At 44.9% G+C, this 60,948-nt stretch overlaps 1 protein-coding gene across 1 annotated transcript; it reads right to left on the bottom strand.

Moving 5' to 3' along the window:
- Positions 1-26,257: 26,257 nt before the first annotated feature.
- Positions 26,258-60,208, bottom strand: LOC139054111 (neural cell adhesion molecule 1-like). Its single transcript, XM_070530672.1, has 10 exons — positions 60,181-60,208; positions 58,849-59,052; positions 44,510-44,596; positions 41,404-41,715; positions 37,000-37,290; positions 35,509-35,817; positions 30,388-30,687; positions 29,318-29,446; positions 27,931-27,958; positions 26,258-26,384 (listed from the first exon to the last, which is right to left on the bottom strand). Exons 1-10 carry the CDS (start codon positions 60,206-60,208, stop codon positions 26,258-26,260), a joined length of 1,815 nt encoding a protein of 604 aa, XP_070386773.1.
- Positions 60,209-60,948: the final 740 nt, after the last annotated feature.

Here is a 60,948-nt window from a genome sequence, read left to right on the forward strand (position 1 = left end):
ATTTGACATAGTCTCAGCGAGGAGCCTAACGAGAATTATCAGAAACTTTCTTCCAACATTGCTAAGTGGTTCCAGAATACTCTTAAGATCGCATGTACGGTCATCGAAAGGTGTCATAGACTCGCCAATAATTTAGAGGCCGGTCACGTCCCTTTATTATGAAGCTCCTTGATTTCCATGGTAAGATGCTGGTGCTGAAGAATTGCTATAAACTTAAAAACACTAGCTTTCGTGTTTCAGAAGACTTTTTGCCTCAGGTACGCTATGTTCGCAAGAAGCACTGGGAAGTGTCCTGCTCTCATAAGGATAGCGGATCATTAGTCCAACTTCGAGTTGATGATGTATTTATTGACAGGGTACGATACGATTGGGATAGCACATCCAACATTCTCGTCACGTCATCTCTTAGCTCAACTAAACCCGCCGAAACACTTCCTAAGGAAAATCTCCTTGACATCACGGTACTGGCAATAAGCTTTCCATTTTAGGCGTTATTGCAAGGTTTGTCAGCAATTTTTCTAAATTCCTTTCTTTGGTCTCGTCTTAGTGGCCACATATCTTTGTTAATGAGACCTGTCTACATGAATGTGTGCATGATTCTGAAGGGACCCGCCCTGACTTCAAAGCGGTTCGGGGAGACAGAAAAATCGGGAGAGGAAGCGGTGTTGCTCTACTTGTTCAATCTCACCTTCACTTTTCTGTACACCCTGCCCCGCCTGATACTGAGTCTTTGTGGTGCAAATTTGTGCTTGAAAATATGTCTTTGATTATAGGGGTCGTTTACCGTCCGCCTGGTTCTAATATTAATGATTTACACAATCTATCTGCATCGTTTGCAATTTCGCATGGTCATATTACTTCTTCATCCAACGTCATCTGCATTGGCGATCTTATTGCTCCTGGTGTTGATTGATCTTCTATGAAAATGAGCGGACACGAAGTAGCCATAGGGCGGGAGTTTGTTAACATCACGTTGTCCTATAGCCTGCACCAGATCATTCAGCATTTCACTCGGCAAACTTCAGTCCTTGATCTTATTTTTCTTACTACATCTCTTTTTAAGTCTGGCTATAAATGCGATTTTATTAATGGAATATATGACCACAACGCTGTGTTAATTTGAATTTCAGGCATCATCCCGGAATCCCGCTTTATCAACTGCCCATTTCCTGACTTTAACCGCGCTGATGATTTGGCAATACCAGACGCCCTACGCCATTCTTTTGATAAGATTGAACTGATAAGTACCCCTAGCGGTACTAATACCTTGATAAGTTTCTTCAAAAATCTTGTCAGTAAGTGTATCAACCTTCTCATTCCTTTAAAAACAAAGAAAATAAACACCGAAATTCCTTGGATGGCTATGGACCTGTTGCGCCTATTACCTGGTGTGGCCAGATTACGTCGATCAGAACGCTCTCAAAACTCATGCAGTTCCATACCGCTAAAAAGGAACTTTCTTCTAAATGCTTGCTGGAAAAAAACTCTATTACAAGGTAACCTTGCTGAAATTAACGAAGTCTAATCCCCGTAAATTTTGGAAAGCTATCTTACCGCCTAGGTCATCCTCGGACACGCTGATAATCAACAATGTTGCAGTTTCTGGTACACAGACAATAGCTTCTTGTTTCAGCATTTAGTTTGACTCTGCCTTTATGACTGATAACTCGGTAATCCCTGTTTTTGATTCTGAACCATGCAATCCAATCAACGATATATCACTGTCTCCTGAGGATGTGCTTAACTTAATCCGAAACTTAGATACCAAGAAGTCGTTCGGTCGTAACGGTATCCCAACGGTTTTTCTCGTTTGATGCTCTCTTTGGTGCAGCAGATATTCTAAAAATTATCTTTACAATATCTCTGTCAACCGCCATCCTTCTTCCTTCGTGGAAACTTTCAATTCTCCCCTTACTTAAGTCAGGTAACGTTCAATTGTTGTCTAATTATTGGCCCATTTCCTTAAGAGCACATTCATGTAAATTATTGAACCCATTATATTTAAACATATTATGAAATTTTCTTGAAACTGACCGAATTTAATGCACTTTCCAGCATGGTTTTAGAGGTGGCCTGATCATTATAACAGAACGGACAGAATTTGTTCACTGTATCAGCAGCTCTTTAGACATAGGTGACCAAATTGATGCTATTTTTATAAACTTTGCAAGGCCTTCGGCACTGTCTTACACCCTAAACTTATGCACAAGCTTTTCGCTATACAAAACATAATCCATCCTTCGTTGCCTGGATATTGGACTTTCTTTCCAAGCGCTCATAATATGTAAGTTTCAACTCTACTATCTCATCTTTGATGCCTGTTTCAACAGGAGTTCCCCAATGCTCAGTATTGGGTCCTCTCTTATTCCTGCTTTATATTAATGATCTGCTCCTGCGCACGTCAGGTAAATTACACCTTTTTGCAGACGATTGCGTATTATATCATACAATTAAATTTCCAACTGATCATGTTCTTAACAATTCTTTTACGGACTTCTGTAACTGGGCCAAAGCATGGCAAATAAATATCAGCTTTTCCAAATCTATCTCCGTGTCCTTTACACGACGTTCATGCCCTTCCTTCTTTTCCTACACGTTTAATAATATTACCATAAACAGAATGGTTGAATTCAAATATTTAAATATCCTACTAATACACAATTTTTCATGGCCGAAACACAGAGGCCCTTAAATCTCAGGGTTACTTACATCGTACGCTGCGTTTTGTTTCTCAAGAAAGTAAACTTCTTATATAAACACCCTCCTTTTCCCCGTCCTCGAATATGGCTACCTTGAATCGAAACCATACAGGTACTGTGACGTCAAAAATCTAGAATCAGTGCAAAGTACGGCAGTGCGTTTGTTTTTAGGGGATATGACAAGGTCTTTTCGCCGTCTAACTCTGTTTTCCTATTTGGTGCCACTCCTCTTGCAGAGCGTCGCAAACTTGAATGCCTAAAATTCCATCATATGTTAATCAATCACCTTCGTTTTTCCTCTCTAGAGAACAATTTGACATTTTCCAAACCCTCAACTACGAGGAGTGACCACGCTCTAAATATCTCAACTTTTTTTTCCGCACTGATTCCTTTTAACACAGCTTTTTTCCATCAACAATTGAAGTCTGGAATTCATTACCGGACAACATTCGTTCACTACCACTGAAACAATTCACGCAAGCTTGTTTATGAACGCTTGTATGTTGTTCATCTCACTCCTGCCATCACGTCATCGAGGCTGCAGTATGTATAAATAAATAAATAAATAAATAAATAAATAAATAAATAAATAAATAAATAAAAGTTCCGAACCCGTCATGTTGTAGTATGGGACGGCACGACTGTGTGCATACACATGCATCACTTTTCCTTTTACCGTTTTCCAATACAGCATAGCAGAGAACGTGCAATCCGGTTAACCTCCCTGCCTTTGTCGTCTCTTTCGCCGTCTCTGGTGATATTACAAGTGATGTGTCCTTGCGATGAATGCAAGGACAACCAAGGCATTTAAGCAGATTAACTTGCACACACCGGTGTTTGTGAAACTCCAGTCCAATTCGTGGATGTCAGTGGAAAGTTCTAAATGTTTTGCAGCCACCCGTATAGTAAAGAATCCACTTGTTAAACGGCCAGCGTGGCGTCTGTTAACGTTCCTGGTAGCGAAGGTGCGACGTTGCGTTCTCTGCCGTCAATACAGAATAAGAAGCAATGACAAGTGCAGTTGCTGTCAAACATTGTCCGGTTCTTCAACTGTCTTTTACTCAAGCTTCCTGTTGATATACAGAAATCCTCGATTACAGTCTGATATATCCTCTGTGATCGTCCTTTCGAAGGGCATATTGTGCGGCTATCAGCTTTTGGGAGAATCGAGGACAAGAAAACAGCAGTGGGCACAATGATAAATATGCCTAAAGCTGAACGATAGACGTGAGCGAGCATCACGGCCAAAGAGCCTGGCGGGTACATAATGAAGGAAAAAAGAAACATGAAATCTAAGTAAGGACAAATTATCTATCGAGGTATAGTGCGGAGGGTATTCGACTGTCTCCAGCTGGGGACGAAAGGGCCCCTTTATCCGATTTGCGGTTAGCATGCCTAAGCCGCAGCACGCCTTTATCGATCTCTCCGATTGCTGCTCAGAAAGAAGACGACCCGCTGAATCGACCGGTTCCAGAGGTTCCTGGTACGCTAGAAGCAGTCTGCCACTCCATCGGAAACTGAATATTATGTCCCCCTGTCCAAGAGCTGTCGGCGAACTCGAAACAAGGTTGGCCTAATTTGAAGGTAGGTCGATTCACCATGCGTGCCTTTCTTTTGCAACGCTTCTGGAGCCAGGAAGGGTGCATATGTGTCTGAGTGCACACGTTTTGAAGCACCAAAGACGTTCTACTCATACGTAGCCTAAGAAAGCTTCGCGGGCTCACTTTAAGGCATGGTTAATGACATAAGTATCCACTCCAGGCCATCTCAGTCTCCGTCTTAAATTATATATTTAAGATGGCTTGAAACACCATTCGTTAAGCCAGTGCTTCCATTTTGTCAGAGCACTTTTCATTCTTTTCGTAAATGGCTTTGAAGTTCGGTTTGTTCTTTCTAACTACGTTGGCACTTCCTGATGGCGCCATTGCGTGTCAGGCATTTCACGCTGTACGTCTACAGTAACATGAGTGCTGCCACTGTAAATGAATTGCTTACAGAACTCATCTTTGTCAGTGACTTCGGGCGTTGATGTCGGAGTACTTTACAAGAACCTAGACTTAGGTCGCTTGTTGCTAGCAATTTATAGACAGAAAAAGAAGAGGAGCACTACGCACTATCATAAGCTTACTTGCTAATTTATACGCATGTTTTTCACCTCCTTGAATTTATCAATTCTGTAATAGCCCCGTACTTTTGGCCTGTTCCAAGGGGAGAAGAAGGAGGAGAAATGTTGCTTATGCAGGTGAACCTATGCTTGTAATCGCTGCCAGTAATCGTTCGCCCGAGCGGCACTTGTATAGTACAGTAGAGTCTGATAACGTCGTTACGTACGCAGGAAATACTTGTGGCGCGTAGGCAGTGTATCGGGGCTGCATCAGGCTTTACACCATTTGCCACACCTCAACCTACTTTGGCCGCTCCAACGGTTCACCATTCATACTATAGCTAAGTATCACGCAAGAAATTGAGGGGTACCTGAAATAGCTCCTTGATAAATAACCAGCGTCGAGGCAGGAACAATATTGCACTCGCACTTGTGTGTGCGGCCATCGTGCGCTTTAGTTTATATAATAACGCCTTTTGTTCTGTATCCAATTCAGGATGTTCTAACAAATAACGGTCAATGTCACCAGGAGCTTGACAATGTACCCACAAGAAAGAGCATGTCTGGGTGTGTTTGCTTCTCGTCTGTATGGATGTGCTAAAAACAACAACAATGCAGCCAGTTATCGAGCATGCTATGAAAGGTATCTACAGTTGACTTGTTATAGGTTACCGATGATAATACTGCAATGTTTTATTAAATGAGCATTAAATGAGTTTTGTGGGCCATGCGACAAGCTTTTTCAACTTTGCCTAGCTCATCTAATCCCACTATCCCATTACTTTGGCTTCTTTTCACTGTCTTTCAGTATTATCTCTCTCTCGCTCTGTCATATAACTGTCCATTAGGACACCCGATATTTCGTGTAAAACAATGTACGTTATCTCCAGTCACCGTAGGTAGTGAACGTATTCAAGTGATGAATCAAAAGCCCCTGCTTTAGCTTTAGTCATCACTTCGCTAACCGACAATTTTCAGCGGAACCTTGCTAAGATAAACATATGTGAAAAGTGAAGGAAAATGTTCACCTTATTATGTCATCTAAAATTATAGTTGGAATGGCACTGCTGCAATGCACCACTCGATAGACTTTACGTAAACGACACCTTTAGAGTAACCAATGCGGAAATGTGTACGTAAACATAATGAACATTCAAGCGTCAAAAGGGGAGGAGAATGTTTCAGTTTCGTGTCGACGACGCGTTCCCCGCTTACGCTGGGAATATTACGCGCTCCCCCCCCCCCCCCCCAATGCTGGTGCATGAAATCTCTCTTTTACTATGCTGTACTTACGCGTACTCAGTTTTTTCGAATGTGGTTTCTATTCTATTTGCCAGGGGCCGTATTTACAAAGTATGCCACACTAAAGTTGTAAGTATTAGAAAATTCCAGTTAATCCTGATGCTGGTCATTGTACTCGTGAAGGTGGCCGGCAAATGCTAAAAAAAACTTATGAACAAGAAAATTTGTAAATTCAACCCCATATTTATGGGCCCTCTCGATAGTGTTGTCTTAAGGTTGTTGCACTATGGATGGAACTAACTTCCTGCAGTGCTTCACTCCATTTTGCTTGAGGAACCTTGAGAGACGTTGATTTATTGCTTCTTTCGGTGCTTCTCGCTTGATATTTCTACCCACATAGATGAAGTTGCTCCATTAAAAAAATAAGCAATAACAAATGCTTGATAGGCCACCTGCTGCCATGCCACGCGCCTGATTTGCTGAACTTCATCCAACGTCACCGCCACAGGTCTCGGCACCAGCTTATTCGAAAAGAATACCCTCATCAAATGAAAGGAAGTCATATTATTATTCGCTTATGAAACCCGTCAATTGAAAAAAAATATTCCTGTATACACCTTATTTTAGATAGTTTCACCCATCACTGCTTTTTCCAAAGACTTTCGCTACTCTATGAAAACACAATGTCAAACCAAACACATTACGTGAATCTGCCTCGTCAGCAGTTGATTTAGGGTTCACTGCTGATTTATGATCACTGCAGTCGGGTGACTCCCCTTCCTACTCGTCTATGCTTGGAGCCTGGGCTGCTCCAGCTGGATTCCCAAACAATGCCAAACTGCTTCTTCCCGACTGTTGTTTCGTGACAAGAAAGCAGGGCAGTAGCAGTGGTAACAAGTACTAACCAAAAACTTCAGCAACTCATAAAAAGGAAAGACGTATGTCTCCGAGACAACAGTGCAGAGGAATGCGAAACCTCGCTGCGCCTTCCTCGGTCGCCATAGCAGCATTCCTTCGGAATCAACCTAAGAATGAAGATAACATAGTCGAGGTGCCGGTATCCTTTATTAAGGGGTGCCTGCTTTGGTCCATGCCAAATAAATAACAGAATCAAAGTTGTGCGAAAGACGGAAGTTCTGTCACAATGAATTCCAGACAACGAAACATTGCTGGCTTGATCTTTGTCTTTGCCTTTCATCTATATTTATTACGTTTCTTGACTCTTGACAAAAGCCTTGCCTGCCAATTCGGCTCTTTCTCCTTCTTTTCTTTGCATCTATCACTGTTGCTCTCCTTGCATTCCGACTACGCATCTATCGTTTTGATTCTACAACCGTCGCTAAAAGACTTACTGGTTTCTCTTTGGAGTATTGCAATCAGCAGCGGTGTGCGATTTACAAGTGCGAGACATCTCTGTTCCAGCACCCACTCCTAACAGCTGCTATCTTCTTCTGCTGGCAGAAAGAAATTGAGTTCATTTCGAATTCAAGCATGGCTTCTAGCATGGCTTTGGATGGGAGGGACTGGGAATAAGCGGGTTTGACAGAATGGGTAGCGTTCGTAAGAGCAGTTAAGTACAAGCTGTGAGATAGAGAGAGGAGGAGAGACAAAGAGTGGTCCTCCCTCTCTTTCATAAGACAGGGAGGTTAGCCAGTGTAAGTACCGGCTGGCTACCCTGTGCTGGGGAAAGGGGTAAAGGGTAAAGATAGAGAGCACACACTGGTCGCATAGCAGGATACAGAACGTTAGTAAACGCCCGAAGTGACTGAATCCAGTTTACGATAGGCGGGCTCAAATACCCGTCAAAACATTCTTTATAGCATATGACTAAAACGGAAGCACCATGAACGCACGACTCTTAATTCGTTCGCAAATGCAGCGCCATTATCTTAAATGATAAAACGGACCCTGCCATACCAGGAGACATTTAGTGTTCAGTACTTCACTAACTTGGACCCCATGGTTACTGTTTGATAGCTTTTGATTACTCCCTTCAGCAGCTGTCAGTTAGCACCTCCCGAGGTTTCTCACTCGGCGACATTTGGAAGGTGAGATATTTCGGCGCACATGTTCCACCATTGACGGAATTGGTCATACAAATATGTATACAGCAGATAGCTGAGTTTATTTCGCTATACATGAAAATCCTCTGTATACCTCTGATCCACTCTCTTCATGGCGTTTTCCAGCTGCCGTTTGAGGGCAGTCTTAGTTGGAGCGGTGCGGCCGCCTCGGTTTCTTGCCCACCATCAAAGCAAAGAACCACAAAGCTCACCTTCGTGCACAGCGTTCGCTGCCAGCGTTTCCCGGTAAACATTACGGTTACATAAGCTGTCGTTCCCAGGAAATGTGAGGAGCACTGGGGATCTTTTAATGTTAGTGCGTTCCACTCTTAGAGGCGAAGGTTAAGCGTCCTCCGAGTTTTTATTTTTGATATCGCACTTTGGCGAACTGCTGTCACGTAACGCTGTAGCTTAACAACTAATGTGTGAACATTTGTCTTCATCCTGTATTCCCGAAACTTCTTTCACAAGTTCTATCCGCAACTGGCCATCGCCATGGGAAATATTTATTTATCACTACTACCACAATAGTGAGTGACGAGGATCCGAATGGCAGCCACTGAAGAAGTCTTCTTATCTAAGAGAAGTTTCCTGAACAGTGGAAGCAGGCCATTCTTTCTGACCACAGTACCTCGCTTGCTACCACCGCCATGGAAACTCAATAACATGCATTAGCAGACACAAGTGTGAATCAGTCGGAATCGTGAGAGAGCAGCAGAATGATCAGTTTATTGTAAAACAATCACGTCGCCATATTGAGCGACGAAACCTTCAGCGCGCGTGGCAACGGCAGTAAATCTCTCCTTCAGGTTTGGTCCCACAGACAGGAAACACTCGCTCAAGCTCACAAGAGGGACACTCACACAGATGGACGCCGGTACACAAACACACACCCAGGCACGCACATGCCGTCTTTGCCAGCCGCGACGCTCACTTCATGTTATGTACAAGACGTGCACACAGCTTGTTTTATGGCCACTGGCCATGTTTCCAGGCAATACCTGGCACAGCACGAGCGCATACTGCTCTTCCAAAATGTTGCCCTTCAAAGAACACCGGGTCTGGAGAGAGCTTCACTGGACGCCTTTTCAGTTGTGTTGAAGCACGAGGGTAGGCTCGCTCCGGCGATGACGGCTTGAAGAGGAGCGCGACGCAAGTGACAAAATTTGAATAGCGGGTGAGGAAAGGTGGTGTCAGATGCTCCGAAGGTTAGTGCACAAGCGACGAAAATAGGTTTCTTTTTTCCCTTTGTGGGGCAGACCAGACGTTTTCTTTTGTGGACATGCATATCACTTCTTTGTGAAGGGGGTTACAACAGGGATATCCATGAGTCCATGACGATGAATCGTACGAAGTGTTGTGCAGCAGAAGCAAACCTCCGCGGAATCACGCGAGGTAACACTGGTGAGAGAACTCCTGCGGCATCTTAACACGCTGACTGAAATCTACGTCTATGTTCCATCAAGGCCCATAGCAACTCTTTCCTTTTTAGCTTCATAATTGCTGACGGCCAACAAGGGACCCCATGTCTCCTGAGAGCCACGACTAACGTACGGCTTGCTATAACGTAAAGTTTGACCCTGTTGTGCTTACGATCCTGCAATTTAGAGCAGGCAATGTGCATGCGCAATACGCTATGGCATGGTTTATTTCATTTGACCAGATGAACATCTCTAGCTTTCCATGCTTTTTGTCGTATTCACTAGTGGGGCCACAAACTTAGCACGTTAATTTGATTATCAGTGAAGGCCACACCTTTCATTTGAGCCTTCATGAAGCCAAGCGTCCATGTGTTGATTTCGCCCTTCATGTAGCACTTCATTTAGCCAAAACACAGCAAGACCCAACTGGGGACAGTCTGTCGATAATCGCTATGCATTGTGCTTTCGTAAAGTAGGTCAGTCTAGTAAAGTTGAATAGTCTTCAGTTCTTTTTTTGTATTTCATTTAAGACGTGCGCAAACGCTCCATAGCCACCTACTTCTCATTTGCTGAAACAGCCTAATAGATGAACGAGAATACCTCGGTATTTCTTTTTCTGAGGGAGTACATTTCTTTCCCCAACACCATAGTATTTCCGACAATAGGCAAAATAACTGAACACTTTCAAATCACTGAATAGCATAAATAATGCTGTAGATTGAGACGATAAGAGAAATGCAAATGAGTTCAATAAGAATCATTATGCTCAAAGAAGCTGCTAGCATAGGGTTGGCGACGCTGTTTTCAGGGAACACCTTGCGCTTACGGAGCCGTAGAAATACCAAAGGAAGTGAACAAATATGCCAAATATACCAACACCTGGGCTGATTGTACATGGGTATTGTTGGAGCTAAGGTTGAGCTATAAGTGAAGCAGAAATGTTCGCTAACAAATCAGCTGGCCGGAAACACTTGCGCGATGGTGCGGCTCATCATAGTGCTGGCACATGGTGCTATCGTTAGTACGTAGACCGAAGCAGTGGTTTTGAGTGGCCCTGCCATCTGACGACAGCGTGAGTCAAAAAGATGATCGACCAAATAACCCCGCTCCACAATTCTTATGTATACCTAGACCCTTTGACATACGTGAACGATCTCCATCTTTCTTTGCCGCACCTTGATGTTCGCACTACACTCTCTTTTACAAAGCAAGCGCATTTCACGAGAAAAAAAATCCTTACGGAAAAGAAACTTGATAACCTGCGCTCCTAAGCATGCAGCAAAGAAGTCACTGGAAAATACATGTCTGTACTGCTATCGGCATTGGTTAGGCAATGGCAAGTGTTATCCACTTCTTCGAGTCTTGTCTATGAGTCTCGTAGCTTCTTCGTCGATGTCACGACCCACTGTTTTCCTCCACGTTGAGCATTCTAGGTGCGTTGAGGACGACGACTGAAGGGTAGAACACATTTTATCGCTTCTGCGCATTTCCCATGTCTTTTTTCAGACGACGGCGACAGGGTCGTGCCGGTCAGGCGGATAACGAAAGTCATGCTTTCACAGTGCGTCACTGCCACCACGTGGCGGCGATGAATGAAGCGGTGCTAGCTGGCGCCACAGTCGACGGTCCAGCTGCTTAGGACGGTGACGGCACTCGTCCCTTCGGCTGTGACGACAGACCCAGGATTGTACCATTGCTGCCGTTCAGTGCTGGCTTCATTGAGAGGGGATCCTTGAACGTGATCATTGCCGGCGGGTCGAATGCTGCGAGAGCAGAATGGTGCATCGAATCATACACGTGAACTTAACATGAAACAATAGACATTTGCACTTTGCCGGCTATAAGTAACCAGGTCAGCGCGTGTTTATGTGAAGCCCCATATAACTAAATGCGCGTTCTTTCTTTTAATATTCTTTTGCAGTGAAGTTAGCCTCTAGTTGGTCGGGATTTCTTGTGGGGTGCTCACAAAAAAAAAAAAGGAGTGCCGCCACCTAGCTGCCGTGACCCCTCGGACAGACCTGAAACGGCTGCCGGAAAAGGACTTTGCCTTTGAGTGGCTGAGTAACAGAATTACGTTTTCTCATACATTCCTATCACAATCTCATGCTATCATGTTTGCAGGTTGTGTGTAAGTCGTACTTTACGCGCTTTCTGGCACAATTTACTTTTAAACATTCATTTAGTTCAATAAGGCATTTGGCCTTGAAGAATGAGGATCTATGCTTCACTTCCGCATACGTGCGTGTGCGTTTAACGTACGTCACATGAGGTGGTGGTGCTTATTTCCTAAGAGCACTTATTGTCTCTTGGCCCATACATCCAATAAGCACCCTTTACCGGACAGCTCAGCTCACTCTAAGCTTCTAAAAAGGAATATAGTGCTTTATTTCTTGTCTGGCGCGCTCTGGTAGAGCACCAGACATTCTATGGTATGAAGCCTTCAAAGGCAAGTGGCACGCTTGGAGGCGGCGGGGTATCCGAGGCACGTTATAGTATCAGATGCTGAAGGCCAGCATCGCAGACAGAAGGTGGAATCACGTATGAGGGACGAACAGAGAGCGGAAGACAGGAGAAATAAAAAAGAATAAAGATATGAAGATAAGGTAGCAGTGATTCCCCACCTGCGTAAGGTTTCTCACAATCTTAAAAACGTAGGGCAACGTGCCAGCGTCAAAATGGTGTTCACAGCGCCAAACAAGCGTTTGAGTTTGTGCAAGTTGAGCTGCCCTATGAGAATGCTCAAGCCAGACTGTACCATCGAGTACAAATATGCTTATGTGACATGCGAAAAGTGATAAACGAGAAGAAAGAGGGTTAACCGAGGGGCTCGATTTTTATTAGTAATATTAGAAGCCAACAAACACTGACACCAAAGACAGCATAGGGAAATTACTTGTACCTAATAAATGAAATAAAGAAACGATATGTTAATGGAAATTAAAGTGAATGAAAAAACAACTTGGCGCAGGTGGGAACCGAACCCACAACCTTCGCATTTCGCGTGCGATGCTCTACCAATTGAGCTACCGCGGGTTTCCCCATCCACTCTCTTGGGTATTTGTGTGCCGTAGTAGAACCCTGGGAGTGTTAGCCAGCGCCACCACTCACACACCTTGGCGGCGGACGTGGCACGTCCTTTTTTGCCGCAGGCGTCATGAGAACGTGATCTTTTTGGGTGAAGGAAACTGGTCAATAAACCCACCTATGCTACCTGAAGGCATCAATGTTGCCGGATTCGAGACCCTCGTTATGTAATAAACGAGAAGAAATTAATTCATCGTTTCTTTATTTCATTTATTAGGCACAAGCAATTTCCCCTATGTTGTCCTTCGGCTCATAGGCTCATAGGCTCATCATAGGGCTCAGCGAAGTTAGGAGGCCAAAAGAAGCATATACAGTGCTAAAAAGCGGGCACGTCCTGTGCTACCGGGGTTGTCGTATATCGGTCTCGTAATAGCTTAACCAGGGAAATCATAGAAGCTACCGACATCGCACAGGCAGGAATGATTGCGTCAGTTGGCCATCAGTGGCTTTGTCAAAGAAAGAGCTTGAACTCTTGACATAGTCTGCACGTGGCAGTGTACCTTTGTTTTCCTTGCGGACTCAGATGGGTGGATATATATGCTCAGGATCCGCAAAAAATCTTTGTTGAATGTTAGCTCTTGTCCTGTCTCGACTTTTCCCTCCTCCTTACTGCGCTAGGTTACTTGCTTTGCGATGAATAACCAACATGCCCAAACCTATTTCTTTCTGGAAGCTACAGCATCTGAGCCGCAGCGCGTTCTTAATGCTCGTCTCATCTGGAAGACTCGTTCATCCCCGTTATGTCCAACCCAGACTTACAGTGAAAAATCCACTGCCCTTACACCCTGTATAATTGGATGTACAGCGAAGCAGGTGTGGATGTTAGACAAGTACCACCGCCACAACACCGCCTCTAAAAGCGACGTTTAGGTCACGCGCGCACGCACGAATGTCTGTGGAAGTGTAGCATGTGTAATCATTCTTCTAGGCCCTTCACTTAGCGCCGTTGAGTTATTGAAGTAATTGAATTTTTTAAAGTAAAATGCGTTAGAAAAATCACAATATTACGACTTACGCACAACCTGCAGGCGGGATAGCACCGAATTATAATTCGAATATACGAGAAAACATAGTTCTGTTACGCGGAAACTCGAACACAAATCCTTCCAGCAGCCGTTTGTTGGCGGCCCTCCACCTGGCGCAAGTGCTTTATTGAACTAATTGATTTTCTCAGAGTAAAATAGCTCAGGAACTCGTAAAGTATGACTTACGACAACCGCCAGACATGGTAACGTCGGATTGTAGTTCGAACGTAAGAGAATGCAGAGTGTGTTTTTTTAGCTGCATCATTTTTTTTTTAATTTGCCAATGGCAGATGGCTCAATTTTAACCCTTGATTTAAATTACTCGTTGAAGCGGCCATTACTTCTACGAGAAATCAAAATGTGCTGTTGAAAAGTTAACCTAATTACGCTAATGCTGAATTAATTACATTACGCCACATATGTTAATCTACGAATCAGAGCCGCTGAGTTCGCACGCCGTATCTACTTAAAATGAATTCCCTGCACAGCACCACTTTCGGTATATCAATTTTCGAAGTGTCCGACGAAATGCATTGGCGTTCCAATTACTTTTTTTAAAGAAACCGCTGTTTTATGCATTGAAGCAGAAAAGTAACTGAAACATCAATGCATTTTGACGAACACTTTGAAAATTAATATCTCGGAACTGGTGCTACCCAAAGAATTCTTTCTAAGTGGATACGCCGTGCTAACTAAGCGGCTATAATTGGTAGATTGAAACATGTAGCCTTACGTATACGGTTAGTTAGCATAACTACGTTATTTACTCAAATGAAGATTTTGATTTCTGGTAGAAGTAATGGCCGCCTCATCGAAGATGAAGGGTTAGAGTAGTGTTATTTGCCATAGGCTATCTTTGAAAAATTTGGGGCAGCTGAAAAAAAAAGAAAACGCACCCTGCATATGATTTTGTTGCGAGGAAAGTCAGACACAATCTCCTTTTCCAGCTGTGGTGCGCTGGGTGAACACGCCACAAAAAATACTCTGGGAAACAGACTGATACTAGGAAAGGGAGCAAATTACAGTCACAGGTCCAAATAAAGTGCTTGTACATTCCTACCTGCATAGCTTTATCAGATGAACTACGCCAGTGGCTATATTGAAGGTCTGCTTACTGAGGCAACTGAGGTTTCTTAAGAAACAAAATCACTGTTCCTGGCTCTTTTCAGGGTCAGGTTTAACAGCGTCCTGTGATGGCATTTGCACTGTCCTGCAGTGTAACAGGCCTTCCTATGTTCTAAAGGCCTTCCCTGCCACACATTTTCGGACAGGCTCACATGCTCATAAAAACGGAGGAAAGCAGGAAGGAGAGCCAAACCTACTCCTCAGTGCTGCCTTGAGTGAACAGACGGTGCAGAATAACAGGTATGCTAATAGAGTGGCAGTGTGAGCTAACGCCATAATTCGTCTCTTTATCTTCTGCTTTTGACTCTGCTTTCACTCAAACTAATAACTTACTGTTTTATTTTCTCTCGTGCCCACTGTGGGGATTCTTTCGTTCGCATAAACGATTGTGTAATGTAAAGTAACATTGTATTTCACTACAGTAAATCTTTTCTTTTTTAACGAGATCAATCTGTTACACTAAATTAAAATTAAAACTCAAGCGAGTTTCTTCATGATGGCCAGTAAGAGCAATGTAAGCAACAGGAAGAAGAAGGACACGACCAAGGGCGATAACTCGCAACTGTGAGTCCTTGCGTTATTGTGTCTTTCTTGATTCCTTTGCTCGCGCAATGTTTTATTGCGTCACTGCGTTTACGACGGATAGCGTACTTTACTTCTGAAAAGCCTTCGGAAATAGTTTACATTTCCAGCAAACAAAAATTGCGGCTGCCTCTCACCCATGAGTTCCGTCCCCAAGTCCAAGTTTCCTTCGACCAGATCGTGCGGGACATGGTTGCACTCTCTGAAAGCAAGGGGGAAAAGCAGATAAGTAAATGAATATGAATATTCTCAGAAAATATAACTGTCTACCCATGGAGTGGCTTCGAATGCTCTAAGCTTTTGCACAGCAAGCCTATGTGCGTACAGCATAATAATAACTACATCATAAGTGCCATGCGGGAAAGTCTGTGGTCTACAAATGTAATCGACTCCACTGCATTAGCGTTACAGAAAACTGCTTCTCCGTATTGCGGAATTTGACATGATGAAAATAGATTGCTCTGCTAGGTATTCTTGCGCTGCTTTCACATCACTTGAAAGTGTGCTCCGTATCCTACACATTAGAGCTTTTGAGCAAAAATTAACGACCGCTGTTAAGGAGGGACTAGAACTGCAATATCACCTGTTGTGTCTGTATGAGGCATGACTCGGTGCGGCTCTATTACACACACGCACAAACACGCACACACACACACACATACACGCGCGCATATATATATATATATATATATATATATATATATATATATATATATATATATATATATATATATATATATATATATATATGTATATATATATATATATGTATATATATATATATATATATATATATATATATATATATATATGAAGCGGTCTGCGCTGGACGCATGAAAGAAGACGAAGGAAGGTGCTAGGGGAGAAGTGAGAAGGAAGAAGTTGGAATAAAATGGCGGACGACACCCGTCTCACTTAGATGATGTCATTTCTGTTGCCGTTCTAGTTAGGAACGCTACATTTTGGCGCAGCCGACAGTTTTCGAAGACCAGCGATGCGGGTGACGTTTTTCGTCGACCAGGCGTCACCAGAGTCTGTTGTGTTCACCCGATACCAAGTGCACGGTGAGCCAGCGACGGACCTTCCTCTTGAAGTTAGTTCTACCGCGCTGATCAACGTGGTACTGCAACAAGCTGCAATCAGCCGCCAAGCCCTCGTGCAAACAGGATCGGTGACAGTGAATCTACAACTGCAGACACTGAGCGAACTCGTTCTGGAACCCATACGACGTGGCACCCTCAAAGAGGAAACGCCTGCCGGGAAGGTGAGCCTAGACTTGAGTGTTATGGAACTGCAAAGGAACATTATACAACAGATCGAAATAATGAGAACTTTCGTCCAAGCGCTTAGTCGAGAGCAGTCAGCACGAAGTATTGTTGAACCAGATGTTTTTGAAGGAAAATCGCAAAATGCACACTACTGGCTGTGTTTTTTCGAGTACGCCTGTGACAAGAATCTGTGGCACTCCGACGACACAAAGATTTTGCATATGCGCCGCTATTTGGGCGGTATAGCCAGAAAATGGTATGACGTGCAACTCATGGATTATGGAACAACATGTTGGGAACTGTGGAAAAGCAACTTTTTAGGGGCTTTCGAAGGCAACGTAGTAGAAAGATGGGATGCGGCACTGCGGTTCAGTTATACAGGTGGCTCTCTGCTTGAGTACTGTCTTGAGAAGCGTCGCCTGTTGTATTCTGCAGAACCGAAGCTGTCGTCTTCTGCTGTTGTAGCTTTGATAACGCAAGGGTTGTGTATCGAGATCCGTAGTCATGTCCAGCTCAAAGGTCCAAGAACGTTTGATGACCTTCTGAACTTTCTACAGACCTCAGTGCCAAGAATTACATCGAGAAGACAGCCAGATGGTAGAACAGAGCAACTTGATTCCAATCTAGAGTCGTTGCCGTCAACTGAATGTGAACACAGCTTCATAAACAAATCTCTGGGAAGCGTAAATCATCACTGTGAGGATGGTGAAGAACCGCAGGATGGAATTACCGCAGTTCACGGCAACCTACTTCCACATAATCTGTCTACCGTGCATCACAAGCCCCAGAAAAAGAGCTTCAGTGAGACAGTATATTTGGTGTCGTCAAGCTTATTGTACACCCCCATTAAGGTAGATGGCATTGAAGTGAAGGCTCTCGTTGACAGTGGAGCTTCGGTATCTATTATCAACAAGACTCGAGTGGATGCCAGTCGTCTGCACGCTGGTAGAACATTGCGTGTCCAAGCCTACGATGGGTCAGTGACCATGCATAGCGAATGGGTAACCCTGGCTATTGAATTTCAAGGAAATGCTATTACCAGTGACGTATTGGCCATTCCCAATGTCACCTACGATTTTCTTTTGTCCCGTCCAGACATGAAAAAACTTAAGATGAACCTCTATTGGGATGACAAGGTAATGGCCGAAGACACGATAAGAACAGAAGACCCTGGTGAAGAACCTAGTGTATCAAGGCTAATTTTTCACCACGAAGACATCAAGACTAAGTACCCAGAGCTTATATGCATAGGAAGCTACCCTCCAGCAATGAAATCCCATGTCGTTCCTTTCGAGCTCGCAGATAAAACAGTGGTTCGTAGAACCCCCTATAATATGTCCAGAGATAAAAAGGTGTGGCTGAAAAAGGAGTTGCAAGAAATGTTAGACGCAGGTATCATCCGGCCTTCTGTATCCCCATTTGCTTCTCCTATCACTATTGCACCTAAAGAAGACGGGACATTCCGCCTCTGCACAGACTACCGGGCTCTCAATCGTCAAACTGAATTGATACCTTATCCAATGCCGAGAATCGACGACATCATTGACGAAACCGGTGGTTGCCATTGGTTTTCACGAATAGATCTCTGCAAGGGCTTTTGGCAGATTCCAAGACAAAGGACGAACACCGTAGTCATCTTTCAAAAGTTCTTCATGCCCTCAGTCTTGCCCAACTCAAAGTCAACTTCAAGAAAAGTGCGTTCTTTCAAGATACCGTAGTATTTCTTGGCAGGGTGTTTGATGGACAGACTAAAAGCACCAAGCAAGAATCGGTAGAGAGAATCTCCAAGCTGGTAAAGCCTTATGATGTGGACGCATGAAAGAAGACGAAGGAAGGTGCTAGGGGAGAAGTGAGAAGGAAGAAGTTGGAATAAAATGGCGGACGACACCCGTCTCACTTAGATGATGTCATTTCTGTTGCCGTTCTAGTTAGGAACGCTACAATATATATATATATATATATATATATATATATATATATATATATATATATATATATATATATATATATATATATATATATATATATAAATATGTGTGTGTGTATGTATATATGTATATATAGTCATAAAAGTTTTTCCACTTTGACAATGAAAAGGATAACGCATTATTTACCCTGGTTTTACGTTCCAAAACAACGATGGAGTAGGAGACGCACCGTAGCGGAGGACTCCAGATTACACTAATTTTTACCACCTGGGTTTCTCTATCGCACACCTAAATATCGCTATAGTCGAGCGTTTTACATTTCTCTCTTGCCGAAATGTGAACGCCACGGCCGAGATCGAATCTGCAACCTCCCCTTACTCAGCAAGGAAATGTAGTAGCCAAGAAAAAGAAAAGATGGGTGCTTCTCTAAGCTGCTTGTCGTTTTTCTTTAGACGGGAAGTGGGGGTAGCGAGTGTTTGCATTATTTTTACTCGTTATTGGGCAAATAAGCAAGCTGAATTAGCCACTCAGCATGCTGGGTTATTCACTGAGCATGCTGCTCGATGTGCCTAAAGTTTTCCTACCTAGCGGAAAACATAAAATTACGAACGGTAATTTTCTGTGATCCCATGATTACTCTGGCAAACTACAATAATATATAAAACTCAAAGCCACAATATGCTTTTTTTTCATTTTCTTCTTCCAAACTTCGTTCACAGAAGTAGAAAGCTCAACCCCGTCGACGCTGCAAATGCAGCGTCCATTTGTCAGTGAATGCCTGCTTTATAACATCTACAGCATCTCATTACTTTTGCGACGGCGGTGCTAGGTGGTACACGAAAAACGTGAACTAAATGCCGCACATGCTTTAATTTAAAGCAAACGCCACTGCAATTGCCAGTCGTCGTTTCACATGCCCGAACTGCTCAAGCTCAAGGAGGCTGTGGTTGTGGCTTCTGATAACTACCTATTAGGCCACTCACGCATTCACCCATGCAAGTCGGAGTGGCTCGGCTTCCCGCACCCCTTATTTTTCAGTCAGCGGCAGTCGGCGTGCTTTATCACTCTGCAGATACAATATAGCCTAGTTTCTTTTTGTCGTCAGCGTTCTGGCTCCAATTACGGCGATTCGGGTGGGTACGGAGAAGAGGAGTGGGGCTGGGAGCGACTATGCATATGCGGAAGCACGCGAGCTTGACGCGTCTCTTATCTCAGATTCATAGCGTTGATCTCTCTTTCTCCCCCGCCGCGATGCCCTCATGCGGGCGGCGCAGCGGCTGGAGTCGGAGACGGCCGTACGGACGACACGCAGGCACGATGAGCACGCTACAGCGCAGTCTGGACAACGTCGTCGTCGAGCGTCAGCCGCCACCAGCAGGCATTGTCAAGACGCGTGGCAGTGCCATGAAGCATAATTGTTGGCAGACAAACGATTTCGCTAAATGAGGAGTGCGGACCGCCAACTTTCGGATCGCAAAGATCCGGAAGAATTGTGCTAGCCTTATGCGCACTTCGTGAATACCGCGCGGTATGCCTACATAGCGCGCGTGCTCCTCTTCGTACGCTACAACTTAGAGCCCGCGCGCCTAATGCTCTCAATGTGCGGAGAAAGCGTAACGTGCGTTGCGATAGTCGTAGTGACTGCAGAAGTTATCCCTGCTGCTTAGCACAGGCGCGAGCAGTACTGACGACTAATGAACGTGTGACGGCCTCTGCGGAGAAGTCGTAAACGACACCCGAGGGGCGCCTTGGGGGCTGCTTATGAGGGCCGTAATGCTCAAGTGCGCATTTCGTTCTCACAAGCACTTTTTTTCTCCAGTCTGCCCCAGACGTGTCTCTATGAGCACCGATAGCATGCCGTACGGCTGGGGAAATGAATGTATGTTTTCGCATTAATAGCGACTCAAGACCGGGGAAATTATTCACGGGCAAATGTTTTGTTTTTTCCTCTTTGTGCAGCGTTAGATTTCCTGTTATAATATGCTCTTGCAATAGTGTTCCCTCGGTAGCAGTGGTGTCATTTTTCAACGCAGGCGCAAGATAACGCATCTTGCGTGTGTCTGATAGACGCGCCTTCACGCACGCCTTGGAAGAGCAACCATGACTTAGCAGTGCCTTGCAATACTGACATATACAAGAACACTGAATTATATTCACATTTTATTCTCAGAGCTAACTCAATGGTCACTCTGGGACACGTCCAATCTAGTTTGGACACACAATTTTTTATTCTATCTGGTGTGAAAAAAAGGATGTGCGTTTCACTGGAAACATATGTATCTAGTAAAATGTCCTCTTCACTCCTTGCGTCCTTTTTTTCTTATCTCCTGGTTGATTACATTCAAGGATAAGTTTGCGATCAAGCGCTTGTTCCTCAATTCATATCAGGTCTAAATAAGTGCGTGCTCTTATTTTATAAGGGGAAATGCCCTTTTATTAGCATGTCTTGTACTGATTATCTTAACAAACTTCGAAGATTGAATACATTTTCATCATATGCACCAATGCAAAAACCTAACCCATGCAGAGTATGCGCTCATGAAACCGCTTCAGAAGAAAAGTTACGCAACGAACACTTTTCAAGTGGAGAAAATCCTGAATTCCTTACGCCTTCTTCACTTCTCTCCAGACATAGTTTGCATGATGTGTAGGCTTCAAAGCATTATCTTGCTTTAGTGCACGTGATGGAATATTTATCTTCATGCTTCACTGCACTAAGTTACATAACCGTATGCGAAAAAAGACCTGAATCTGTTATAAAAACGGGCTCTGCGCAGTTCTTGGGGCAGACTGCTGATCGCAGACACAACGGAACTCCTTCTGCGCCCTTTTTTGTGTGTGCGTGGGAAAACTTAAAAGTTTTATACCCTGTTACGATGATATGCTTGGAGCACGTACTAGTATACTAGGCAGCAACATGGCCCGTAGCAGCTGCATTGGTGCCAAACGTAGTGTTCCAACCGATCCCCACGTAACATTCAGCCTTGACTGTAGCTGTTCAAAGCACTAATTTCCCTGTTAATCAGAAAGTTCTGTAGAAGAAAGCTCTATAGAGCGAATTCTTAAACTCTAAACTATAACAGTGAACGATTGAAAATTGAGCTTGTTAATACTCTCGAAGTTTGTAGTGTGGAATAAACACAATGAAAAGAAAACACAACAAAAGTCATTTCGTGTTGTGGTCAATTTGTCATTGTGTTCCCCCATGCAGTGCAGACTTCCAATATGAGTGAGTGAGGGTCTGATTTACACGTTTGCTGGAATCCGGGTTTGACCACAGTTTAAGTATATTTATTAAGACTGGCGTAAAGTCTACGTATCGAACGCAAACCCTTCACCATAAAACTTTTCGATATGCAGCCAGAACTATCCCACGAGGATACCCGATTCGTAGAAGAGAGAGCACGCCGTCACGCGAAACACATTTACGGAGTGCCTTAGTGAAACAGGTAAGAGTACGCTATTTCAATGGCAGGCACGCATGGGGAATGAATGCACTGGGGCACCTGTGGTTCGTAGACGGGAGCCCCGTGGCACAGAATAGCGCAGTCACAGGAAATGGTCTGGCACGAACGCACTGTGCTAATGTTAGGGGGCTGCAACTACTTGTGCTCGTCATGTTGTTTATGTCTGACTTCCCTATACGTTTCATACGAAGAAAATCATTTTTTATTCGAGGGTGGTGTCTTGGTCCATTGGTAGAAGAAATCCGCGGTTCCAGTCGATGGGATCATAAAGATCACACTGACCTTGTGGTGCTTTCGGAGCCTGTGACTGGCAACGAAGGCTTTAGTGTGAGGGCATCTTCTATATATCTTTATTAAAAAGAGAAGCTTGTGATTTGCGTAAAACAAAGACAAAGGGCAAGGCAACTTCCGGCTGCTGTTACCAATGCGTTTTTTCTTTTCATTAAATTTTTGTTTATGTCTTAGTAGCAACATCTTTGGTGCCACGCAGTCGAACAAAGCCATGTAGAATGGCTTTACTTTGATTGCTCGAAGTGGACAGTAACAAATCTTTTTACTCACCATCTCCGTAGCCTGTTAACGCAAGTTCACTGGACTTGCGGAAGTTAAAAGTTAAATAGAGAGCATGTTTAAGCAGATGAACTATCGCGGAGTTGTGTATATACGTGGCTACACCATAACGAAACGTGAACGGTATTGTATTAAATTTCTGACGGGCGGTTGGATGTAATTACGTAAACATTGTCCTCTCTAGTCACAACCAATGAGGGCGCGCTTCTAATTCTCGCAAATTTTTTAAAATCTCACTTTCTCTACCCAAGTCTCGCATAAAGTAAGCCTTGGCTCCCATTGACATTGTATTCCTCCATGCGCTGCAGACACCGTAAATGATGTTCTTGCTTACAGCTTTGCTGGAGTCGGGTGTTTAAAACCAGTCCAACTGTGGTATAAAGGTTATAAACCGGGATGAGGTGCCTAAGAAAGGCCAGCGAACGTTTCGATAGCAGGACCAATCTTCGTCAAAGGTAGCCTCGTCATGCTCGGCATGTTAGTTTTAACGGGTTGGTAGAGTGGCGTCACGAGTGGTTGTTGTCGGTGGCGGCTCATCGTAAAGGGAGAGACTGGGAAGGCGGGGAAAAAAATATAATAAAAGACCAGGAGGAGAAGATATTTAAAAAAACAAGAAAAGAAAACGAACGGGAGGGCGTTCGGGGTACGAGAGGTTAGGGAGCAAGCAGGGGTGTCGTTGGCGGCAAGCTTTTGTGGCTTTAGAAGAGCCGGTCAGCCGGTCAGTGCGCAAGTAACAAAAAGGACCAAAAAAATAGATTACTTGAAAGAATGACTTTAGTAGCGTAGCAGCAATGCGTCGGATAATTTTGAAGGAGTTAAGATGGTGACAATGAGTCTGGGGTGCAATGCAAGGGGTAGCTGGAAGGCAGCGGCTTGGTCTTTTATGGGACCTTAGCCTCAGTAGTTCAACGTAGGCGTCGTCATGGCGGTATAGAGCAGTGTCGACACCCTGTGTGGCTGACGTGCCGAAAAAGGTATCCTGGAGTCTGGGACTTTGCAATGTGCTGTTGGCGGTGTTTCACATGAATAAAATAAAATAAAAAAGCAGACAAAAAAGAAGGGGGATTGGGGACCGTAACCGTAATAACAAATAGGAGGGTGACATGAGTAAAAGCGACAGGGGACAGGTCTACATGAAAAAAAGGAGCCGTACAGTTGATATATGCGTAAAACGTGACGAGCATAGTCAATTCAGTATTAGGCAGAAAAAAATTGGAAATGGAGGCATAGGGGAGGTAAAGAATTGCGGCTAGCTGGTGGAATTATGTGTTTTGTGCCTCGGTGGATGGTATAAGAATTTCATATTTAAGTTACACCTTTCTGCGATTCTAAGTTGCCACGTGCCAAATTTAGTCCCATCGGGTGTAGGACGGGAATTAATACACCCAACGGATCACTGTGGGCATCTACGTGGTTGTTGTTGTTTACTCAAAATGTGGCTCATGTCAGAGTCCTTTCATAGTTTTGCAGAGTCATTCAAAAGGCAAATGAGAAGAAGTTAATATCCTTGCACAGAAAGAAATGAAGAAACAGACAAACAGAAAGAGAACGCCAGCAGAAATAAACAGCTTGGAGTTTGATTTCAAAGTAACAAAGATCACATTACTCTCTGCACCCCTTTCAGAGCTTTCCAGTCATATGCACAACCGTGTACACAACTCATTTCTAGAATAGTCCCTCCATTCGGTATCCTGCACTGTACCGTACAAGGAAATACATGCGATCAAGTAAAACGTAGTCGCCTTGATAAAAATTATTGTAACACACACATTGTAGACGGGAATGAAGCAGCGGGAGCGAAATAGAAAGCTATGAATTCTTCTCAGCAGCTTCTTTGTATTCAGATGCATCCAGCGACTGCTTTGCCAGCTGTAGTATTGCCTGGTGCATTTACCGAACTACATTAACCCTCTAAGAGCCTGTATGATGCATAAAACACCAAAGAACCTGCCGAGCGGAAACAATGCGCGGTTGCGCAGTGCTTAGCTCAGGTCCAACCTTCTTAAAGTCACCGGGGCACAAGTTCGATCGTTGGTAGTTGGCATAGTTTTCATTTTCTTCCTAATGTGGCGTGAGTGAAACTCACGATAAAGAGGTAATACGATAATGACGACGACGACGATGGCCTACCCTTTCAAAGAGGACGGAAAGATGGGTGTAGCAAGCAAGTTTTTTACCTTTTATTTGCCTCTAGTACTATGGGCCCTTTCCGCTTAACAGGCTGATCTGAAAGCAAGGCTGGTGAAACAAGAATAGTGCAGGGACCCGTTATCGCTTCAACACTCTTGTTCCTGTAAATTCCACTGAAGCCCTAAATGCGACAGCTTACCTATATTCTCATCTGTCCGCGAACCATCATCGTAGCGGCGTTAAGAGGCAGACGTTACATAATAATAGAGAGAGGAAGAAGCAGACAAAAAGTGGCGCCGATGAGTGTGTGATCCAGACGCTCGTGACGCATCCTCTCTTTTCCCCACACAATGTCGGCACAACAGGTGCGTCCCTGGGGCCCTTCCATCACAACCGCCACAGGCGGGAAAAGCGCCTGGCAATCCCCTCCCTTTCTCTCCTTTACCTCTGTTTCCTCTTACGGTTTTCGTTCACCCCTTTTCCTCTGAGGTCCGAGCCTCACCCTGGAGATTCGCTTTGCTCTGTTCCGGCCCATTTAAGCGTCGGTGAAGCCGCCTTGCCTGGACGGACGTTGGGGCCTCGGATCTTCAAATGACCGCTCGCGCGCCTAATGACTCGCAGACGCGTGGCCACCGTACCACACTCACGTTGGCCCTGCGGCTCTAGCCGCCCAGTCCGACGCATTTTCCTCGCTGCGTCACGTGTTTGCATAATGGGCCCCAAAACCCCATTCGGTCCAAAGCATTGCCTTCCGGCTGTTGCTCCGTTCCAGACCTCCACGTCCTGTAGGGCGAAGTCGAAACCACCACTTCTCTAGTTGCTACGAGACCCCACGTAAAGGCCTGCCCTCTTTCTCTCTGCACATTTTCCCTTTCTTCTTTCTGTCTACACGTGTCCTGCCTGTGGCATCTTCTGCCAGTTGTCGGCATCTGTCTCGCTTAAACCGGCAGCGCACTGGAGCCGCTGCTCGCATCAAACTTGTCGCATGCCTGTTCCCGAGTTTTGCCTAATAAATCTAGCTTGCAAGGGGGCAGAGCTAGAAACCTGGAATGGTGTTCTGTGAAATTTAGTGTCTCCTATGATTACAGATAAAACCTAGTATTGTTTCACGCAGCAACCGATCACAAAACCAAGCGAGCAACTAAGAAGGAAAATGACTATGTCTCGTAGGGGCCTCCGATCAGGCCTCGTTCAAAGACTGTCGCTTTTCAACAGCCCTTAAAAATTAAGGCCTGTATATTTGAGTGTCAATCCAAGGCTGTTTCTTGGCAGCAGCATTTCTGAAGCATGTGACACGCTCATATGCAGCGATGACAGTAGGTGCGGTTTATAATACACAGTTTAGAATGGCGCTTGCAACGAGACGTAAACGCATCACGTGCGCAAAAAATATAACGTGCTCTCAGTGCGCACGCTACGAACGTTCTTGGGTTTCTGTGGTTTTTGTGAACTATGATAACGTACGTTATGTGGCGAGTTTAACCAGTGCCTCTTCTAACTAGGTGCCTGCGACGGGAGCCAAAAAACCGCCTACCCTTCCATTTCCCTTCTACACCTGTCCACTTGGTACAGTTAATAGAGTCACCTCGCGGAAGGCGCTGCAACACACCAGAGGCTGCGACACCGCCACCACGTTGCCGGTAGAAGCCGAGCAGAAGACGCCCGTACGTTGTGATCTATGTGTAAGCATAGATCAAGACATTTAAAGAACAGTATATATTGTTTTAAATTTTAGGTCAGTGAAGGCAGGCACAACACATGAAGATTAGAGAAATCCATGTGCTAACGATCATTTCCATCGTGCCTTAACGATAGCAGCACTGGAGTTCCTGCTAGTAATTATTCTAAGAAACTCTGTGCAGAAAACCTTGCACTGTATGCCCACCACTGTTGTTGTGCAATGGCTCAGTGGTTAGCACGCTTGACTCGCAAACGGACATTGCTTGAGTGCCATGGATTCAAATACCAGTTTAGCCACCTGTGAAATTTTCTTTTTGTTTGCGCTGTTGCGATAGCAAAGCTGCGGATGACGAGGTGGCCTAACGACTTCAGAAATCGTCGTCATTTTTGCATTATATTCCTTTTACATAAACCGAAGCCCTAAACGTGACTACCTGATGAACGTTTCTGCCTCGACGATGCTGCTGCTAACAGGAGAATTAAGTGCAATCGGACATTGCAATAAAATTTGTGCTTGCTTAGTACAATACCCCGTCGAAAAATGTTGCTGCGAACTTTGATGCTTACTGGTGGAAGAAAAATAGGGACACTACAAAAAATGGAGACGTACAAAAGTAAAGTTTGCAATAGGGGATCAGAAAATTTGGTTGTGGGAGTTCATAGTGTTACTCTTTCTTGTTTAACCTAGGTAGGATATTGGGCAGTATAATAGCAAGAGCTTGGTGGCGCAACCCACAAAAAGATCACCAAACAGGGCGCTCATACCATCTATGCATCCATTCATCCATACATCTACACCGACAGGTATTCCAGTATGCGTATAACATTGTATGTTACAGTTATACCATAATTTGTAATTTGACTCTATTCCATGCGGCGGTTACGAGCACACAAAACCTTTCAAAAAGTGGACGCGTGTCAGCCGCAATGGTTTGCCGGGAACAGGTGAGAATACTCGCGGGATTACATTCTGTTAAACTCAGGTGCTTCTCTTTTACCTTTCGGGCAATGACAATTAGGTGCCTTAGTAGCAATATAATGTAAGGTCCATGAATAGCAGATATCCGACTTACTTGATGGATGAACCAGTACAATTCTTGATTGTTAATTCCCTTTCTTCGTTATTTCATAATTTGTCATTTTTCTTTTTCATCCAAATTCCTCCTATAGTGAGGGTATTTGACTTGAACAGTGCTTTTGTTTTCTTTCTTTTTTGCAGTATATATCTTCTCTTAAGAAAAACATCTTACAACCTTTGAGTCGTCACTTTTTTCAAGCTCATTAGCAAGAAATAATACTAGAAAAAAGCAAAGAAATTTTAGCTTGGTCTTCAGAAAGTGACTAACCAATGCCGGACTAGTATATTCGCCTCTGGATAAAAATAGATGGTCATCGAGACGCTATTATGTTCAATGCTTCATATGCGTGCTGCTGAAAAATTACTGTTCACTCAACGACACTCATCGACACTTCAACATTTTGCTTCAGTTTACTGTTATGCTAAGCCAAACTCAACATCAACACACACACGGATGTACTCACCTTTCATTCCTGTTCCAAACGTTTTGAGCTGCATGCACAGAAATAAAAACAGGAACGTGAACTTGCTTTGCCTCTTTAGAGCTCGCTAATGTTTCTAATGAAGGAATAAAACAAGAACAACTATTATGTGTTGTGGTGATTAGGTCAGATAACGAGGATTTACTCCGAAATGATGCAGCATCAGCGTTTGAATTCGCCTATACAAAAAATAGATGCCCCTCTTTGTTCATTAAATCACTTCAAGAGGTCTCTCATATCTTATTCCCCCTCTCTTTCTCTCTCCGTGCACTACAATACGGAGGAACGTGAGAAGGCTTTAGTAGTAAGCCTTCCAGTGTTGACATAAATTGCTTCGGTAGTGTTCCGTACTGACCTTTAGAGGTCGCTGAGTTACCAGGCTCATATAGTGATGCTGCTCGGTTGCTGCGCCAGATCACAATTTCCCGCATGCGAAACTTCCCGCTGAAGTGGGCTTTTTTTTCATTATGTTTATCATTTTCGAGATATAAATTATTATTATGTGAAGCATATTACGAGAGCTCAACCCAGCTCCTCGGGCGCGGCGGTGTCGCCTTGAAACCACGTGACACCGTGACGTCACGACAGAGGAGAAGTGGCTTTGGCTCAACTCTTGCAAGACGGGCTGGGTGGGAATCGAACCAGGGTCTCCGGAGTGTGGGACGGAGACGCTACCACTGAGCCACGAGTACGATGCTTCAAAGCGGTACAAAAGCGCCTCTAGTGAATGCGGTGTTGCCTTAGAAACGAGCTGTTTCTAAGGTGTGCGTCTCTTGCTCAGGCGCACATTTCGTTGCCGCGCCGAACGCTGCTTTGCTCGACGCTCACCACGTCCAATGCGGGGCGCGTAGTCGCTGCCCTGTAGCCCATTGTCTTACACCCCTTGGCGGGTCGACGGGAACGCTGTCGCGTTCCACTCTTGAAGGCGAAGCAGTAATGCATGAGTTGTTTCTTCGTCTAGCCGAACCAAATATAGCCAAGCAACAGCAGTTCACCAGGCTAAACAGTGGTTCAACAACTAAAATAAAGGCTAGTATGCTTCGCATCCTGGGCTTAACCTTACCTAAGCCACAGCCATTTTTTAGTTTGTTTTCTTTCACGCTGCCTTTATTCAGTGACAGTCACTTCCGTGACTGGAAAGCTCATTCAATTTTGTCGCAGCGCAGGGTTTTAATTAATAAAACTGAGGAAGAATGAATCAGCTGTTATGTGCCACTATTCTGTCATCTATTCTCCTAACTGAGAGGGCGCGACAGATAAGCGCTTGAAGGTGCAGTTTATAATATTCACCTCACAGCATGGGAACGAGCGTTTGCGCAGAGCCGCTCATGATCGCGTAGGATCCCAGCCCAGAGGAGCTGAACCTCACCTCGGTTGAAGAGGATCTTCCGCCTGAACTTGCCAAGCGTAAGCGCGATGAATACGATGAGGAAGGCTGCGACGGCGCTGAGCGCGGCTGCCCACAGCGTGGTAGACCCTAGGGACCACTCTGTGTCTGCTGCGTGCAAAGTGAAAAAGACGGGTTGGCCGAGAGCCGGGATTCAGGGGCAACAGCATCCCGAGGTATTTCACCGTTATGTCGTATCAAGATCGAGGTAATACACTGTTATTCCTTTATTTCACCGATTCTGCACTCTCCACAGAAAGTCTACGGTTACAGAAGCCTGGACAGATGTTCTCTTTATTTGTGTGGTGACATTATTTTATGATCTCTTCTTCGGAAGAGAAGGCGAATATATATTCGGGCGCTGTCTACTTCCATCTGCGCTTCTAGCTAATGTACTGCTGACAAAATATAAAATACTTCATTTATGTTATTATAGACACAAGTTAAATAATAACGTAATGGTTCATTAATTAATAATAACGTAACGCATTCATAGTGATAATAAACAGTAAGTGTGCCCTCCGTTCTGATTGTCTCTTCGCATTCACACCTTATACACACAAATCAACATCAAACAGCTCATATCTGAATTATATAGTAGTGTATGTGGCGTATTTGCATTGTACAAAGGTCGTACGCACTGTCTGTAGTTGTACAACAGAACGTGCCAGAACATGTGGCAAATGATCCCTTGCTTTGGCGGAGAACTATGTCTGATTGCAAAAACTTGCTGGCAAGAGAAAAAACAAAAGTAGAAACACTACAATGTAAAGTGCAGAAAGAAGAGTGACGGATATGAACGAGCTATATTGCAAACAGTTCTCGAAAACTAATCTTGCAAGTGGGCCATGCATATATATTCGTTTTGAAACGAACCAATAGTTTTATTGTATATTACCTGCCCGCATAGTTTGCAGTGAACTGCAATGTATCATGCAGTTGCTCTCGTATTTTAATTGCATGACAATGTGCCTGTTCATTTATTAATTCTTAGAAGCGGTGTTCTTTATTGAGCAGTGCAATATCATGAGCAAACTCAAACTTGTACCCACCTTTGCTGACCAGTCCCCTGCCCACAGGCAGCGTGAACACGGTCAAATGGACGGGCTCGCTGCGGCCGTTGGCGTTGATGCCGTACAGCGCCATCTGGTAGCGCGTGGCTGGCCTAAGTGAGTGGACGCGGAAACTGGGCTGGCCGGAGGTGAAGTTTGTCACGATGGGTGTGCTCTGGCCATCCTGCAGCTCTAACAAAAACGTCTGCTGCTGTCCTGCCCCGCTGCGCTGGCACACCACGTGTACGCCTTCTGACGTCACTTCCTCTACGCTGCAGTTGAAAGGCGTCACTGGCGGACCTAGCGGGAACAGGAAGTTGGCTTTGTCAGTAAATACAGAAATTTGCTTGCGTTTTCCCATAAAACAAGCACAATAAACTAATTATTTTCCAAAAAGAAAGATCTTGCGCATGTTTGAACATTACCAGGAGATACAAGATATTTAGCAACACAGCCATTCTTTTTGACATACAACATGCTAAGAGCTGACCAGGTACGTTACATTGAACTACTACAGTACAGGCACAGAAAAGCAGGTATATGCCCTAACAGCTAACACACCGGCTTCACGTGCAATTCAGAAACCTAAGCGTAATATGCCCGCAATCAGAACAAATTATGGCGGCCATACTCTCTGCTTTACCATAAAAATAATAACAAACATAATAGATGCAAAGATTGATCATTTTAAATCCTTTATTTGAGTTAAAAATGGATGCACACGTCGCCGCGTAACAAATACATTGACATGTTTATTTGTCTAATCACAGTACAATCATCTTGCTCTTTCATGACCTGTCCTGTGTTCTTCGCATTATAGTTGTGTGTACACCGATTTTATTTGTGTACTAATAAGTTTATTCTAGTGATTGTGTATGTGCGAATACATACAAATAAGGTTCCTCTCGCTGTCTTTTTTTACTCTTGTTTTTTTTCAGCTCAATTACATGAGCCAAGTGTAATTTCCATGTTCTTAATCTCGCTCTCACAGTTTTGTTAACGCTCATTGATAACAATGAACAATTCTTAATTATCTTAAGGTAAGTGCTTGCGTTTTTTCCTTGTTAGAATATTCCATGCTTCATTATTGTTGTCTAAATTACCGCGCGATTGGAGAAGAGCCTGAATTGCACTGATTTATAAAAAGGGAGACGGTCTACTTGTTCAAAATTACTGTCATGTTTCTTCAACGTCATCATGCTGCTATCTCAACGAACATATCATAACAAAAAGCATAACCAAATATTTAGAAAAGCATTCCATTTTAACTAACATTCAGCACGGGTTCAGAAGAGGGTATTCGACTGTCACACAGCTGGTCGTCATAGTTCATTCCTTTGCATCAGCCCTTGACAAGAGCGGACAGATAGATATAATTTTTCTTAACATCCGTAAAGCATTCGATACAGTCCCACATACCAAATAATGCTAAAAAACTTGAAAATGCAGCAATCCCTCAGATATATATCTCTTGGGTTTCTGCTTATTTGCTTAACCGAAAACAATTTGCGCCACGCTCTTCATCCGGTTATCTATCTTCAGTGCACTGGCTCTGCCCCATCGATTCCCTCTCCACTTGAGCATGCTCCTCGCCTCTTGTGAGCCAATTAGATAAGACAAGCCGCTCAGTGCAGGCAATGTTATTCGTTTTTCAAGCAAGCAAAAGTGACCTCCTATGAACGAGGGGAGCATTTTATTAGTCTTTTCAGACAACCCTGCAGGTGACCGCCCGATGCTTGCGTCGGCGGTTACGCAAATGTAACGCCAGGAGATTGGAAAAAGAACAAATTGGATTAGTTCTACGTTACACGGCCCCTAGTCAGCTGTCAGGAAGAGGTCTTTTGCGTCGCATTTCCTGGTAGATAATTGCCTCGATGTGTGTTGTATTTTGTTTTCTACAAAGGTTTTCATTTGAGACATTACAAACATACAGTCTAACTAACTAACTAACTAACTAACTAACTAACTAACTAACTAACTAACTAACTAACTAACTAACTAACTAACTAACTAACTAACTAACTAACTAACTAACTAACTAACTAACTAACTAACTAACTAACTAAATAAATAAATAAATAATAGTTAGACGGGTCATCATCCAATTTTTCTCTCATTATCTAAGCATTGCTTAATTGCAATCGGGTTACGTGATGCTCCTAGGTTAAGCGACACAAACGGGCAAGACTAAACAAACTGGTGCTATATAGGCACATGTGGGGAGATATGGCAGGGGCTGCACCTTCACTCCATTTCCTTTCAGCCAGATGAGCGGCCTTTACTTCGCTTCTTGCCTGCACCGGATTTTTTTATGTATGTCTTCTTTGCAACGCGAATGATCCAGACCATCAAATAACCATCGTCCTCGACGTCAAGACCGCTCTGCTGAGCGGCTGCTCCCAACCAGCTATTACTTTTCTTTCCCAACCTATCCTCGCGCGCCAGATCTTGCTTCGTCCCGAGCTTACGACTCTGCAGAAATGCATTTACTTTAGTTCTGTCTTTTTCCTGTTTTTCAGTTTTTTTTTGTTTCTAGAGACGCTGGCACCTGGTCTCTACTCGGTGAAACACTTTAGCACTGTTCGATCGGTCGATCGTAAAGAAAGCCCGGCAGCTCAGCTGCTATGTGGTTGCGAGGGGAGCGGGAAAAAGGAGGTCACTTCGGGGACCGCCTGCAAGCCAAGTTAAGAATAGGAGAGGTCGTAAAAGCGCTAGAGCTTCCAGCCGCACCACGCCAAGGGTTGCGTGTTCGATCCCTGGCCCCTCGGAAAGGACAGCTCCGCTGAACATGTCCCCATTACCAGTGCCCCGTTCCTTCTTCTCGCCAGCTTGAGAAGAGTGAAGGAGAGAGTGTTGGGACAGAGAGGGAGCTGTTGGTAACGTGATCAGAAGCTGTTTTCCCTAGCGCGGCACCGCCGTTTTCAGATATTCTTATTTCTGTTTTCTTTCCTTTGCCCACGCGATTTTGGTCAGCGTCGTTATTTATTTACCTTTACTACTTGTCCACCATTTGGTACTGTGCGTGATTTTTCAGTAAACGCCTGGGTGCCACTTTCCAGCTATAAAATTTTGTCTCATTTCAGCTGTCTTTCTCAGGACTGCAGTGTAAGGAGCGCGAAGCATAGTTACCCGACACCCTTGTTCTTTGCGCAATATTCGAAAAACGAAAGAGCATGTAGGAAGCTGCTGGAATCATTGATAATTTGTGAGCACTATACTAGTAGTTACACGAACTTGAAGCGACCTCAAATTTATTTGACTTTATCAATTCGTACAAGTATCAGACAATTTTAATGTAGCAACACATTTATCTGCTTACTCCTAGATAGATATTACTGTCACTGCAAAGAAAAAAATTAAACTTCATCGAACCAAAGATGCTGGCTTAATCCGCAAAATTATTTCGTCACTCTGTACTACGGCAAATCAGAGGGAAGTTCATTTGAATTGATAAGAAGGAAGTAAATGAACCGATATTGTAGACGTGAATATCCAGAGCAATAAAACGAAGTATAAACGCCGCCATTTGTATTCACTTTCTGCTTCAGATTCAACATATCATGTATCAGCTTTTCTAAATAACTCGTTAGTTAACTTATATTTTATCAGAGGACTTGCTACAACAGCATAAAATTAAATTTGCTATTTTCTTTGTTTTATCTTACAGCGAAAGTGACAATAATAAAAAATGGGATTTGCGAGATTCTGCGACTAAACTTCTCCACACGTCTTGAATGACTAACACGATATGCTGGACATTGCACAAGAATACCTAGAAGCAAGACGTCAGTGCATTATCTGGTGAGACCGCCTCTGCCAAACTTCCCTTCGCCTTCTGTCTCCTAGCACACAGCCCTGGGTTCAAAAAGGCAGCCTATGTGAGGGTGACCACCTTGTGCAGGTCACCTGATATACAGTCCTACACACTAAATTTCGTTGTTCTCGTATTCAAGCGGAGCAGTAAAAAGTGCAGTGCATCCAGCAGAAACTCTCGCAGGAGCAACCGTTTTACAAAATATATATGTCACCAAATTAACTACTAAATGCATTGTCGCACCACCCGCTCTTGTGCAAAACTGCGCGTGCCAGGCATTTTGAAAAAAATTATTAAGCGGAACGCTTTGCACTTCCGTGGAATATATTTACGTATACGGTGAACAACTTCTGAAGTTCTATGGGCCACGCAAGTTGAGCTTAGTATGCATGGCTTACTGCCCACAATCAAGTTCTTATCACGAGTATATAAAAGCGAGAATTCAAAACAAAATAAATTATCTTCGGAATAAGAACTAACCAAATTGAAGTGCCCATAATAATTGCGGTTGTGTAGCGCTGTACGCTACACAACAGGACTTGATGGTTGGCACATTTTTTGATAATCATCAACCCCATGAGACAATCATGTCCCTGGCAGGGCAAATGCCTCCCTCATGAAGAGACCTCCGATTTCCCATGCATTACGTCAGCTGACCTTGTCCTGTCCCTTTGAATGTTCTGAATTCATTAAGCCACTCAGTACTCTGTCGTCCTTTAACACCCATGCTGTCACTCTATAACACCACCGGTTTTCTTCTCTACGCAAAACATGACCGGCACTACTTCACCTCTTGCTCTTAATGCAAACTGGAAAATCAGCTATATGCATTTGTTCTCTGATGCCCTTGCCAGCGTATTGCTTTCCCTTCAAGCTACGCCTGTCCTTTTCGGCTCCATTGCTGACTGCGTGGTTCTTGGATTCTTCTTTCATCGTGTAATGGGCTGAAAACAGCCACGTAAAATTATTAACATAATAAGAAACACCCGACGAGGCGACCGACTTGTGTCCTTGTCAGGGGCATTCTATTGTATTTTTGATTTTACTCAGCTGTATAGAGAAAATGACAAGATGAACAAAAACTAACTTGTCAACTTCTTAGTTTTTCCCAAACTTCTTCGTTATTCTCTATGCTTAAGCCCTATACTTTAGTCCCCCTATCATTTATTATTTAAATACATATTTAAGCGTATCGGTATGCATCCCTTCATGGCTGGAGAGTGCATGCCGTATGTACTCTCTCGCTTACGAAAGGCAGCTTGCGACACTCAAGAATACTGCTCGTGAGTGCAAGAAGGGAAACTCACCGACGGGGTGTATCTGGAAGATGCAAGGCTCGAGGCTGTCGCCGACGGCATTGCGTGCACGACAGTAGAGGGTGCCGTAGTCGGTGTCCGAACGCGGCGTGTAGCGCAGCACCGAGCGCAGCGGTGCCCCCGGTGGTGTCGAGAAGCTGGAGTTCGGTGATAGCGCAGCGGTGCGATGCGCCTGGTGGAAGGTCCACGAGAAGGTGACGTTGCTTGGGTCCGCCTCCACATCACATTCCACCTCAACCGTCTCGTGCTTCGCCACCGAATGCGAATGCTGACGGTGGCCCGACTGGCACACTGGTGAATCTGCAGGTACATCGTACAGCGACCCCACAAGAAGCAATAAGCGCCAAAGATGGCAGGAAGAGTGTAAAAAAAAAATTAGTATGGTCACATGTGGTCAAATGGTCAAATAGTACACTGGTAGGGTGAGTGGAGATAACATGAAGAATCATTCAAATATTAAATATTGTATTAGTCGCCAAGCATTTTTTGGGGGGGAAGGTGGCTTTGCTGCAATAACAGTATATGTGTTAGAATGCACGCTTTACAGGCGCCACAGATCGCTGGGTAGAGCACGCGTTCGTGCATGCCTGCTTCCGTGTGCGAGTGTAACCACGTGCCCTCTTTCTTGCCTAGAGGATGAAGTTGCCAGCCTAGTCTCACTTTTACAGCGGGAGCTCTACTGTTCCAGGTACAAACCCATAAAACGTCAGTGTCTGTAAATCTGACCTTGAAGCTCAGCCAAAGTCAAACTGGAACGCGCTGAGAGCGCCGCCGGCGCCGAGCATCGTTTGTGTGCTTGTGCTTGTTTCCGTTAATCTAATGCCCCTGAATATATTAAACCCATCTCTTGCGCCAGCGAGGGATCACGTCTGAAACGCTACTAGCACGCTCGTTACGCCAGCATCCTGAGATGCCTTCAGTGCAACGCTAAACCATGCTTTCGCATTCAATGCTTCGCCTTCGGGTAAAACAGGCAATTTTTCTTTTTTTGTGTGTGTTTCCGAATGGCATAAATAAAACCTAAACTAACCAAGCAAGCGTATGTACCTGACAAGTGATAATCCACATATTAGCAAGTCAAATAAATGGTAGGGAGGGATGAGCAAGGCTTACTTTAAATATCACAGCATTTTGTGCCCAAATCTATACGTTTTCAGCTCTGAATATACGTACTATCGCCAGCATTCACTAACATTGTCTGAATCAATTCAAATATAACCAAGAACATTAACAATTTTTTACAAACGACACTTCTACGAGTATATGTAATTGAAGTAGGGAACTGCTTTCTTTGTTCTATTTGTGTTTTCAAACAGAATTGTTTGTTTACTTTATTTTCGTATATAAAGCTTAATATTTCCCAGCTACCATCTATACCGTCATAACTAAATACCCTACGTATAACTTGCTCCTGAACACCGTTTGAGATTTAGCGAACGTGGATTCTTCAAGAGTGGCGTGATACTGAACATCAAAACTCACGCAGAACCCTGAGCCGTAGACGGTTGCTCTCGGCTTCACCTTCCGAGTTGGCAGCGTGGCAGGCGTAGAACCCACTGTTGGTACGGTTGACAGAGCGCAGCGCGAGTGACTGGTTGCTGACGATAATGCCTCGGGCGCCATCCGTGTGCAGGTCCCGACCATCGAAGGTCCACGAGACCTCGCTCACCGGTGGGTTGGAGCGCACACTGCACTCGAAGTAGATGTCGATGCCCTCGTGGATGTTGGACGGACTGAGGCCGCTTCCCAGCCGCAGCTGCACCACTGGCTTGTCTGCGCGCCGACACGGAAGTTTAACAGTATGTTAACCACATTGAAGCGCTCTTGCAAAATGAGTGGAACTATTAGAGAGGAGCTGGCGTACTGTCAAACGATACATGACCTGTCTAAGGACGGTGACCCCTGGGCAAGTCTCAGTACGCAAGACTGGCTCATTTTCTCGTATTTTAGTTGCGATAAGCGCCTATAAGCTCGCCATCCGTCACTGTAACGCCAAGTAACGTCACGCGGAAGCACCTCAGCTACGCAGAGTAAAGGCAAAACGCAAGAAAAAAACGTTGATGCAGCGCAATGTTAGAATTTCTATGACACGAAGTTCGAGTTAGCGAGGTCGCAGCAGTACTCGATAACACGAGGGAAGCCACGTAATCTGCAGCTATAACTTGTTTACATGATGAGGACGACGGCGTATTTGATGCTTGTCGAGAAAAGAATGCCGATGAGAGGTGCATGGAGAGAGAAGTATGACACACATCTGAATTCATTTAGGCTTCACATTCCTTGAACCACATTCCTTGGAGATATGGGCGAATCGGCCATATCTCCAAGTTGGATTCCAATTGGCATCGCAAATGTCTAGAGTAAAACCCACGAGCTTTGGTAGGAGACGAACCCTCGACGTCTGGTGGCAGTAGAACTCACGATCTTTGGTGCGAAAAAATGTGAAGCCACTTAGGCACTCGAAATCATGACCCAAGATGGAGACATAGACGAACCGGCCCTGTCTCCAAGTTGGATTGCAATTAACATCGTGAACGACGAGAGTCGACCCACTACCTTTGGTGTCAATTAAGGCGAAGTTAATTGGGACACTGCTAATTAAGATATATTTAGTTAAGACACTCATACCCACTATTTTCGGTGTTAATTACAGGTAAATACGTCGCTGAAACCCATGACCTTTGGTTTTAATTTGGGCGAAGCTGATTGAAGCACATTTTATTATCGTAGAGTTAGTTAGGGCACTCGAATCCACGAGCTTTGGTGGGAGAAAACAAGCAATAGGAAGTAACAACGCATTAGAATGAAAATGTCAAGTAATGTGATGAATATGTGGACCATATTGCTATAGCCCCCAACTGGACAGCAGAACAGAAAGGAAGACGAGCACAGTCCTGTTGCGTGCTAAACCAAGACGGTTCTCATGGCAAAATACCAACTAGGCCAATATTGAACTCTTCTTAATGTAATGAATGTCTCGTGAGCGGGCAGGCTTTCGCCTTCATCCTCTTTAGCGCATGCTAAAATTACGGTCAAACTTCTATTCTAATGCAGGTAATAACAGTCCAGCAAGAACAGAAAATCCTTTATCGGATGCCCTTTTTCATTCAGTGCTGCTACGCTGTTTTTTGGGGTGACTGTTTCGCAACTGGTTGTTCGAAGCGCAACTCATTCCTCGAAGCTATGTACCTTTCAGTGGCTATATCGACTGAGGCTCTATGCTTCAAGCCATTATTTATGCTTACTCTAGATTTTGAGCTACAGCAGAGCTTATGGTTCCTAAAGTGTGTAAAGAGCAAGATAGGGAGTCTTCTGGGAGCTTTCACTGATGCATATAGCATGCCTCCTGCTTTGTTGTGTCTGTTTCCAGTACTTCCAGATTTGAGCATGTGAGAACAGACTAAAAAGCATACTACTTTAAAGAAGTGTGGGCCCCCGCGCAGCCCTTTCAAGCATAAAATTCGCAACCACAGCCTATCACGCATATTTTGAGAGAGATATTGATGTAAGTTGTTTTTTGTATCTGCTAGATCAGCAACCTTTTGGTCAAGTGAATGTTACTCGTAAGACGAATTGAACCTGGTTTAAGCGCAAGAGCATCTTCAGACAGTTTCAACCTCAAAGCTTCTTTAAAGGGCCCTGTAGCACCCCTCGGGCTTGGTGAAGAAACGCAGTCGTCAGATAGCATACGCTGCTGTGAACATCTCAGCCAAATTGTGCAGTGATGCGTGGCGCATGGATCTCTGAAGCGGAGCATGAAGTCAGCTTTCTGTCAAACGTTCTCTTTTCAAGAGAAGCCTGTTCCTCACTCTTTCTTGGACGATTTATTTCGTAATATTTCAGATTCCCATACGCGGCTGCTATTGGCCGATAGCTGATATCAATCAAGACGGGTGTCTGGAACAGTGCGCTTTTTCTTACTGTTACTCTGTGTAAGTATCGGCGAAGTTTAATAAATGGCCCGAAAGTAAGCAAAAATCTGCTTTTTAATTGCAATAACAATTATGCACTTCCGGCAGAAGCCTACTATCGCCTGCTGACACTCGGTTGGGCCGGCCTTGTAGCAATTAAACTTGCGTCACCTTCCTTATCGGCGTCGTAGCCGTTGGGTCTCGCTAATTTCGACTAGTTCCGAACACTCAACTAGCCTCGAACCGTAAGATACTTAAGGTCGGACCACACGCACGCTTGCTAGCGCGCGCTCACTCCTGGACGCTCCTGGTTAGACGCCTCGACAGACTTTGCTGTATAATGAGCTACTGACAGCGCTTCCATATGCGCAAGTTGGATACGGCTACTACCTGTCGGCCAAGGTGGTGCAGAACAAAGCCAGTATGCCCCCCGTAGCACGGTCAGACTTGAGCGTATATGAGCGTGAGCACGCACTCTGGTCCTGTCGTGCACAAAGCAAACACTGCAGTTGCATGCAGCGGCAGTCTGCTACGTCGTGTCGATGCCGTGGCCGCCAGGATATGCCGCGATTAGTCGACTGGCTGAGCGCAATGCGACTCTCTGAGCACTACCGCGTTTGGTGCGCCGTAGACGCCAAAATGAAAATAGTGATGTCTAAGCGAACGTCCAAAACTGGATTTGAACTGCACGCCCACGGTGGCGCTCAGTAGGCAGAGCGTTGTGGGAACACCCCGCTTCCCCGTAGCCTTCGCAGTGTAAATCAATGAAGAAGGGGCGGAAGCCCTTCAAACGGCATGTTTGATTGCAAATAACTCTGGTTCTGCTGAACGCATTGAATAACATTTTGTGGCAAAGCATTTCTGAAATAGTCTAACTTAACCTCAAGTTCACTTATCGACTTCGATAAAAAATGTTTCAGGGCCCATTTAAGATAAGCACTTTGCGAATTGCACGAAAGAAATGCCTGGTTGGATAGCAGGGGAAAATTTTAGTTTCTGTTGGGTAGGTTTACTTACGTCGGTTGTTTATCAAATCCTTGCATGTTAGCACTTTATTTTTTCGGAGCCCCGCTATACTTCGCAGCATGCTCGAATACTTCTGAGCATGTTCCTTGTCAGGCAAGAAATTTAAAATATAGGAAAGGACACATCGAAATGATGACAGCTTAACGCACTTCGAATTGCAAGGCACACATCGACGTACATCGAATCAACGGTGATGACTTCCTCGATCAATGTGACACTCTTAGCTGTCAACACTTCATGTGTGTCTTCACAGTTAATTTCTTAAAGAGAGTCCATCTGGCATGTCAGCATATTTTTTATCAATATAAGTGACAGAATAAATACTGCTCTTATTTACTCTTGAGGTGTCGTATCGCTTTATTTTGTCTCTGTTAAAAATATAAAACTGGTTATCCACGAAATAACGAAATAACACAAGCAAAATCTGCTAGCGGATGGTACATTTAAAATAAATTCTGGGGATTTCGGTGCCGAAACCACGACATGGTAAATGAGGCAAGCTCTAGGTGGGAGGGGCCTCTAGAATAATTTGGTCCATGTGGGGTTCTTTAATACCATGCGCCCAATGCACAGGATACGGGCCTTTGTCCATTTCGCCCAAATCGAAATGCGGTAGCCGCGGCTGGAATTTCATCCTGCACCGTCGGGTTTAGCAGCACAGTGCAAAAATTATTACACCCCCACTGCGGGTGTTACTTGCATACCAACGCTTAAGCCACCATTCATATACTTTATGGACCCACCTCGTCCCTGCTCTCTCTGCATTTAGAGAATTCTGTCGCCATTGGTGCTCGTGCTTCTCAAATGTACTGGCTACGAACTACGGGTAGCTAAAACAAATACAGCAAAATTCATGTTGCAAGCTCGACATTAGGCTTAAGCCACAAATGATGAGGTTTCTGTGCCTTGCGACTGCTACTAGCTGCAACGACTCTGGGTGTGGTCTTACAGTGGACGTCCAGTATCCAGGAGTCCTCCAGCGGAGCGGATGCGCTGCCCTGCGCTCCACCGATCGCCGAGTTGGAGGCGAGACAGCGCAGCCGCGCAGCATGGTCGCGGTCTCCCGGCACGAAGTTCAGCACTCCCAGCGTGGTGTTAGGCGAGATGACGTGCGTCTCGGTGTCGTTCAGCTGGTACGGTCCCAGAAACCAGCGCACCAGGGCCTCTGGCCGCGATCCGTTCACCTGACAAATGACCTGTGCCGACAGCTCCGCTGAAAGAGGTCCACGGGGTCCCTTGATCTCAACCGAGACTGGCTTCACTGCATCACGAAGTCAAAATGCGAAAATTTATTAATTTCACTGCATCAAAACCTTAGAACAAAACGCTACGAAAAGTAACTTGGGTGTGTCCGAGGCCATGACACTTTCAATCTTGCTCGAAAGGGAAAGCATAGCCAGCCCTAATTTGCGTATTTACGACGAGAAAAAGTAAATCTGAGTTAGCACAATGTACGGGAGATTTCTTTGTTACCACATATGTTATTAGTAACGGTGGCCGTTCCTACAAAATTTAAAGACTGAAGTAACAACTTTTAGGGGCAGATGATGAAGACATAACAAACTCCTCATTTGCGAGCAGCCTCTCTTTATAGATCTTCGTAATGTTTCTGCTGCTGAATATGCTTGAACAGTTTAACAGTAGTGTCCCGCGAACTTCGCCAGAATATACGTGCTTGATAAAACGAAATCGCAACATCCGGATTAATTTTGACTACCTTGCATTTTTTCACGTGCACCCAACACACAGTATACGGCCTTTTTGCATCACACCCCATTTTATCGCAGCCGCCGCGGCAGGGATTTAATCCTGCGCCCTCGGGCTTAGGGGCACAACGTCATAGACACTACGCCAGGACGGCGGATAAAATCGCAACATTTGAATTTTACTATTGATGATAATTGGTATTAAGTGAATTATGACAAGTCAGGTGTAGTGACCATTGCGTGCTAATTTCAGCAAGAATTATACATTCACCTTGAAAATAACCAGAAATAACAACAAGTCACTCGCCCAGAAGGGTGGGTTGCTTTATATGTTGCCCCAATAATTTTTGCTCGTTGCGTATCTTGAATATCAAAATTTTTGCACGCCACTGTTCTCCACAGTGAACGCGGTAGGTACCGCGAGAAACATGGCACTTATTCTGTCGTTCTAAAGAAAGAAATGTCATGATAGCTTTGGGTTACAGCATCTGCTCTTCACAGCTCATTGTAAATGCCGCAGTAGCTCAGTGGGTACGGAGAGGCAGTGCTGAGCAAAAGGTTGTGCGTTCAACCCCGGAAACGGCAGTTTTTCGGCAGCGCCACCGGATAGCGCAGAAGGTCCAGAAAGAAGCGTACAGAAAGTGTTCTGAGGGAAGAAGAAGCATGTGCTTACTGCAGTAAAGCTAGGAAAACGATGGAGCATGTTTTATTGGAATGTGAAAATATCTGCCCAGTGGTCGATCTGGGCACCTCTGGCCTCCTTGAAGCCCTTGGGATCAGCGAGAGCAGGGGGAAAGTAAAAATAGAAGATTGGTGCACGAAAAATGGGCAAACAACAAACAGCGAAGGTGCACAAAAACAAAGTTCTTAATAAGACATGACATGACAAGAACTTTATTTGAGTCCTGAGGGACTGAGACCTTAATGGGGTTCAGAAATTTTCGTAAAGGAGCTTGGTGGCGCAACCCACTGCCCCGTTGCAAAGGGGACGCTCATAGCATACATCCATCCATCCATAGAAGCGTAAAAGACGATTCTTGCTGCACACGTACAGAACATTTTATTGATAAGGAAAAAGATGGCGGAGAAATCGGTGCACGGTGGGTCTCTATTCCAAGCCTCCAGTGCCCATCGCGACCCACCCAGCTTGATCCAGGAGGCCCTTCTGGGCCTCGAGGTCAGCAAGAGCGAGGATGGCCTCCCAGGGCTCCCTTAGTAAGGTGAGTATCAACGGTGAATTAATGGCATGATGTCTTTTGGCGCACTCCCATGTTACGTGAGGCAATGAAGGCCACGACACGCTGCAGTGAACGCCTTATAGAGCACTATTTTCGACGGTGGCAATACCTAGTGTCACTATATTGATTCAATACCAGCCGCATGGTCTCATTTTCATGGGCGCGAAATACGAAAACACTCGTGTACGTAGATTTAAGGACGCGTTAAAGAATCCCTGGTGTTCCAAATTATTTCGATGTTTCCCACTACGGCTTGCCTCATAATCAAATCAGCACCTCATAACTAATTTTTAGCCATTTTGCTGTTGCGTGTTTGCGTGTTCCTTTTGTATACCATGCCCAGTACGCTGTTGATACGCCAGCTCCAAGCGCTCTCTTCAGGCTATGGACGTTTGAAATGTTTACGCTATCACAGCCCAGCTCGCGACCTCCACAGCCCAGCATCTCTATTTTGTCGCATAGGAAAGCAAGCACAACACGCGTCATACGCACAAACTCTGAAACGCTGCAGCGGCCGCGCCGGTCGGGATGGATGAACGTATGGATGGATGGATGTTATGAGCGTCCCCTTTGGAACGAGGTGGTGGGTCGCGCCACCAAGCTCTTGCTATTAGACTGCCAAAAGTCCTACCTAGGTTAAAAAAGAAAAAAATAGGAAAGAAAACGCTATGTACTCCCACAACCAAATTTTATGATCCCCTATAGCGAACTTTGTTTTTGTAATTCTCCCTTTTTTGTCGCTTCCATACTTTTTGTGATTCGCGTACGCGAGCGCCATCTGGTGCTATTGGCAGAAACCCACCGGCGCGTGTGAGTAAGACCACAGCAGCCGCCATGCGCGGAAAATCCGTAGAAGAGGGAATGAAAGCTTCACTTTAAAAGCAGCCTTCACGCTGGTGCCGCTGCTTTTGCGCCGTACGACGCGCGTGATGTCGGTGAAAGCGCACGCAGGCGCCAGCACATAAGACTCGAGCTAAGGCGCGCCTGTCCACTGTGAGCAGCATTTCTATTTTTGAGCCATAAAAAGACAGTCCAGGCTGCCACCCAGTGTCTTATGCGCCTGTAGAGAGAGTGCTTACTCTGTGCGCAACACGAAAGCATTCCATCCCACCTTCGTCTCCAGGAAATGGCGCCTGCATGTAGATCTCAAAAAGCGTTGTCATATCGTCAAGCAGCGCCATCTCTGTCGTTGAGCCCGCTGTTGTGCCCACAGTGACAGAGGATCCGAGCAGTTATGCCCAGAAGCGCGGACGCCCGCCTCAAGAAAATGCCTTGCAACGACCGCTTTTACGACACGCCATTCAGACATTAGGTTCGCCGCTACGTGGTGATGGTGGCAGCGGCGGCGAGATATCTTTGGTGCGCGGATGAAAGAAACGCGTCAGCTCTTTCTGAGGACGCGTAAAAGCGCGGCGATTCTTTCCCGCCAACTTTTCTAGCGTCCCCTCCACTCCCGGCACTCTGGTCTTAAAGTGCCACTCGTCTGTTTTTTCTGTCCGCTCTTCCGTCACATCGGGTATCCTTCCTCTCTTCTCGCCTCCTTGACCCTTCTGTATGGTTCCAAATTTGACCCCTATTCTTCATGTCGCATTGGACGAGAAATGGTTTGCAAAACCTAGCAAATAATACGCACCGCCTCACCCATGTGTGCGCGTTGTATCGACGTGTTTTGTCGCGTGCTCTCATTCATTGGCGGAATATTTTGACTTGTAAGTTTCCGTGAAGTTAATTTATTTATCACGCAATCCATCTCTTGCTCTCCTACCCACAAGTTATAAAGAATGCAAAGAAGCATACAGCGATGTGTGCATTGGTCTATGGTATCGCACGATTACATGCAAACAGAAATAGAGGGATGAAAAAAAAGGAGACAGGCACGAAGAAGACATCAAAAAGTACGTAAGAAATTTCGTAAGAAATGTAGGACACTTCGATATTAGGTCATGCTACGAGATGACCAAGATCCTAGAACCAGGTCGGGGGCCGATGCAATAAATAAATAAATAAATAAATAAATAAATAAATAAATAAATAAATAAATAAATAAATAGATTCTTAATTAAATAATTATTTAATAAAATGCTTACTATTGTGTCCAGGAACAGTTACAATGCCTTCATATCGATGCACTTAAAGAGTGAGTGAGTGAGTGAAGTAACTTTATTTTGGTCCAGAGAAGACGCAGGGGAGACCCCGCGCCACCCGGTTAGTCCAACGTAGGGACCGCCAAGCCGAGCTTGACGGCCCGATCGCGGGCACTCTGGGCGGCCAGGGTTTGGTCGTTGAGTTCGGGGCTGCCCAAGAGCGCAGCCCACCTATCCTCGCTGAAGGAGGAGCCGATGGCTTCACACTCCCACAACACATGGTCCAATGTTGCCCTTAGTCCACAGGCAGGGCAGTCCGCACTGGGATATCTTTCGGGGTATATGGCATGAAAAACCGCGAGGTTAGGGTACGCACGGGCTTGTAAAAGTCGAAGGGTAACCGCCCGCGCCCTACATAAGGTGGGGTGCGGGAGGGGGAAGACCCGTCTTGACAGATAGTACTGCGTGGTGATCTCATTAAACGTAAGCAAGGGTTCCCCGCGGGGCTGAGGGACTGCTGAGGCGGTACGGTCAGTGAGTCCTCGCGCGGCCTCGTGTGCGCCCTCGTTAGGGTTACAGGGAGAACCCTCAATCGACCCCAAGTGAGCGGGAAACCAAAATAGAGAATGCGGAGAGATACTTTTGTCGCTTTGGAGAATGCGGAGGGCCTGGGGGGAGACCATACCGGTTTGGTAGGCCTTAATGGCTGCCTTGGAATCACTATATATTGCCTCTCTGCGACCATCGAGCACAGCCAGCGCGATTGCAACTTAAAGAGTAAGCGCAAGATAATATGTACAAAGATGACAAATGTGGTACGCAACACAGTATTGTGAGAGGGAAACAGAAAACAAATAGGCAAACAGAAACGGATGACGTAGACGTAAAAGGAAGCTAACTATACAACATGAACATCTGAACATGTAAAAAACACAGGCCAGAATGAAATACAGCCAGAATACTTATTACATGCCTTTTGGAGGCGAGCCTTGGGAGAGTTTTTAATGCAACAAGCCCGCGAAGAGAACGCAATATGCTGCCTTTTTTTTGCACGGGAACTTGCTTATTATCAATAACCTTTGAAGAATATGTAATGTCATGGACCACTTTATAGAGGAACAGAAGTTCTGATATATCACGATTTATTTTGGAGGTGTAAGTTGGGTATATTTAGAGGGCTGTTCTATGGTCGCTAGAACGGCAATATAGGTACTTGAAGATAGGAATATATTTAGGACGCGTTCGATGTGTCCAGAACTAGATTTGCACTTTCCGCCCCAAAGTGCACAGGAATAATAATAATAATAATAATAATAATAATAATAATAATAATAATAATAATAATAATAATAATAATAATAATAATAATAATAATAATAATAATAATAATAATAATAATAATAATAATAATAATAATAATAACATAAAAAGGACGACAGAAATGAGATCAGCCCCACGGAGAGCGTTCGCATACAAATGGTGCTCCCTGAGAAGCCAACGTAGCAGGGTTGGCGTTCGAGACGAAGGAGTTGCTGAGTTGTCCTACAAAATTTGCGAACAGCAACGGAATGTCGGCCCCTATTTCAACTCCCACATTTCTTCATGAAGCCATGAAAGTCGTCGGATCTGTTTTGAATGCAAAGCAAGCCGTGTTTACACTCTGGCGGGTAGCGGAATTCTCTTCTCACACGTACACGACATTCCCCTTCTTGAACAATGTTATAGCAAAACGTCCGCTGAGACGATTCTCGGAGTCTCCTTGCTTTCCAGTTTCTTGCCACCTAAAAGCCCCGACTATACGTCTGGAGGCAGTACACAATCTAATTGTCACCCGCCGGATATTCGAACTGCACTTCATCCTAAGCCCCCCTTTCGATGCAGCGAGTTCCTGCGATCCCTTTCCCTCCTCATCCTCTTCCTCCTGCGATCCTTTAGGAAAAACGTCTGCGATCGATTTTCAAAGCGATCTCTCGAGCGACCAGAGACATCGTTCTACTTTTCTTTCCTTTACTTTTCTTTTTTCTTCTTGTATTTTCAGTGCTCTTGCTTCGCTGAGATCACCCGGCGAACAAAGGCCCCCGTTACCGATGGCGCTAGAGAGCGGAGAGCCAGGGAGATTGCGCTAGCTATTTGTTGAATTCTAGGTCATAGCTTCCACTTCGAAGATGCAGAAAATAAAAACGGACAATGTACGAACGATCCATGCACTTCTCTTTTATTCCATCACATTACAAAAGAAAGATTACTGCTGCGCATTTTTGCGGTGGTTTCGAAAAGGCCACCTTTTTTTCTGCTCTTTTTAAACACTTCTAGAAGCCCCCCTCCGACTACGCCACGCTGCAAGTCTCCAAATCTACAGCTTCTGGCCGAAAAAAAAACATATCTGTAAATATTACACCAATGTTTTGCACATGATTCAGCACGAAGGTTTCCATGAGCGAGATTTCATGCACTTCAAAGGCCGACTAAATGTAACCAAACGGGAGAACCAAATCTCCGCACCTGAACGTAAATTTCATTATTCGCGATGTTCACAAGCGCTATTAGGCTCGATTTCGCCAAGTTGTAGAACATCACTGGCCTCGCCAGCCTCCTTCATCTTGAGTATACTCCGTACGTCACAGGCAACATCACAACACGGAACTACATATCACGAAGTTATCCCCGGGATACAGGTCGACGCGGAAATCTTACCTCGGAGCTTTCTGTGGCAGGTGGATTTGTAATAATTGGAATCGTTCCTTTTATAAGCCAAGTTGCAGCTTGTGCATTTCCCCTAAGCGGTATCGCAGATTTCTTTAGTTTCCACCGCGTTGAGATGTAGTTAGTTTTCGTCTCGTGTTGAGCCAACTCTAAACCCGCGAGTCAGGTCAGAGGGTGAAGCCGCAGTTTTGGAAAAGCAATACGAACGTGGCTTTTCAGAAACTCGTATGATCGAATTTGTAGAAACTCGTCACGATCGTTCGAATGACGAGTTTCCCCCCTTTCGGTAGTCCATCTACAGCTTGGTGATTACTGAAGAACGTGATTGCTTAGTACTTACTATTTCTTGTAAGATGTGAAATAGCAATGAGTGGTAATTTTGGCTCTCATCATGTATTCCACAGTTTTATAAGTGATTGTTGCGGGATACACACACGAAATAACTATTATTAAATTTCACTTGCTCCCTTATGAGTTCCAAAACGAATAGCGTTGTTTTGCAATATATACATATTCCAATATATATATATATATATATATATATATATATATATATATTGTATATATATATATTCTCTCTCTCTCTGTACGCACCTAACACAGTAGTCTCAGTTTTCCTAAGTTAACATAACTAGACTACGTCTTTATACTCTGCGGCCGCTCTATTTTTGCTGCTAATATCGCACTTACCGTATTGCCTTATTCCAGTGTTTGCTCATAAGGTACACTGCAATGCTCGTAGGTGACCTCACATAAAACTTTGACTTGTCTCTACAGCATGCTACATTGCTGGACCATGCTGTCTCTAAATACTTATGATCATATACGCGCTGTATGCTGTGAATATCCTTATGTGCCGTTTTTTTATCTTCGGTTAATATTATTTGTTTTGATCACATATATACATCTAACAGGAAAGGGAAAGCGAGGAGCAGGCTGGCAGCTGCCACCGGAAGGGGAACCACGCCGGCCTACTTTTCAGAAAGGAGGTGACAGCAGCGCAGAAATAGAAGACAGGAAGAAGGGAAGGAAAGAGAAAAGAAAAAGCAACAGGACAAATCTAAACGAATGAAGTAGAGCACACAGTACAGACAACACACAGTGGTGCCGGTCACGGAAGGTCACGCAACCACAGAATGGTAAATACAAGCAATAGTATCGACGCCACAAACGTGAGCCTAAGTTCGTTAACTCAAGAAAAGTAAGGGAGAACGATGAGCCTCATCACGTTTAGACACGCAACCTCTGGGTATACAAATATTCCTCGCGTGTCGTGCACCGCAGGCCAAGGAGATGATAGTTTCTCACTATTGACATGCGCTGCGCACTGAAAGCGGGATACTCAAATATATGGTGCTGAAGTGTCTCGCATCAGCTGCAAGACGAACGCGATGAACTGGCCACACTTCCGTGTATGTATAAACGTTCGCGCACGTTCACGCAGCCAACCCTCAGCTTGAGTAGTTGTGCTCTAGGGCGACTAAGCAAGCCTCGACCACGAACACGGGGCGGGAACCTTCCATTTGCGACGCGCCGGTCTGAATGCTGCTTGAGTAGGTGGCGACGAATCAGCAGACGAGCGTCATCAAGCTTGCACAAAATTTTAGGGCAGGCACAGTTATTATGAGTGCAACTTGAAGCCAGTCGATCAGCCACTTCATTTCCGGTGATTCGTACATTGAGCAACGAGAGGTACACCACATGATGAAATTTTGCTTGCAGAGTCAGTAATGCTGCGTTGTCAATCACTGGAACACACATCATCCAGTTATGACGCATAACTAGTGCCAATTACACAACAGCTAAGTAGAAAACTGCCCCTTGGATGCTATGTTAAAGATACGGCCTCTCGGAAGGCAAGAAACAGAAAAGGAAAAGTTTCTAATGTTGCGCCGTGTAAAATACGAATATTTCCATCATACAGTTCGGTGTATTCTATCCAACAAACATTGAAAAAACAGTGAATGAGGAGCAAAACACACACAGACACAAACGCACGTGCATACACAGACAGCACGTACACACACACGCATGCACGCACGCAGGCACCCGTTACGTGACCGTCATATGCGTATCTGAGGCCCATCTCAAGTGCACGTAACAACAGTCGCGCATTCATGCAGACGATCTAACAAATATCACCGAAATCACCTGTAGTTCCACACAGCCACAAAAGCTGTTACCCAGTAGACGTTACCCCAACGATGATTTCTAACTAAAAACTGGGGCGCCCAGGTTCTAAGGACCGACCACTCCGACGGCTTTCAGCGGCATGATCTCATCTGGCATTGCACCACATCCTCAGCGGAGAGCAGGCGAAATGAGTTGCAAAACCATCTATCGCCGCCTCTGAAGAGGCCAATTCCTGGTTAGCCTTCCTCTCCCTCTCTCTCTCCGCCGTCCTTAGCCAACAGCTGGAAGAGGGTAAACGCCCGAGACTTCGCTCGAGTTGACGCACTGCGCGTGTAACATCCAACCCTTTCCCCTGAGTGGCTCTCTCCCCTCTGAGGCATCTTTCCCCCCTTCAATAATTCCTTCCCCTCACCTGCACCCAACATGGAAAGCGACGTTCGCCAGCCGGCTACGTGTATCAGTTCCGTACCCTTCCGACAACCTTAGGTGGGAGAAAAGTGGCGAGGGATTCATTAGAGGCAGGGGTACACCGATCGCCATTAGAGGGCCATGGGCTCCGTGTCCGGATTGAAAGCTGAGCCTTAATGGAGCCCTGCCCCTTCGGCCGCAAATCTGGCCAGGAGCCAGAAGTGCGACGGCGGTAGGCTTGCGTGAAAAGGTCGGCCGCAGATGAGGCGATGTCCTCAAATCGGTGCTCCCCAAAGCCAGATTGATCGTCCCACTCACACAAAACAAGGAAACGAAAAAATTGCATGTAGGGCAGGGGTGCTAGGAACGATTGGTTTGTAGCCGCATCGGGCAGATACGAGGAGCGTGACATAGAGCGCTCGTTTCTGGGCTGTGGCTAGGTTCCAAAGCATTTCGCTAAGTGGTGTCGGGATACGAAATTTCGCGGTGAAAAAAACAATCAGCATGTAAACTGACATTCATATAATATGTAAGCTAATTTTGAAACTTGGTTGAAGAACAGCTGCGCTATATTAGTTACTTTTGAAGGAAATAAATCACAACAAAGAAAAAGAGATACAGAAGCCGGTTTAATTGCACTAGCGATCTATAGAATGCAAGATTCATTGAGACGTTGTTCAACAGTTATGAGCTTGACTTAAAATTTGCCCTCAAACAATTCTAGCACACTAAGTGGAGTAACGGTTACCTTCAATTTGAGGGGAAGAAAGCAATTGAATTATACAATGACACTGTAATAAAATGAAAAGAAATAACTTAATTAAAAGAACATAAAAGCAGAGTGTACTATTGCCCGAAGCCACTTAACCATACACAGTAAAGATGTTTATATCCTTAAGTGTGTTTTCTTGTCCTATGGGTAACACAAAAATTGATGCAGGAAGACAACGGAGATCTAATTAGGCGGGCGATGACAAAATACGTAGTTGAAAACTATCTAATCATACGGCCGCCGTAGTTGTTTAGCGCTATGCTCTTGTGCAACTAAGCACGAGGTCGCGGGATGGAATCCCGGCCACGGCGGCCACATTTCGATGGGGGCGAAATGCGAAAACACCTGTACGGGGGGAGGGGGGGTACTTAGATATAGGTGCGCGCTAAAGAACTCCAGCTGGTCCAAATTTTCGGAGTCCCCCACTAATGTTTGCGTCGTAACCAGAGAGTGATTTTGGCATGTAAGACACCATAATTCATTTTTTATATGCAATCATTCTGACAGCCTTTGGCGCACAGAAATATCCGACAAGAGAATTTCACAAGGATAGATATCAAACTTTATTTTATGCACATTTTATGTGGCCTGGCACAGATGTCATCATTTTTACTTCCAAGAAAAGGTCGACAAACAAGATTTATTTATTGGTTCCCGCCAACAATTTGATCTTACCACATAAACGTATTTTTGTAAGGCCTTAAAGGTAGGGGTGTTATCCGTCTAACAAACACCCTCGAGGGTGTAAACATTCTTGCAATGTATGTTACTTAAATTTACAGGAGCCCGATTCCACGTTCATGAAATCAAACCCTGGTTTTTCTCCGCCTGAGACAGTGAGAAATAAAAGGAAGGCAGGGATGTAAACCAGTGAAGAGTCCGGTTGGCTGTCCTGTTGGGAGAAGGGTGAGAGAAAGAATGGAGAGAGAAAGACAGCAGTAAAGCAAAGGGGAGAGAGCTTTGACTATTGATACCCTAAACAAAGTGCACGTATTGGAGTGACGCGCTCATCAGTTATGGTGGGTTCCCGACGCCTTCTGTGACTTCCTCATGGACAAAGGTTTCATGGACTGCTGGTGAGTATTGCAGATTTCCTCAGTAATTCATTTTTCCTTGTTTCTTTTTATGCGTCGTCATGACACTACAGGTTGTGCAACTACAGGTTGTGTCTCTTGCTGCAGTGCGAAACAGAGTGTCGCGTTTGGGCTGTCAATTTGGCTTTGTACGTTCGAGCACGTCCCCAGATATTGGCGTTGAAGTGGTGACTATTTCTTATACATATCGCGCTGGGTGCAAGTTTGGATAAGGATGCTGATACTCCATGTAAATAATCAGATTTCATTTGGCCTCTCGCAGCTTGTCTCCGTGTGCGGGTAGGGGTTCTTGCTGGTGTTGGGCTCTGTCCTCGATTTAGTAATGCTCTATTAGCTGCAGGCGTTGGTAGCCATGCCCTTAAGTGTCCTACCTCTCCGTACTTCTTCATAGGTACCTTATTACCACCCAGTAGCAGCTGGAAATGATATTAGCACGTCGTGGTAAGATTATTCTCCCATTTTATGATTTCTAGAATACTTATCCTTCCCAAACAGAGATCTGTTATTGGTTCTCAATCTTTACTTTTTCTAGTTCTGTAGCCGTCGTCAGCACCTACTAACAGGCATATAATATATGAGCGCTCGATCACTCAATCATATTTTAATAAGGTTCAGTAATCAATGAAACTTGGGATCACTTGGGAGCGTCGTCGTCTGTTTTAACGTTGTTATCGAGCAACATAGTTCCGCCTGCCACCGGCACGTCGAATGTGCGACTGGTGGAACTCGAACGCTCGGCAGACCAAAAGAGAAACGGGAGGGAACAAAAAAGAAAAACAAATTACGCTAGGGCCCCCAAGGACAAACCAAGCATTCTAAGGGATCTCTGATTGCCATTAATTTCCATGTCGTCTCTTTCGACGACGTCGCCGCGCACTGCTGGCAATGTCATTGGTCCCGATTCAGACTAATGCCGTGACACTCATAGCGAAATTGACCGTGCCATCCAGTCGAAGTGTAGCTTGAAGAAATAGGTATTTTTGCCGCTTACAGTTGCTCCAACGTCGTACAGTCTCTGACTGCCATTACTTGACTTTCGACGTTTCCAGTTGTCTCGCTCAGTAAGCCACGACCGTCCTTTTGATGAAAAATAATTGCATAGCTACTGTATGCCATCGCATTGGTGACATAGCGATTTCCTCTACTACGTTCATTCCTTCGTCGACTAGGCTGCCCCATAGCGTATGCTTTAGGTGTCATTGATTTAGCAGAGAACAACTGCTTGGATTGTAAATCAGCACCGTGTTTCTTCTACAACCGAAATTAAAATAAGAAAAATTGCTGTCAGAAAAAGAAATGGAAGAGACCACAAATAAAAAAATTTCGCTTGCTTCTTTACAGATAAATAAAGGAGAATCTCAGGAGAACTAAAGAACGAATTTAATGTACCAAATCGCTTCCTACGCCGTCGCTATGCTTATATGACTTTGCTCGTCTGCTTCGTTCTGAATATGCACAACGTTAATCATGGAGTAGGCGGCCTTCGAGAAACTTTCTTCCCCAAATGGGAGATGCGTGTGGACGACTTCGGGAAAAGAACTCAATGATCAAAGCGAGCGAAAGTTTTTCGCACTACGCGATGCTTCGTCATATGAATAACTGCAAGTGGTGCTGTTGGCTAGGCAACATAAATGTAGCTTGCACAAAATAGCTCCCTCCAACTAAGCCGTCGTTTTACCGAGCTTATAGTTGGGCCAGAAGAGAGGAGCTGGCAATCTTGCTGAGGTTTTACGACTCCCGCTTTGCGCATCATGCCACGAAGCCGAACTCTCCCTCGGCAAGGAATGACTTGGGTTTCTGGACGAAAAAGCAGAAGTGTTCATAACTGCACTCGGAGCAATTATTTTATGGGCGCCTTCCCCGACGCTATCTCACTCACCCGTCCTTTTTCGAGCTATATGTCTTTAGGTTGGACGAAAAATAAGCCACAGAGACGAGAGCTACGCTTTTGGAGCATCGACCGCTCAGACTGCGCTTCAGTCTTTACACGCCGAGAGATCACGTAGATGATCCCGTATGTAGTGCACTTATAGCGCACGTTTTAGTCCTAATAGTCGGAGAACAATCCAAATAGCCCAAGCCATATTTGCAGTGTCGAATTACTTTGTTCCACTTGGGCCTAAGGAATGGTCTTTATTCGAAATTAGTACTCGATCCAACGTTTCCATTTTTGTTTGCTATTGAACACAAAGCCCAATTTAGTGTCATCCCGAGAGTGAATGCCTTTCATGGCCGCCTGCATTTGTTTACCCCCCATGTAGCCATCTGCGCTAGTTAGATAAGTAATGTCCTTTTGGTCAATCGGGTTAGTTCTTACGACCATAACGGCCGTGCGCCTGGTGAAGCAGGTCGCTGTGCTAGTTTTTGCATATCTAAACAAAGAGTAACGCAGATAAGACATTAACAGAGGACAAAGATGTCTCGCTCGTGAGTCGTGTCCTAGCTTTTACTGCACTTTGCTTTCACGCACGATCTCTCGTGCACATGCCGATGAATCTAGGTAAGCTGTAATTTTCTCTATCTCTGCTCCCGTCCTAGATATATCATCTCCCAAATAATGCAGGCGGTAAAATTATTTATGACACGAGATGCTAAACACGACACGCTGTTCGTAGGCAATTTCTCAGGCAAAAAGTTCTTACGCTGAGATAACGGTGCAACCGAAGTGGCAGCGCACTTAACTTACGGACTCGTATGAGAGCGAGGAGGAAGGAAAGCTTGAATTAAACAAGAAGCAAAACAAGTGTGGTTAACTGATAGCATTATCGCACATCATGCCCTTATGTTTTCAGCTGACCGCACTTCTTCCATTTCTTACACAAAATGAGGCTATACACAAAATTGCTGCATGTGCCTATTCGACAGTTTCCTCTTTGCGGGCGCCTGCTACAGCGCCGGGGAGGCCAACTGCATTCGCTTGTTCACCGCACCTCCGTCAAAAGAATTCCAGTGGAAGTGTTACGCGTCTTTTTCACATTTCTGGGAGAGACAGAACTGATACACACGTTGTGATATATTTGGCGCAGAAAAAGATGCTCAGACAGAGCAATTGCCTGTCAGATGTGTCAGGCTAACCCGGCCTGTATACATCATCACCACCACCACATTACAATGCCACTAAAAGTATTTATTTAGATACTAATTACAGAAGCAAAAAAAAAAACATCTTTCTAATAGATACCTGGTATGGCTTCAAGGTAAGAGGCCCAGTGTCCGTACGTTCACCGGTGTGGTATATGATCGCACTGCACACTAATGCGGCGCTTATGCTTAATATCAGCCCTCTCGGCAGCCGGCATCGTCTAAGGTGCTGGTCGACGATGTCGTCGACCACCAATCGACAACGAAACGCGCACTCCCTTCGCATAAGATCGCTGTCGAGTGCACGGGGAGCTATTAAAGCAGCCCTTTAAAAATAAATGCAGCAAAAAAGTCATGGCTATCGACACTCTCACTTTATGAGAGAAAACTTCACTACGGAAGATCCACACCTGAAAGTATCGCTGCCTGTCACACTTTGGCATTGCATCAGCGTTAATCACTCCTGTTTGGCTTCCTCCTCAGCTGATAAAACACGCTGATGCCCCACACCATATCAGCACTTTGTTTTTACAGGTTCAGGTGGCCGCATTCCGACAGAGCCGAAATGCTCAAAGGCGCGTACATGTCAAGCTTGTAGACTGGTAATAAATAATACGTAGGTTGGTGAAGTCATGGACTGGAGTCCCTAACTACGCTGGCTGCCATAGCCCACGTGGTATCTAATCGAAGTCAAGGCTAATCAGTCAACATCACCGTGATCCTCTGCGTCAAGGCTGTCATAAATTTACCAGGCCCATAAGAACACAGGCTCGAGTGCACTTCAGAACACTACACAGCACCGTACACGAAGCACAAAGTGACTCAACATTCTAGCTGGTTTCGCGTCATATTGGTTAAAATCGTCAATCCTGCGACACTGACGCATTTTGTTTGAAGCAGTCACTCTACACATATAGCTCGACACTACAATGGGGGTGTGGTGTTATCGAAGCGGCTCTCGACACCATTCTGTAAACATGCGAATGTGATCTCGCAGTACGGAGCAAACTGCGGCTCAAAAGCAACAGTCCGTTAAAAATACCGCATAAATTGTGGATGTTGTAAAACATCGTCATCGTACTTTTATGTTGTGTGCAAGACGAAGGTCTCTCCCAGCGATCTCTAATTACCCCTGACTTGAGCTAGCTAATCACAAGTTACGCCTGCAAATTTCCTGATTTCATCCCCCACCTAATTTTCCGCCGTCCTCCACAGCGCTTCCTTTCCCCTAGCGCCCGCTCTGTATTGTTAATGCACCATAGATTACCCGCCCTATAAAAATACGCGACCTGCCAAGCTTCCTATTTTTTCTCTCAACTTCAACAACGAACCCCCCCGTTTGCTCTTTGATCCACACCGCCGTCTGTGTTCTGAACCGCTGTCTGTGTACCTCTGCTACCGTTAGACCTAACATTTTCCGTTCCATCGCTTGTTTGAGCAGTCCTTCACTTATTCTCAAGCTTCATTGTTAACCTCCAAGTTTATGCCCCATATGGCAGTGCTTTGAAGAATGGAATGATTGTGTGCCTTTCTTTTCAACAATGGCAGTGAATTCCAACGATTTGGTAATGCGGGCCGTACGCACTCCGGTCCATTTTCATTCTTCTGCAAATTTCTGTCAAATGATCACGGTTCCCTGTGTGTAACTGACCTGGATAATTTTACTCCTGTACGTGCCTAGAGGCTGACTGCCGATCAAGAATTTTTGTTGGCTTGACAGGTTATTCAACGTCACCTTTGTCTTCCGCTCATTATTATTCTGCCTATTGTTCTTCAACTTAATCTTCCACTTTCTCGGTTGAGGCCCTCAATCACTTGTTGCAATGCGTCCCCAGCGTTGGTGAACCGAACAAGGCCATCGGCAAGCTTAATGTTGTTGGGATATTTGCCGTTGATAATCGCACTTAATCCTTCGTAGTCTAATAGCTTGAATACTTCTATGCATGAAATGAATATAACTGGAGAGATTCTGTCTCCATGCCTGACCGTTTTCTCTATAAGTATTTCTCCACTTTTCTTGTGTGGAAATTAAAACGTGTGAGGCCGGAACTATCAGTGAGGCAGAGTCAAAGCGTTTCAAGTTGAGGATACGTGCGCTGTGGCTGAACGTGAATATGGAAGTTGCACACAAGTGAAATAATTATTGAGTTGTCAACCATATACGGCACGCACTACGGCCTTAAGGTGAAGTTCGTTAATTCCTCCACTACAGTATATACGGTATGCACTTACACCATTAATTACAAAGAAAATGTCGGATAGCGCCAGCGGATGGCGCCAGCGGATGGCGCCAGTTGTTATGATCAGTTCCTGCGTAACAACTTCTTTTTGAATATGGTCTTGGTGATCTGGCATTTGTTTCTATCGTGTGACTGGTGTATTAGGACAACCGTGTTTTCACTTGGAATCATCAGGACACAGACCCTCTAGCAATAACAAAAGGGATGCCTAATCTGTATTGCTGATTGGATTGTCAAACAATCACGTTTATATAAAAAACTCGTACCACATAACAAACTTCCCTGGACATGAGTACTACTAAGAACACATGAGGAAATGGTGTCCGGATAAGTGGTATGCGAATTCACGCCTCATAACGTGGCACCCTCGGTACTTAAAAAGCGGGTCTTAAAGACTATGCTTCTGCTGGTTGAAGTCCCCGGACGCGATTAAGGGAACCAGAAACATGTCATAGACGTTCGGCTTTGGACACCACCTATTACGCCTCTTTATCACTTTTGCTACGATGCGCCAGGCAGGAGCGAACTGCACCCTCTTGCTCAACTGAAACCTAAATGAGAAAGTTCAAATTACAGAATTAATCTTGGAACACTGCAGTTTTGGAGCAGACACGTTACTGTGGCCGCTTAGAAAGTCCTATGTGAGATGTAGTATCCCGTGCGGTTGAAAACGGTTGGCTTAGTAACGCAAAATATGCCAAGAATTTTTTTTTGCATTTTCTGTGTCTTCTCTTGAACTGTATCGTTAGATTCTTGACGCTATTGCGGTCGTGAGACATTCTAAAAAGGAGGAAATGTTTCAGCAATGTTCCATGGCATTGTGTCACAGCGACCAGGTTTGCGCGCCATGCAAGTGGCGTCTTACAAGCGCCACTTACAATGCATGTTGCGCGTACTTACAGTGCATGTTGACGACAATGCAAGCGCGTACTTACAGTGCATGTTGACGACGATGGTTGTGGCCACGGGCAGCGTAATGTTGCTGTTGGTTGCACGACAGGTCAGCCGTGCCTGGTAGTCGGCGCGTGTGAGCCGCAGGCGGAACAGCGTGGCGCGTGGATGGCCACCGGAATTGCGACTCAGCGCTTGCTGCAGGAGCTCCGAGCCACGCCACCATGTCACCACGGGCTCTGGCTGGCCTGCGAGCAGAGTGCACGAAACCGACCGTGATTTATCAGTCGAGGTAAGCGAATAATTTCGAATCATTTATAAAATAAATTCCTGTATCGCTTCCTGCAACCACGCGACTTTAGGTGCATTCGCAATAACTTGTGGCCGTTGTTCCGAACTTTATATACGTGTAGGCATGGGCCGAAAGTTACATTAAGTTACTGCGACTACTAATTGCTACAACTTGAACTTCGCAGTAAAAATTGTGCAGACAGATGTATACTGAAATATTGGTGAACAAATGGGCACAGGAGAAAGTCTTTAGCTTTGTTTGTACATAAGAAGCAAGATTGTATACACTATATATTTTGTTGCTTCCATTCTTATAATAAAATCAAATAATATACTAACGAAAGGCACAGAAAAGGAAAAGGGGAACGCGCAAGTGTTGTTGCACTAGCACAGCATGTAAAATGATACGTAATGTATTCAACGCATAAAAAGTGTGTCGACGTTTTTCTTCCTGTGCGTTTTACCAAGTTTGTACATGGTGACAGGAAAGAGTGATCGTAAAATGCAAGCACAAAAAAAAAGAATGACCACCATGTTCCCTGACCAGGGAACAGTTTTACTGAGGGATGTAAGAGGCCCTGCTTGCCGCAGGCATGGTAACTGCCCCACTTGAGGCATGCAGCTAAGCCGCTCTAACGTAGAAGGCCATGCTGGGGGATAGCCAAAGACCCATCAGTATTGGATGTTTTGCGGCAACCTCCCTCGCTCTCTCTCGAGAAACAAGAACGTTAAGGAAAGCCAGCGAGGTCAACCAGGCACAGGTCCGGTTTGTTACTCGAGGCAGGGTATAGGCGTTAAGGGATGAAAAACAAAGAAAGCAAGGAAGGAGAGGAAACACTGAGGGTGTCGCTTCGTCCACAGGTGCACGTCAAAACCGCAGCTGCTCACTGAGATTCGTTGACTTCAGGAGCTGCAGTAACGCACTGATCGCTATCCGGGCTTGTGAGGCGGGTGGCCATGGTGCAAGTACTTCTGACACCGTGAGTGATCTTGTATCCAGGTGACCTAACGTGGTGCGAAGTAGAAACCTCTGGTCGTCATAGCGGGGACAGATGCAGAGGAGATGTTCGATAGAATCCACCCACCCACAACTGTCACAGGAAGGCGTGCCATTATCCCAATGAGGAAGAAAGAGCTCTTTCTGAAAGCCGCATCGAGCCACAAATGACATAGTGATGTTGCATAGTCTCGTTAGAGGCCTTGTAGCAGCTGGATCTGCATGGAAAGGTGAGAATGCAAAGGCGACCGTTCCAGAGGCGCCGAGAGTTCCAATGAACTAGAGCTGTTCTCGCGAAACAAAGTCAGCAGAACATGGCGGAGGAACTTTTTAATGGTATATTTTATTGTATAAGCTGCATTGTGAACATAGCTATATTAAATATGTTCGGGAATGTGCTTAAGTGAGAGTGAACGTAAGTATTTGTTAGCTGTTAAAAATTAATGTGAAGCACACCTTCCTTTCAACGCATGTTATTGTTGAAGGGCTATCGCTCGTTGAACGTCGTGTAGTAGCTTTGAACATGAAAGTAGCAGGCTACATTACCACCAAACAAAGCAAACAAATAATAGTGGAATGGCTATTGCCAGCGGAAAGTCAAGTTCAGGTAGCAACATGTTCTTGCCTCTGTGTGGTCATCTTGATGTCTGCATCTTGTTTGAGTCAGTCATTTCGTTCATGATGTACCAGCTGTCTTCTCCGAAGATTATTTTGCGGCCCGATAAATTATTTTTTTACTGCCCAGTGGTGTGTGCAGACCCTGTGCCGTCGTTGTCGGAGTTCGCTAAAACTATCATCATCAGAAATGGCTCGAGCGTCGTCGCCTTCTTTCACAGCAGGCTAGTTGGCGCCCCTC

The sequence above is a fragment of the Dermacentor albipictus genome, chromosome 1 (assembly GCF_038994185.2).
Source record: "Dermacentor albipictus isolate Rhodes 1998 colony chromosome 1, USDA_Dalb.pri_finalv2, whole genome shotgun sequence".
Lineage (NCBI taxonomy): Eukaryota > Metazoa > Arthropoda > Arachnida > Ixodida > Ixodidae > Dermacentor > Dermacentor albipictus.

What these genes read in the sequence shown, in the direction of transcription:
- LOC139054111 (XM_070530672.1), bottom strand. Translation starts at nt 60,208, where the DNA reads ATGGCACGCCTTCCTGTGACAGTTGTGG. An exon ending in CATCGTCGTCAACATGCACT is followed by an intron (nt 44,597 to 58,848) that starts GTAAGTACGCGC and finishes TGGGCACAACAG; the next exon opens with CGGGCTCAACGACAGAGATG. An exon ending in CTGGATACTGGACGTCCACT is followed by an intron (nt 37,291 to 41,403) that starts GTAAGACCACAC and finishes GTCGGCGCGCAG; the next exon opens with ACAAGCCAGTGGTGCAGCTG.